The sequence below is a fragment of the Haemaphysalis longicornis genome, unplaced genomic scaffold, assembly GCF_048455015.1.
Source record: "Haemaphysalis longicornis isolate Haplotype H1 unplaced genomic scaffold, Haemaphysalis longicornis Haplotype H1 scaffold_9, whole genome shotgun sequence".
Classification (NCBI taxonomy): Eukaryota; Metazoa; Arthropoda; class Arachnida; order Ixodida; family Ixodidae; genus Haemaphysalis; species Haemaphysalis longicornis.
Genome location: NW_027526460.1, coordinates 91,995,833 through 92,064,915, shown reverse-complemented (window position 1 = coordinate 92,064,915; position 69,083 = coordinate 91,995,833). Strand labels below are relative to the sequence as shown.

At 47.5% G+C, this 69,083-nt stretch overlaps 1 protein-coding gene and 22 non-coding genes across 23 annotated transcripts; all 23 read left to right on the top strand.

Moving 5' to 3' along the window:
* Positions 1–19,899: 19,899 nt before the first annotated feature.
* On the top strand, positions 19,900–19,971 carry Trnad-guc (transfer RNA aspartic acid (anticodon GUC)). The gene has a single exon. It is a non-coding gene; the product is annotated as a tRNA-Asp (tRNA).
* A 9,899-nt stretch (positions 19,972–29,870) lies between these two features.
* Trnad-guc (transfer RNA aspartic acid (anticodon GUC)) lies at positions 29,871–29,942 on the top strand. Its single transcript has one exon. It is a non-coding gene; the product is annotated as a tRNA-Asp (tRNA).
* Positions 29,943–39,612: 9,670 nt separating this feature from the next.
* On the top strand, positions 39,613–39,684 carry Trnad-guc (transfer RNA aspartic acid (anticodon GUC)). Its single transcript has one exon. It is a non-coding gene; the product is annotated as a tRNA-Asp (tRNA).
* A 70-nt stretch (positions 39,685–39,754) lies between these two features.
* Positions 39,755–39,826, top strand: Trnad-guc (transfer RNA aspartic acid (anticodon GUC)). The gene has a single exon. It is a non-coding gene; the product is annotated as a tRNA-Asp (tRNA).
* Positions 39,827–39,896: 70 nt separating this feature from the next.
* Trnad-guc (transfer RNA aspartic acid (anticodon GUC)) lies at positions 39,897–39,968 on the top strand. The gene has a single exon. It is a non-coding gene; the product is annotated as a tRNA-Asp (tRNA).
* Positions 39,969–40,038: 70 nt separating this feature from the next.
* Positions 40,039–40,110, top strand: Trnad-guc (transfer RNA aspartic acid (anticodon GUC)). Its single transcript has one exon. It is a non-coding gene; the product is annotated as a tRNA-Asp (tRNA).
* Positions 40,111–40,180: 70 nt separating this feature from the next.
* Positions 40,181–40,252, top strand: Trnad-guc (transfer RNA aspartic acid (anticodon GUC)). The gene has a single exon. It is a non-coding gene; the product is annotated as a tRNA-Asp (tRNA).
* Positions 40,253–40,322: 70 nt separating this feature from the next.
* On the top strand, positions 40,323–40,394 carry Trnad-guc (transfer RNA aspartic acid (anticodon GUC)). The gene has a single exon. It is a non-coding gene; the product is annotated as a tRNA-Asp (tRNA).
* A 70-nt stretch (positions 40,395–40,464) lies between these two features.
* Positions 40,465–40,536, top strand: Trnad-guc (transfer RNA aspartic acid (anticodon GUC)). The gene has a single exon. It is a non-coding gene; the product is annotated as a tRNA-Asp (tRNA).
* Positions 40,537–40,606: 70 nt separating this feature from the next.
* On the top strand, positions 40,607–40,678 carry Trnad-guc (transfer RNA aspartic acid (anticodon GUC)). Its single transcript has one exon. It is a non-coding gene; the product is annotated as a tRNA-Asp (tRNA).
* A 70-nt stretch (positions 40,679–40,748) lies between these two features.
* Positions 40,749–40,820, top strand: Trnad-guc (transfer RNA aspartic acid (anticodon GUC)). The gene has a single exon. It is a non-coding gene; the product is annotated as a tRNA-Asp (tRNA).
* Positions 40,821–40,890: 70 nt separating this feature from the next.
* Trnad-guc (transfer RNA aspartic acid (anticodon GUC)) lies at positions 40,891–40,962 on the top strand. Its single transcript has one exon. It is a non-coding gene; the product is annotated as a tRNA-Asp (tRNA).
* Positions 40,963–41,032: 70 nt separating this feature from the next.
* On the top strand, positions 41,033–41,104 carry Trnad-guc (transfer RNA aspartic acid (anticodon GUC)). The gene has a single exon. It is a non-coding gene; the product is annotated as a tRNA-Asp (tRNA).
* Positions 41,105–41,174: 70 nt separating this feature from the next.
* On the top strand, positions 41,175–41,246 carry Trnad-guc (transfer RNA aspartic acid (anticodon GUC)). The gene has a single exon. It is a non-coding gene; the product is annotated as a tRNA-Asp (tRNA).
* A 70-nt stretch (positions 41,247–41,316) lies between these two features.
* Positions 41,317–41,388, top strand: Trnad-guc (transfer RNA aspartic acid (anticodon GUC)). Its single transcript has one exon. It is a non-coding gene; the product is annotated as a tRNA-Asp (tRNA).
* A 70-nt stretch (positions 41,389–41,458) lies between these two features.
* On the top strand, positions 41,459–41,530 carry Trnad-guc (transfer RNA aspartic acid (anticodon GUC)). The gene has a single exon. It is a non-coding gene; the product is annotated as a tRNA-Asp (tRNA).
* Positions 41,531–41,600: 70 nt separating this feature from the next.
* On the top strand, positions 41,601–41,672 carry Trnad-guc (transfer RNA aspartic acid (anticodon GUC)). The gene has a single exon. It is a non-coding gene; the product is annotated as a tRNA-Asp (tRNA).
* Positions 41,673–41,742: 70 nt separating this feature from the next.
* Positions 41,743–41,814, top strand: Trnad-guc (transfer RNA aspartic acid (anticodon GUC)). Its single transcript has one exon. It is a non-coding gene; the product is annotated as a tRNA-Asp (tRNA).
* Positions 41,815–41,884: 70 nt separating this feature from the next.
* On the top strand, positions 41,885–41,956 carry Trnad-guc (transfer RNA aspartic acid (anticodon GUC)). Its single transcript has one exon. It is a non-coding gene; the product is annotated as a tRNA-Asp (tRNA).
* Positions 41,957–42,026: 70 nt separating this feature from the next.
* Trnad-guc (transfer RNA aspartic acid (anticodon GUC)) lies at positions 42,027–42,098 on the top strand. Its single transcript has one exon. It is a non-coding gene; the product is annotated as a tRNA-Asp (tRNA).
* Positions 42,099–42,168: 70 nt separating this feature from the next.
* Positions 42,169–42,240, top strand: Trnad-guc (transfer RNA aspartic acid (anticodon GUC)). Its single transcript has one exon. It is a non-coding gene; the product is annotated as a tRNA-Asp (tRNA).
* A 429-nt stretch (positions 42,241–42,669) lies between these two features.
* Positions 42,670–42,741, top strand: Trnad-guc (transfer RNA aspartic acid (anticodon GUC)). Its single transcript has one exon. It is a non-coding gene; the product is annotated as a tRNA-Asp (tRNA).
* Positions 42,742–55,404: 12,663 nt separating this feature from the next.
* On the top strand, positions 55,405–63,647 carry LOC144153728 (uncharacterized). The gene is made up of 5 exons (XM_077685419.1): positions 55,405–55,564; positions 56,815–56,876; positions 60,176–60,271; positions 61,923–61,946; positions 63,521–63,647. The coding sequence occupies exons 1-5, from the start codon at positions 55,408–55,410 to the stop codon at positions 63,575–63,577; spliced, it is 396 nt and encodes a 131-aa protein (XP_077541545.1). The 5' UTR covers positions 55,405–55,407; the 3' UTR covers positions 63,578–63,647.
* Positions 63,648–69,083: the final 5,436 nt, after the last annotated feature.

The window sequence follows — 69,083 nt, the reverse complement described above, 5'->3', positions numbered from 1 at the left end:
AGGGCCCGCTGCTTGGTGCGTAGTATTGACTGTTGCGTCTTTATAAGATGATCTCAAACATACTTTAGGGAAGCATACGCATTGGGATACTTATAGAGGAGCTCTGAGCACTATACCTCGCAAATTAGCTAGAAAGGGGGATTTACACGCGATCATCTGACTGATGCTCTGAAGAAAGTTGTTCTCTCTCTGCTTGTGCGCTGAAAACTTGTGCGGGATACAGCTTCAAATTATTCGCAGGTATCAGAAGCTGGAGAAATCACTTAATTACTGGAAATGCGCTTTTTAATGCACTAAAACATTTGAGTGGGCTATTCCTAGCAGAGCCACTGATGCCCCTCACAAGCGGAATGTAGCCGACGACAGCGGCACGATTCCCTAAGCCGACGTCAGAGCCAGGGGGCGCCACTCAAACAACTCACCGCCAATAGCGTACGGCCTTCACAGTGCCTCCAACAGAAAAACAAAAGTCACATAAGGTGGTAGGGCCATTCCACTGTAGAGAGTAAACATACCGCTGACTCAAAAGCAGTAGTGAGCAGAAAGAATACGGCCTCGCGAAAAGATGGTCCACAAAGTAAAATAATTACAATGCAGGCCAACGTTGTAGAAAGTGGTATGAGGCAGTGGAGAAAAGTGTGGAGGTAGTTGACTTTCCCACTGGGTACATACACCCCGCTGCTGTCTACAACGCTTGTCTGCAAGTAAAGCTGCTTTCGTAGAATTCCCCCGCAATAAGATACGCACGTAATGAATTATCGTTTTGGCGTAAAGGATATCGCAGGGAACACCCATTCTTCGCACTCCTCTAAAGCACTTTTGAGCCCGCATTTTCTTACGCTAAGTGCCAGAGCGCACAGCAGGCGAGGTTGGTTGGTTGGTTGGTTGGTTCCTTATGTCATGGCGCGTACCCACGCGGGGGATTGGCCAAGAAGCTGCCTGTAATAATTAGGCTGTGACCCGGTTTATTTTAGAGAAAAAAAAAGAAGTACGAGAAAAAACAGGATTGTCAGGAAAAAAAAAAAAACTTGCGAATGAAGGCATAGCTATCTAGCAGGGCATCCGGCCTGTCGCCGCAACAAAGGAATGAAAGGCGATCACGACATCTCTGTGGCAATATCCTATGACGGAAGCACCCAGGGAAAGGATGCGAGGAATTGCCCCTTGTCTTCGCACGCGTTCACTTCTTCCGCTTCCCGCCCGTGTCCCTCGTGTGCGCGCTTTAAGTGGTCGCCGAGAAAGCTTCGGGAGAAGTAGAAGGGAAGTCGACATGAGCGGCGAGTTGCTGAGACGGCTGCTGTTGCTTCTGGGGAATCGAGTGTCCAAACGCTTTCGTGGTCACTGGCGAGCCGGTGGAGCTGCGCTCTCTTCGACTAAAGCCAGAGATTCGGCGTCGCTCGGAACTTCGTTGAGCTTCCGATGCGTTGAGTGAGGTTAGGAGCCGCGGGTGTTGACTGCCTGAGACCCGGAGCGTCCCCTTGGTGCGGCTGGGGTGTGTCAGGAGTTGTGACCGATGCTTGACTGTTGAAAGTGGCGTCGGTGTGACTGGGTTCACAGACACAGTGCCGCTTTCGTCGGAACGCTGGCTCGGCTTTTGTCCCCGCAGCTGCGGTGTCTCTGTCGGCGCTTTTGCCGAGTGACCACCTTGTGGCCTCGCGGCTGCATAATTATCGGCTTCCCCCATCTCGTCCGACGACCGTCCTGAGGATGTCTTGCGGTGTATCTTCCGTCTGGGATAAAAGAAAGGCTGTTAACACAAAAGGTTTAGGAGCCACGGTTTTAAAGAAGGCACCTTTCACGCCGAGTTGTCGTAGCGGCGCTGCACCCCCATCCCCCTAATACGGTGGAGTTCTATAAACGGAATAAATAAATAAATAAATAAATAAATAAATAAATAAATAGCCTAGCGAAGGCAAGCGTTGCAAGGGGTGGCAGAAAGTTAGATGGACAGGTGAGATCAAGAAGTTTGCGGGGATAAATTGGTCACAGTTGGCACAGGACCGGGGTAATTGTTTTTGGTGTTGTAGTCCTTTATTGATTGAGGGAAGGCCATGCGGCCAAATTAGGGGTAGGGGAAGAAGGGGAAGGGAGGGTTAGCCCAAAAAAGAGATGAGTCCATGAAGACCGCACAGGGTTTCCCTTCAGACCGCGGAGGACAGGCTAAGGTTAAGATCTACCATTATGGGATTTTCACGACCGGAGTAGGCCCCGGTCTACACTAATCTTTACCGATCACTCTCTACGCCGAACAGCCCAAGGGCTCTGATAAAATTTGGATCTTCAAATGTAGGGTCATCTTCTGAGGCATCGGGATGCATAGCAATGGTGAGGATAGGCCGGTACAGTGAAAACGCAGAGCAGGGCCAGATTAAGTGGTCAAGGGGGCGAATAATAATGGGAAAGGCTTTTGCTCTGCAGTGGGCGTAGATAGGCTGGTGGTGGTGGTGATGATGATGATGATGATGATGACGATGAAATACCCCACAAAGTGGCTGGCGCAGAACACAAATAGCCTTATTGATAAGGTATAGGAAGCATTATCTCAATTCTTGGGTTCGGTACCCACTCGGGACATGAGTTCGGGAAGCAGAGTTGGAAAGAAGTTTGGTTTCGAAATTCGTGCGGTACGTTGAGATGTAGCTTGGAAAAAGTGTTTTTGTATTTAAATTCGAATATACCGGCTCTTCGCCAGTGTGGTCTGAAAACAAAAACTCCAAAATACCACACATTATTTTTCTTTTCACCATTCTAAGCAGTACCCACATTGGAGGAAATACCGGCACACCCACGTGAAAAAAAAAAAAAGAGGTGGTACTAACCTGCTTGCAGAATGTCGTATGACTCCACCTTCAGAGCCACCGAGTCCTGCTGCCGGCGCGCAAACCTTATGACGGGCAAGCCTTACGGTGTTTCGAATACGCTGGCCTGGGGTCTGGGTCGGGCACGGACGAGTCTCCTCTTATGATCAGTTAAATCCCCTCTGAGAATGACATCAGCCGCAGTCTGGCCGAGGGACGGGGGCCAGTGTCAGCTTGCGACTCGACCGGAGACCCCACAGCTGATCTACTATCCTTCTCTTGTTGCCCGGGGAACGCATCGGAGTGAAGCTGCTAAAGCGTCATTAAGACAACATACATGTTTGGTTGATTGAAAAGACTGCACTGTCCATCTGACAACAGTATCAATCTTATCGCAAGCTTGAAACAAATATTTGAGGTACCAAGGAAAACATATGAACCAGTGGTGAAGCCCAAGCAATTTTCAGGCAATTTCTCATGACGTCACGAAATCTTGTTTGTGCGATTGGCATGCGCCGTCCCAAGGCACTGCCGAGGCACATGACTGGACGATTGTAGTGGTTCCGCTTGTTTGGTTGGATTATATAAGTTCAATGCTAACATGCAGTTCCACTCTCATAACTATGTTTTTAGTGCTTCCGCGTATTACGTCACTCCTGGTCAATGTAGCGCAAAATTTCAGAGTTCTGTATTCTTTCTTGCTTCTTTCATCTGAAATGTCTTTCGCGGCTCAAATAGAGATGAGTGAGCTACCAAAAGCTATGAGACAAGTCCTTAAATGGCTGGGTAATGATTTCCCGCTTGGGTTGGTTTACGCAGCGTTGAGAGCAAAAGATATACATACACAAACGGGTATTAACAGATAACATTCAGTTGAATTAATATGAGTTTAAACAGTGCAGGCTCCGTCACCGGGTACGAGGACGGGGTAGCGTCGGCGTTCCTTTGGCTCCTTAATCAGGTAGAGGTGTGTCAGGTGGGTCTGGTGGCTTGCTGTGGAGGCGCGATACTTCGCTCTCGCACCGAGGTGCACGGGAGGCACACGATCGGCGCTGGACGGGGAGCTCGAGCTCTGGAGCCGCGAAAGGCGTACTCCGCTGGTCTGAGCAGGGGATCCCGGAGTGCAGTTACAGGCCCGCTGGTCCGTGTTGGTGGAAGACGCAGGGTGCGGCGTTACTCCCCGTCTCGTTCTGGAACCGGAATGGAGGAGCGCGCTATCAGGTAACTGCTACGGCAGCTTCCTGCGGCGGGATCGCTTGGCGTCGGGTGGAGGGGCGGACCCGGGTGGTTGTTTCCGCACCTTCAGATACCTTGCACGGGTTGCGTGGAGAAAAGGGATGGTGCGCTGGGGACTGAAGGGGGTCCGGCTGGTCACTGTTCGCTCACCGCGCGTACATGTCACCTGCACCTGCGTTGCCGGTGCTTCAAGGTCGGCTTGGGCCCGTCCCCGCCAAGGAGGTATGGTAGCGCAATAGTCGACCGATAACAAAAGGCTTCTACATTTTTCTGCATCAGATCAACGTACCAAGCAAAGAATTCAACGGCAAAAATCTTTGAACTTTGAAACCACCGCCCTTAATGGCTACCGGAAAGCACTCAACATATTTTAGTAAATGTCGTTGAACACCTTCGGCAGTCCCACTTATTTGCCTCTGTCGCAGTTCTGAATTTTGCGCCTTAGGTTAGGGCAACGTTTGCGTTTCGTGAATATGAATGCTGGGCGAAACCGGAAAGACTCTAGCTTCTCCGCCTAATAGACAAAATGGCACGCTGATTATCGGGAAATCGAATACAAGCGCGGTGACGACATTTATATTTCGTAGCGCAACTCTTTCCCACATTCTTGGTTTCATTTTTTTTAGAGCTCTTGAGAAAGCTAATGATCACAGAAACACAATTTTACCCGGTGCCAAGCTAATCACCAACCTTATATGTGCAAATGCTTCATTCATAAAGGGCTTCGGATGTTACAAAAAATGTGCAGCTAGGTAGGTGATGGGTGCAATGCCGTTGATGTGTATCAATAAAAACCTCATTCAAACTCTGAGATCTGAATAATCTTTGCCTTGTTTTTACACATCGCTAATTATGTTCTCTCAGAGCATGAATAATTAAATTGATGCCTCAAGAAGACGTTTTGTTTTATTAAGCCCCTTGTAGACGTTGCGTCCTTTCTCCCTGTTCCTTATACGGTTATACAATCTAACTCTAAACGAGTTATATGGAAACTTAATGTTGAAGAACTGCGTGTTTCCTGGAAACGTTCCGTGGATAATGGATCGCAGATAACTTACTAGACTCCATCCACGGTGAAGATTTTAGTAATTGCTACCTACTTCCAAGAAGGCTGCGTAAGTTGACAAGACCCGTAACACCAGGATCCTATGTTCTCCAAGTGGACTTAGTACTTATTAAAGTTTTGCTTCACAAACGGTTTCTTGTCACCAGTGTGATGGGCCTCACCATTCTTCCTGATGACAAGTGTATAATACATACCGAGGTCGACCTTGTATATGTAATGGCAACCAAAAACATAATTGTTTCACTATCGTTACTGTAGTTCTGATTCTCACTATTATCAGTTGCCTAAAAATGTCAGCAACCCTTTTGAGGCAATAGTTATGCTGAGTTCCAAAATATAAAAAACATTTGAAACATTTTCCGAGGTAAGCTCCTTTATGGTGGGAAGGGAAACTGTTGTAAGCGTATATCCGGATCCGAAAAATATTTGGTGAACGCTTGCTGAGCCAGCTTTTGTCCCGTGAGTTTCTCTTTACTCATCTCTTCCTCTTTGTGCCCTTGCACTCCGTTTTACTAATTGGGAAAAAATTGTAACTACCGAAACAAACTAATCTGCGGTGCCTTAACGCCTGAAGAGACCCAACAGCAACTGCTGTTATATCATTTGCTAGGGGCTTCGTTCATAAAACGATTGGACGGTAGGAATCAGCGAACTGAATTTTAAGGACAGGCACAGTTTTTTTCTACCTCTCTGTGTATAATTCCGCTGCGGAGCTTTTATGCTTGTTCGTGCCGCAAGCGAAACTTTGTAATTTCTCACGGGATCATTAAACACTCGTTTCGCTTACGCACTCGCAATGCATCCAGGGTACTTTTAAATAACGAGATTAAAGGTAATAATGGGACCTAAATGTTTCCCTCGCTGGGAAACAGCGATTAGTACAATTTATCGTCCACTCATAAAAATAAACCAAAAAGGTCGTGAGTTCCAACGTCTGCGTTGAAACATTATGGTGGAGCGCGCTACCGGGCAACGTTGTTTTTCCGACCATGCTTTCGCGCTCGGCAAGAAACATGCAAGGGTTGTTTCATTTTTCTCTTAAAAGCGCCTAATGAGTTTTGTGTTTACCCATTATACTCCTTCCGTATGAGTCATGTTGCTCTTGAGCAACTTTTGCCAAATTGACCTCTAACAACGTTTGCTTACACTAAGCAGGAAATAAGGTATTTTCATCTCTCCTCCAGCCAATCTTTCCCCTCCCTCACTGCTTTACCCTTGGGTGGCGGCGTCACAAGCAAGCTAGGGTAGGGCGTGGGTTCTGTAGTTGGTACAGCCCCGCTCCTGGGATTCTTTCTACCGCCGCTCCTGTTCCTCTCATCCCCGAATATGGTAATGCCTAAACTACCACAGAAGCAACTTGGATATGTACATATTTCTCCTGAACACTTCATGTGCGAGACTACAACGCCATAGAATTCTTACAGGTAAGTCATCTTGTGTCCCTGAAAAATGTTTGATAACTACTTTCCATAGAGTATTTCTGAACGTTGTTGTTTTAGTATGGGCTCTATGAACCACACTTTTAAAAACAAATATTTTTTCTCGAGCTAAAGTTTTGACCCAGTTTGGACTTGCGACTCTGAATCCAGGAATGGCTTCGATCACAAGTAAAAAGCCTACATGCGCATTTACTACGGCGAGCAATGTTATAATGCAGATATTACCAGTTATTCTTCTCACAGAGGTGTTTATGGCTGCCTTGAGGAAAGCGTAAACTATAACGCCTGTAGCGCGTAGTATTTTTCATAAATATCGAAAACTTGGAGCCAAGCTTGTGGAGCAGCACTCTCAATTTATCTTTTGCGTGTAAAAACGATTTTCACCCGCTGAGATATCAGTGTATAATAACACGAAGTAGTACGTCCTCATGCGAGTGAATCGGTGTAACCCCAAGAGGTAGCTCATTTCTTTTAGCAGGGATGAAGGGGAGCACGTAAATGAAGAATGCCGCGTTTTCATCTTGAAGGAGTAGCATTAACACATTCATCAAAAAGCAGCAAAAATGTGCAATGTGCAATTTAGTCCTGAGCCTTATTTTTCACTGCTGCAGTAAAGCATCTGCGGCAAATTTTACGTTACTTGTGGGCACAATGCGTCCTCGCGTATTTTTCCTGAAATCTTGACAATCTTTACAGGCCAATTATGCGCCGTAATTCACCCTATGTGACTACCAATAGGAAAATTTCGTCTGACGTCAAAAAAACTTTCATTTTTCGGTTTTTCTTTTTGGGCAGCCTTTCGTAAGTCCCCTTCTTTTCTTTCCAGATATATGCGCACTTGGCGACTCCAGTGATTACAGGCACAAGTTCCTTCTGCCTCAGGGCTCATTCAGAAACTTTTACCGACGTTTCTGAAGTACCTTTAAAAAAAAGGAAACGCGTCACCGGCTCTAGAAGAGTACGGACTTCTCGAGTAAGAGCCCCTCGAGTTCATTCTACTTCACTCTTTTAAACTCACGGTGGTTGTTTATTAAAGATTAAGACTTTGTTGTCTTTTTTAGAATGTTGTAACGGCTTCAAGCCGTCACCGGTGGTAGGATATGCCCTTGGGGTGATGTCCCCAGAATTCCGAGCTAGTCTCTAAGGATAAGTCCCAATACAGCAATACAGACTACTTTTTGTACATTCTTCTATCAACATAGTTTGGCCGCCCCTCTAAACTCACAAAGCACCCACTCCTAAACCTGCGCACTTTCAGGGGCTTTAACCTCTTTAGCTTATGCATGCGGCTTTTATGCCTTCTAGTCTTCACGTCTCTGCGGTAGTGAGTACTAAACTTCCGGTACAGGAGACATGTAGATGCCTAGTGCGGGAACATTTGCCTCAGTTTAAGATGACTGCATAAAATTCGGAGTTCAGAAATTTCGGCGTACTGATCCGCCGTGCTGTGTTGGGGCATTAGTATGCAAGGGTGGTTGACGTGTTCTTTTGAATATCGAGTTGCACCATGTCCCGCCGCATTCAATCCGCATTTGCGAACTGATTTAACGAGCCAACTAGGAAGTGTTTTCTGCCCAACATTGGAGCGGCCATAGGCAGCGCTTTTATTTTTGGACATTTAAGGGTTTTAGGTTTTCTATGCCGTTTTTACGGAGTGACGTCTAAACTAAATTTAATAGCAGCAATAAATGCAGTCCCCATTATCTGTGCTTCGGAGAGTATGCTGAATTACGCAGGCGTTGGACAGGGCGATGCCCACAGGGTGACGGACACACAGGTTCACGCACATGCGACATGAGAGATGCGCCGACAAAAATACCCCCTACACAGGTATCATGTATTTAAGATATGTTGAAAGCTGTCACTCCGAAACCGTGGAGCGGAAAAAAGAGAATGGGTGACGCAAATCGACTGGTGTTTCTCGTTGCTCTGTCTCAGCCTACACCGCGCGTTCATTCGACCGGCACCGTTACGTAAGCTTTAAAAGGAGGTTGGGGCCAGGCAGTTTTAAAAGGAATAGCTAGGTTATCTACTTTGCATAACGGAGTGCATATTGCAACTCGATTCTAGACGGCGCTGCACGCGGATGTTCGTGCAAGCTGTGCTTTTTCAACGGGAGCGGCCTCAATGGGGCACGCTGATAATGCTAAGCGTGCTCTGCGCGATTCCGCCGGTATCGCTTCAGGTCACGGAGCAAGATAGGAGGGGAAACTAGGCTTCCTAACGCGGCCAGATAATGTCACAAGAGCTCGTCATACGTTAAGCTAGCGGCATCTGCCGCGGGTGAAGAAACTGCGTGGCTGCCGCTTTCGGCATTGCACTGCACAGCCACGGAAAGAAGTGCGGCCGCTATCATTTCGTCCATCAGGTGTCGCTACCCTTTCATTCATCGTCCCAACAACGAAGCTTTCCAGTCCGCCTTGGTTTTCATTATGACATTATCGGATCGCTCGCCCGCGCTTATCGCGATGGGCCGTTTCGCCTCCTATATATTCTTGCTCCGTGCTTGAGGTCTATCGGATGCTGCACTATCACTACTTTGTTAACTCGAGCAGCTGAAAACTCTGGACCGAGCTATCTCGGGCCTTCTGGAATAGCGCCCCTGATTGGCTGTTGCTGAAAAGTCCTTCCCATAGAGCATTAGTTTAAACTAGAAGTTTCTCTTCGAATTTCCCTTCATACGACCGTCGATCGGTGAACCTGGGAGTGGCAGAGCACCGTCACCGTCCCGGCACTTTCGTCTGTGCTGTAAACGTATTCAGCGCTGCAAAGTTTTTTCCCCTAATGCCAAGTTGATCGCCAGAAGAGATCGGACTCGTCGGGGAGGGGCTGGTGACCATGTCGCAAAACAATCTGGAGGATCGAGATCATTTTGCTTCTGTCAACACGGGATCCTATGGGACCCGCGCAGCTTCGTGCTACCCGGAAGTACTACTGCCCGGAAGCTGCTTGCGCAGCGCCCCGTGGGCAGCGCAGGGGGCCTATTCTAGCTAGTGGACAAACAGGTTGCTGTTAGTTTCGTCCCGCGTCGTAAGCATCCCACTGTCTGTGTAACACACCAACCCAAACCGCATTCAGTACAGCTGACAGGTCGAATTGAAACGCGAGAATTTCACGTTTAAATTTCCCGCCAGCACAATGCGCATGCCATCGGTAGCGGCATGAAGACTAGCTACGCATGCACGCCCCCCTTCTTTCACACCAACCAGTGCACGCATAACCCGGCAACCTGTGATGGCCGCGTGCTTAGGCGTAAAATACACGCCGGGCGAAAATATCGCGCGGAAAGCCTCTCATGCTGAAAAATTATCGGCTCACGTTGGCGTTCAAAGCCGGCAAGTTGCTCTGGTAAAGCCTGATGAGGGCACTACCGCCGTTATCAGCCGATTGCGAAGCTTGTGAAAAAAAGCCCGCCCGCCCGCATCTTCCCACGGGGGGAACACGAGTAAATGCGTCGCATAGGGGTGATTGCATTGCGCGAACGTTGCGTAATTGGGTAGTTTGTGGTTACCGTTTGGATGTGGGGAGGGTTTCGTCTTTATTGCTTGTTGGTGGTAGTGCTGCTTCAATCGCTTCTACTTCGCCGACCTCCATGGTGGGGCCCGAGTAACGGGGGAGCGAGCGTCGACCAAGGAGCGCAGGTGCTGAATTCCGAGCGGCCGCTCCGCCGCTTATATACACTGCGCGCGCTGTCGCGGGAGAGGAGTATGGGGCAGAGACGCGCATGCCCACACTTCCGTATACAAGCGCGCGCCCTTTCCACACCCCCCACCGCGCTGTTATCACGCAGCTGGCCAACACCACCTAGACTATAAAGCCGAAGAAATTCTCTTTTGCGCGACGCGGCCTACGTCATCGGGCTGGGGCGGGGGGGGGGGGGGGGGGGGGGCTGATTGAAAAAGTCGGCTTCTTGGCAAAGCACAGGGTCGTCTCCCTGCAAAGCCCCAATACTTTTCTGCTAGCGTCGCCTGCAAGCTTTTCCGGGGGCCCTGCCACCCCTTCCACTGTCCCCCCCGTGCAGGAGCAGAAAGACGGCCATTGTCGCGAGACACGCTAATTGCCTCCCGATGGGACCCACAAAAGCCCAACGAGAAGGGGGCGAAAAGAAAAGGCGCGCCCACTCAGCATAACTTCCGGGCTTATCCTTTGTAGTGGCTGGGCGGCAGGGTTAACTAACCACAACTTCCCAGAATTTTCATAGCCACCCCTCACAACAAGTTTCCTTCAGGGTAAAGAGATTCAAGTAGTGCCACACATCATGCCCGTGTTTGTGTCAGTGCGCGCAGTGACAACAAATATCCATGTATATTCTGCGGTGGAATGAGGACAGATTGTTCGGTAAATTGTCGACAAAAAATAACGTGCAATTATGTTTATAAGTCACAGCCTTTATTTGCTAGCAAGTTCGACGGAGATTGAATGATACCTACCCCGCACTATTTTCGACAGCGCCTGTAAACTGAAACTGCTGTGTTCTCAGTCAGCTTTTTTTTCTCACTGCACCCACGTGCATGGTACTGCGCGCATGATCCTGACGAAGCTTCTTTTCGTGCCTGTCATTTGTCATTCTGCCGGGATGGTGTGCCCTAAAATTTTGATGCCGAGCAAGTGATCAGTTCCGCGTTGTCGCGGAAATTACACACCAGAGTGTAAAGTGCCGGTGTTCCGGTTTCCTCAAGAGGACGAGTTGCGACGAAAATGGATACGTGCTATACGCCGAGAAGACTTTCAACCTACACTGAACTCCAGGGTGAGCTCCTACTGAAGCATGTGCTGTGGTGCAGTACAAACATTCTGCTTAAGAACTTCTGTTGCCGACTGAATGACAAGATCGCGGACGCTAGCGCAAAAACAAAAGAAAGAAAGCTTCAAACGCTGAGCAAGTGAGTCACTGTGTTCACAGCAGGACTGGTGTTCTTTTAGTGCAATAAATCCGTTTAAAGTCATCATAAATGCATTTGTAGTGTTCGATCTGCATCCTTTTAAAAGATAGCTGGCATCATTTGGATGTTTCGTTGCAAAAAAAAAAAAGGTTTCTTGCCGAGAAGTCACAAAGACAGCCCTAATAACACATGTTTCAATAATCTAGACGTATTAATTCCCCTATAAATACTTTACACGTGGTAGCAAAAAGTAAATGGCGCAGGATTGACGTGAACTGGTTCATAAAAAAAATTCGAGTAATTTTGTGGTGATACTTTTATCTGAATGTGGAGCAACATGCCTTGAAATTTAAGATAAGCGTAATAGTTCAACATTGTCGCATCGTTTCCTGCGAAATACGATAAATAGTCCTGACCCCTTCGAGTTTCAGCGTAGTGTGTGAAGGACTGCTTAATTCTAATGGATTAAAAAAAATTAAAAGTCGTTATTGAGGTGAAAACTTTTTATCAACTCACTCTTTTTACAGGCATCGGCTGCAGACACCTCCGTGCACAATAGAACATTTTTCATTATCCTTATAATGGCGTCCACGAATGATCAGCCAGTTAGTCATATAATAATGCTATTTTTCGGTCTTGCTTTTCATTACGCTCTCACAGCGCTTTTTGGCACATGGCAGTGACCTTGAATATGGTGTGCATGTTACAACAAAATATTCGTAATGATGCTGTTCGTACGTGACAAAAAAAAACATTTAAAATAAAAACAGGTAAAATTCAAATTTAGCTTTACGTTGAGTCTTCTCGCATGTATTTCGTTGTACTGCCCAAAAACTATCCAAAACGAGCTCGTGTACTTCGTGTGTTAATGTTTTGTGCTTATAACTTCACTTCAAACCTGTCTAACTTCTCCTCGTTTGCGATTGTAGCTTAAAAACGTTAGAGTTAGCTGCAAGTGCAGCACATTTAAATCCCACGTATGCACTACAATGTAATCAATGAGCAGTCTCCTACTGCCTGATGGATTTATAGTTAGTGCGGTTAATGGTTAGACAAGAAAGTATTCGCGAGCAACAGCGCAAACGATTTTTGTGGCCACCGATATGTTTACTCAAACAACACAGCTTGGCGTTACATGGTCGGCTGACTATGGGGTCATGTCCAAGCACGGGAACAGAAACAGAATGCTACGACCCCACAATTTTCGCCGTGACACGGCACTAAACCTGTTCAGTGCCTCCGCTTCCGTGCTCTGCGGGCGGCGCGCGGCCGCCCCAGCCGTGTGACGTCACGGCGGCACTCCGCAGGCCTGGAAAGTCTAGGTGGTGTTGAGCTGGCACGCCGCTAGCACGCCGCTATCACGTGTACACCTGCCGCAGTTGCTGCTGAGCGCGACGAAGCGCACGGGCTAACTACTGTGCATGCGCGCGCAGACACGTTCCTCCCGCACCGCCCCAGCTGCTGTTGAGAGCAATGAGGCGCACGGGGCAGCTACGACGCATGCGCGCGCAGACGCGCTCCTGCCGCACCGCCACAGCTGTTGTTGAGAGCGAGAAGGGTAAGGGGGAGAGACGCGCACCTGCGGAGGGAGCGTGGGGACGGCGCCGACAACATCGACGAGTGACATCGCGAGCCTAAGAAATGCTCCGCATTTAAAAGAAATCGGTGGTGGCGAGGGGAATAGCAGTTGTGAAAGCGGTGTCAGCAGTGGCGAGAAGTCCAGTTGAGTTCGCATTATTGTGGGCTGCGTTTTAGGTTTCATGGTACACAAAATTAGCGAGATCACACGAACCAAGGGGACAGCACAAACGCAGCTACCACCTTATTTATTACAAGTACAATATTTGCATGGACATCATGAGGGACAGCAAGATTCCTCAATAAGAAGCTTCAAGAACACCGCTACACATGCCAGCAAACAGCCCCCTCAGGGAATCTGTCGCTGCACTGGATTATTGAGAGTGCAGCCCAATGTATGAAAATTCTTGTTTTGGAAAAATAACAGATCAACCACACGCGAAACTTCGGAAGTCTATCACATATGAAGCGAGCAGAGCGCATACGTGAACTCATGCTCAGTTATTCTGACGGCGTCTGAAATGAGCCTAATGAAACGCAGCTTTCAGAGAGTCGACACATGGAAAGAAAAGGCACCAGGTACGCGGGTTCGATTCCAGGCCCCGACGGCCGCTTTTCTGGTGAAGGCGAAAAGCAAGAACGCCTGTTTTTTTCGAGATTTAGGCGCACATTAAAGATCCCAAAGCGGAAAAATTAATCCGGAGCCGTCCGCTACGGCGCGCCGCATAACCTGAGTAGTTTCGGCGTATTAAACCATATCAGAAATCAAAAGCGCCATGCAGAGAATACACTGCTACTTAAAAATTAAACAAAGGAAAACTGCCTTTTACTAACTTATGATACTTTGCCGCCAGTCAACTGTGAGCTATAGTGAAAAGTTTTCGCACACTTGCCCCTCCCCCCCCCCTTCTATTTGGGTCTTGTAACACTTCCGACGTGTTTGGTCTCCAAGGAATTAATGTACTTGTAATAAGTCAATTTACAGTAGCGCTCACACGGTCCACTTCGTGTGTCTTAATTTTTTCACCATGTAACCTAAAGCGCACTCTACAAAACGGAGATTAAATTCATTTTTATGCATTGAGGGCGCAATAATCGGCATAGCAATGTAGCAGACGCCACTGCCTGGAGTCTGCCGTTAAAGCTGAAAGACTGTCGCCATAGAGAAATCTTTTAAATGCAGAGCATTTCAGTAACTCACAATGTAACCCGCGTTGACGTCCGTAGTCGTAGTCCTCACCCCTCCCCCTACACTATATAAAAAAATACTATCCGGCGCCTGGTTTCGATCCCTCGACCCTGCGGGCAGAGCGCAATGTACATGGTGCTCTACCCACTGCGCCACAAAGCCAACACACAATGGGAGGCTACGAACGCGCCTTATATCCTTGACTCATTCAAACTACGTCAAGAAGCTGCTGATACAACGCATTCACTACCACCAACTCCCCAAACACTAAACGTTAACGCAATAAACCCACCCCCTATGCGACGCATTTACTCTAGTCCCCCTCGCGGGGAGATGGGCCCAATTTTTTTTAGATGTTGCGCTGAGCTGCTGCATTGCCGCTTTGGGAGGTTACGTGTTACTCCATTTTCAGCGTGTGCTTTTAACAGTGAGGCTGTTATTGCTGGCCGTAATGTGCGTGGTGTGCGGCGCCAACAACAACAAAAAAAAAACTGTCATAGTTACTCCGGCTGTTTACCGAGCGCCCGAGCAAGCGTCTCGCGAGCAGCGCCCGGCGTCGCCCTGGCTTGCGCGTGGCGCTCGCAAAAAAGACAAACCAATACAACAGTTCACGAATGTCTGCGCCTCAAGGGGGAACGTGAGCGCGAGTAAGTGCGAGTGGTGGGGACGAGTGGAGAGCGTGAGCGCGAGTGGTGAGGGTGGAGGGGTGAGCGTGAGCGCGAGTGAGTGCGAGTTGTGAGAGCGGAGTAGTGAGCGTGAAGGTGAGTGAGTGCGAGTGGTGGGGACGAGTGGCCAGCGTGAGCACGAGTGAGTGTGAGTAGTAAGGGCGGAGTGGCGAGCGTGAGTGCGAGTGAGTGCGCGTGATGAGGACGGAGTGGCGAGCGCGAGTGAGTGCGTTAGGATAAATATATTTTTTCCGAGTGAATGTGAGTGAGTGGCATCCAGTTTTGCCGAGCTGTGCGTGCCTGCGTTGCCACTTGGAAGGCAACATCGGCGCGATTGCCAAACCCCACAGTGCTCGAAATGTCGCGGGTTCGGGCATTTACGACAGGACTGCGTGCGCACGTATGCGCGCGTGGCGGGCAACGCACGAGTGAATGAGGCCTGGAACGACATCACGAAGGAAGAGGAGGCCATGAAAGCGGCGACCGCGGCGTCGGGTGCGCCTAACAACAAGCGCCGCGACGCCGACGACGCGACACCGCCGGCGGCCCTGGCAACTCAGGTAGACGAAGCTGCCAAGATGGCCCCGCAACCGGCGGCGGCCGTGGAGGTAGCCGACGAGGAAGCCCGGGAGAAGGAGGGGGTTGTTCTGGTCGAACCAGAGCCGAAAGAGAGCGAGCCCGCAGGAGAAAAGAAAGTAAAATAACCAGGAATGGAAGAGAGTGATGACGAAGCCAAGGCGAAAGTAAGTCAGCCTACCGTTTCCGGCGTGTGCGTGTGTTTGTGTGTGGGTGACCAGTCTTTCAAGTGCTTGCTTTCGGAGTACCATCAGTACTACGATTGGGCACGATCAATGTGCGTGGACTGAGCTGCAAAAGGCGTCAGTACCAGGTGCGGCGGTTGTTTTGAACACGAAAGAGACTTGGACGTGGTCGCCATCCAGGAGACGAAAGTTGACAGCGAGGCTGGAACAGATTGCATGGTCGCCCCGTTCAGGGCAGTTTTTAATGTTTGCGTAAGCCACGCGACCAGAAACTCTGCTGGCTGCTGTATATGTATTAGGAATTCAGTCGGTATTGTTGTAGAAAGTGTTGTTGTGTGTCAAAAAGGGAGATATGTTGTGTGTGACTTTTCGAGAGGCGCATGTAGCTTTCGTGTTGTCTGCGTATATGCCCCTACGAAGGTCCAAGAGAGGTTGCAGTTTTTTCGGGACATTGAGTCCTTTATAGAGTGCGATAGACAAGTTATTCTGTTGGGGGATTTTACTTGTGTGTTGCAAACCGAAGACCGTCTAGGGGGGGTGAAGTGTAGGGATGCGAGCGCCGACTATCTTACAGGAATAGTGGCGCGTTTTGATTTGGTCGACGCTGCACACCTAGCCAGCGCAGGAAAATCTAATCAATCATTTTACTCATCATCAGGGGGCTAGTCAAGCGCGGCTGGGCAGGATTTATGTGTCGGCTGAGCTCGCAGTGCTGTGCGAAAATTATTATGTAGAGCCATTGTCCTCCAGCGACCACAGTTTAGTTATGGTTACATTAGGGAAAAAGAAACAGAGAAGAATGTGCTACGAGAGGTGGAAATTTAACGCTCAGTTGCTGGAGGATGAGGAATTCGTAGGGACGAAGGAAGCTTTAGTATCATTGTTATCAGATGGGGGCGAGAGTACTGGAGAGAAGTGGGAGTGTTTCAAACAGCGGGTTAAAATGAAAGCCATAGAAAGGGGCAGTATAATGCAATATGAGGCAAGGAGGGAGGAAAAAAGTTTAAGACAGCACCTGGAGAAATTACTGGGAGGGAAAGCAGGTAGATCCGAAACACTCACGGATGATTTGGTTTGGTCGACGCTGCACACCTAGCCAGCGGAGGAAAATGTAATCATTTGCATGCTAAGGCATAGACTCAGTAGTTCTCCCATCAGTACTAAACTGCTAGCATACAATGCAATAATCAGGTCTGGTTTGGAATATGCATGTGAGGTGTGAGATCCGCATACTAAAAAAGATATTAACAATCTAGAGAAAATCCAAAGGTTAGCCGTCCGTTTTATTTTCAACCGATTTCGCCAGTCTGATTCCCCAACTAAACTAATGCATGACAACAAAATTCAAACTTTAGAATGTCGCAGGAAAACAGCAAGACTAAAATTTTTTTTTTCTATCTATCCAGCAAAAAAAGTCTACTTGACCTATCAAACATTCTTTCCCCGTTATCTTCGCGTCCAACTAGACGATATCATTCCCAGAACTTCACTCCTATCTTTGCGCGAACTAACAATTTCAAATGCTCTTTCTTTCCTCGCACAATAACAGAATGGACCGAACTACCACATCACATTTTTGAATCTAGAAACGTGTTAAGGTGTATTGAAAAATTTTTTGAAGTGACTTAGATCTTGTACCGTAATATGTTGTATATTTCCCTGTTAGTTTGTACCACCTGTATTTGTTTCCTTTTTTGGTCAAGTTCTTGTATTGTACCACCCCGACTCCTGCCTGGGCTATTCTTAGCCTGCAGTATTTTCTAAATAAATAAATAAATAAATAAATAAATAAATAAATAAATAAATAAATAAATGACATCAGAAATATCAAGCAAAAACTAGAAGTTATTCACGAACAAAGGTACAGAGTCGCCATCATCCGGGCAAGGTTGAAAAAATTTTTAGGAGGTGAAGCGCCAAAGAAACGAGCCTGATCAGATGAAAAGAAGTACACCAGGGGAAACGAAATCATGGAAATAGAGTATACAGGCGCGGTGAGAAGTGACCAGGAATCCATTCGAAAAGCTTTCGAGGAGCACTATGCTCAACTCTTCTCCCTTCAGACGCCCCCCCAAAAAGGGGTTTAATGAGTAATTCTTATCGTGTTTACCAAAACTACAGTCTGAGCAAACTCAAGTAATTAGAACTTGAAATTTGGGTCACTGAGATAATTAAGGCCATAGAGGACCTAAACCCGGGCAAGTCACCAGGACCCGATGGTCTCACGGCCCCCTTTTACAAGTAATTCAAACAGGAGATGGCAGTAGTGTTGCAGAAAGTCTACGCAGAAGCACTAGATAAGGGGGCGCTGCTCGTTTCGTTTTCGCGAGCCCACACAATTTTATTTCCGAAGTGTGAGGATGGAATCAAATTAAGGAGTGTAAACGGCTATAGGCCGATAGCACTCACCAACGTAGATTATAAGATATTTATGAAGGTACTTTCAAATAGGCTACAATCTGTAATAGGAGACATCGTAGGAGGCCACCAAACGTGTGGTATACGAGGCAGGTCCATATTCACGAATATCCATGTGGCCCGAAGCATTTTCGAATATTGTGACAGCGAGTTACTCAGAGTAGCCATGCTACAGATCGACCTCTCCAAAGCGTTTGACCGAGTCCTCCACGAAGTCCTTTCTTCCATTTTAGAGTATGTGGGGCTTGGGTCGATCCTTTGTAAAGGGGTGCGCATGGCGTACTCAAGTTGCATAACGAGTTTTATAGTTAATGACGAGCTCTCAAAGCGGATCGACGTCCACTCATCAGTCCGGCAGGGTTGCCCCTTGTCACCATTGTTGTTTTGTTTGTACCTGGAACCCTTGTGTAGGAAAATAATGGGGAGCGACAAGGTCCAAGGTTTTAAGCTACAGTCTAGCGAGGTGCACATACTAGCGTATGCAGACGACGTGGCCATTTTTGCCACTGACCAAGAAAGTGTCCGCCATGCCCTGGGCATCACACAGAGCTATTGCGACATGAGCGGGAGTGTGATAAACAGGGAGAAGTGTTTGGGGGTGTGGCACGGGACGTGGGGAGATCCTCCCACGTTGTTCGAAAACTTTCAGTGGGACACCACTGCAACTGGGTACCTAGGTGTACCATTGGACCAGTACAGAGAAAATACATTGTTTTGGCGGGAAAAGGCGACAGAGGTGCGGGAAAAGGCGGAACGATGGGGAGGGCGACATTTGTCAATTTTCGCGCGCGCCACCGTCTGTAACGTTTTCCTAGCGGTGAAAATTTGGTATGTGCTGCAGGCGTTCTTTTGTACACGAACGAATCTTCAACTTTTCCACCGTGTGTTCGCCACGTTTGTGTGGAACTCCGGGTGGGAGCGAACGGCGAGGACTAACTTGTTTCGAACGGTGGGCAGCGGAGGACTGGGTCTGGGGCATCTCTTCTTGAGACAGGTTGTGTCACGGTTTATGTTTCTTAGGGAACAAAGGGACCCTTTCCTTCGCACTTACATGCAGGTCGTGCTAGCCGGAGAACTTCTGAGCTTCGTTGTGTCGTCGTGTTTGGGAATGTCGAGGGTTTCCTCACGCTTCCTGCGCGAGGTCGTTTTGTCATTTAATTTTTTGTCAAGCAGGTTTTCAGTGGAGTATTTGAGTAGTGTCTGTAGACGAGTTCTGTATAAATATTTAGTAAATGTTGTATTCCCTGTACCGATGTATAGAAGCGTGTACGCAGGCCGACCCGGCCAGAATGTTCTAAAACGTGTAAAAAAGTTGTGGTTACCACGGGAGTGAAGACTTTCTTTTTTAACCTGCACACCGGCACGCTGCCAGTACCGGTATGGATGCAAGAGAGAGGTATTTTTGTGCCATGGGGTACAGACTGCAGGTTGTATAAGAGGTCGGACACTGTAGAGCATGTGTTCATTGACTGTTGGGATGCTGTGTTCTATTGGGACGTTCTTCAGCGCACGCTGCAGAAGGACCTCCCAATAGACGCCTACGGTATCCGGTTTCTTCCCGTTGAGAGTAACGAATACCCCTATGATTTAATAATACTCTTGGGCCTGCACAGTATCTGTCGGTCGCGTATGGCCGTCAGAAACAGTGACCTTAGGGCACGTTCAGTCGAACAGTACTTTGTAGAAAGTGTTGGTAGAAGCCGCGAAGTAATAGAGAAGGAAAAAGGTGACGAAGAAGTGCTGTCATTGTTTAGTGAAATAATTAGAATGAAAGGGCATTGTTTCGTTAGGTAATCCCTGGCTCAGCGTGTTTTGTACAGTCGTTGTTGTTGTTATGCTTCGTTTGGCAATAAAGACAAAAAAATCTCCTTGTTAGTATAGTGGCCAGTATCCCCGCCTGTCACGCGGGAGACCGGGGTTCGATTCCCCGACGGGGAGTGTTTTCTTTTTCTTTCTTCGGTGCGTAGTAGTAGAGTATGGCGATCTCTACGCTCTTCCCACTCATCTCTCCTCGTTAGTATAGGGTTCCACTTCCGGCCACCGAAGAGTGCGGACGCGGGATCATGAACTCCGTCGGAGCGGTGACAGCGGCCCAGTCTGGCCGCGGCAACAGGTTTTTTGACCGCGAAAATGGTAACCAGGATTATCAAGTGAGTCTTCCCCAACTGCCAACCGGAAAATATGTGACCAACACAGTGTTCTTACACGGCGATATGCGTGCCAGGCCCTACCGCGTAGAAGATTTTCGAGACGCGCTCACGCGTTTGGCGTTGCTCCCAGAAGTGATTGCTCTGGGGGCGTACCAAATGAATCACGTGTGGGCCGTCACCTTCAGCAGCGCGGACGCTGTGAGGAAGATGCTGGACGTCGGGGACGTGAAGGTGATGGAGAGAAAGTGCCTCGTAATTGATCCGAATAACCAGGACCTGCGTTTGAAGCTGCACTGGTTGCTGCATGGCGTCCCGGATGACGAGGTGCGTTCGGCGTTTGCTCAGTATGGCAGGGTGACTGACGTCTCTAGAGAACGTTGGCGGGTGCCAGGTTGCGTTGAAAAAGGCTCCGCGACGCGGCATGTGACTATTCGACTAAAGGCTGGCGTCATGCCGGAAGATTTACCGCACCAGCTACGTGTGGGCGGGGAATTAACGCTTGTGGTGGTTCCGGGCAGGGCGCCACTTTGCCTGCGTTGCAACAGGTAGGGTCACGTCAGGCGTGAGTGCCGCGTCCCGCGTTGCTCACTTTGTCGGCGCTTCGGACATCCAGACAGCGAATGCGTGAAGACGTACGCCACAGTTGCTGGTCCTACTGGGGTGGAGGACAAGTCTGAACACCTCATGGATGAGGCTGACGCAGAGGAGGCCGCGAGCGGAGGAGCTGCTGGGCCATCGTTAGAACCTGAGCCAACTGCTTCCTCTGAGGATAAAGAAGATATCGCACAAGGTGACGGGACCGCACCGGTTGACGAAGGGTTACCCTCTGCTGCATCTCCTGCTGCAAATGAAGAACCCAGCAAGGAATCCAATGACATTGCCGAGGAGATGGAGGTGCCAGTAGCTGTTGATGACAACTCGTCCGGGGCTGTGCTGGCAAAACGGCCACGACAGAGCGACGACGGCATTGAAGAGGAAGTGGAGACAACGGCAACGGGCGAACCGCCGTCAAAGACAGCTGTGTTACGCCGAGCTACCTTGAAACTAAAGCCCAACAATCAGAAGGATCGGAAAGCTAGTGACAAATCACCGCCGTAGATACGTGGATCGTGAGGAGAGTACCGCGTGGTCGCGTCCATGTTTACAAAGATGCCTCCGATTGGAATGGCGGCCTTGGTCCCAAGGAACTGTGAGACTCTCGTTGACCCGTTGATACAAAGTGTAAGCATCATGTTATTCGTTTCTCCTGATGGCTCTAAATTTAACAGCAAATTTACGCGTAGGCACGATTAACGTAAGAGGGCTGGCCTCGAAGAAAAAACAGTACCAGCTTTCGCGCCTATTCATGGAAAAAAACCTGGATATCATCGCTGTTCAGGAGACAAGAATAGAAAGTGAGGAACAAACGAATCACCTGGTGCAACCTTTCCGGGAGCGTTATAGTGTTTGTGTCTCCCATGCTGTGGGTACATCGGCGGGATGTGTACTGTTTCTACGGAATACCATCGGCAATATTGTGGATGAAGTGATTACGTGTGAAACTGGGCGCATGCTTGTTTGTGACTAAGTTTTCAGGTATTGAATGGCGTGTTATCTGTGTTTATGCGCCTAACAAGCAAAGTGAACGTAAAACGTTCTTTGATCGCCTAGAACGGTACCTCATCAGCGCAAGACATATGGTTATGTTAGGCGATTTTAATTGTGTATGTTGTCCTTGCGATAGGGTTGGGAAAATATGTGAACGTGACACAAGTGCGCTACTATTAAACACAATTGTTCATGAACACAGTTTGGAAGACGTGGCGCTCCTAATAACCTACCCAGTTCACTCATTTCCAGGGCGGAAGTCATGCTCGTCTCGACCGCGCATATGTTGATACAGAGCTGCTTATCTTGTGTAGAAATAACCAGGTGGAACATGTTGCGTTTAGTGACCACAGTCTGGTAATGTTTGACATTGTATCTCAACCAAGAGCTGGAAGGTTTCAGTGGGATCAGTGGAAGTTAAATACGAAACTTCTGCAGGACGAGGCATTTGTCGATAAAGTAAAGGACAAGATTAAGAACATTCTCCAGGGGAAGGCCGAAGATGCCATCTTATTATGGGAACGTTTTAAAGAAGAGGTCAAAATCGCAGCAATTGAAAGGTCCTGCGAAATAAAAGTTAAAGAAAGAAACAAAGAGAAAGAACTGAAATGTCATTTGGACTATTTGTTATTTGCAGACAGCCTACAACCAGGAACCCACACACGCAGTATTAGAGAGGTAAAGACACAACTAGAGACGCTTGAAACAGAAAGATATAAGGGAGCGGTAATACGGGCCCGGGCTGAAAGATTGTGGTTAGGCGAAATGCCCACGAAACGTGCTCTCGGAGACGAAAAGCGATACGCAGCCAAGAACAATATAGTGGCGATTTCATACGCTGGTGCTGTCACTCGAGATAAACAAAAGATTGAACGTGCATTTGTGGAGCACTATAGACATGTCCTGGGCCAACGTCAGCCATACAAAGATGGATTTAAGGAGCAGTTTTTACCACTCGTACCGAAGCTGGACGAAGAGGTTAAAGCAAACCTGGAGGCTCCTATTAGTGTTCAGGAAATAGAACAGGCCATAGATGAACTAAGTCGAGGAAAAGCGCCTGGGCCTAATGGTCTCAGCGCTTCTTTTTACAAAGCGTTTAAATGTGAACTTACAGAGACTCTTTGCAACGTTATATGGCTCGCGTATAAGGAAAAGACGTTGCCCCCGTCCTTCCGTAGATCACATGTAATCCTTATCCCCAAAACGGATGATGAAACAAAATTGTTATTCGTCGAAGCATACAGACCACTTACACTTGCAAATGTAGATTATAAGGTATTTATGAAAGTTCTGGCAAAACGTTTACAATGTGTTATTCGGTCAATTGTTGGCCAACACCAAACCTGCGGCATAAAAGGTCGCTCAATAACGACAAACCTGCACGTGTTTCGGAGTCTTTTAGAAACCGTTGATTCATTGGGAGGACGAGTTGCTATCTTGCAGTTAGATCTGGCTAAGGCCTTTGATCGAGTAACACTTGATATCCTATTTGCAGTGCTTGAACAGGCGAATGTCGGCTCGATTATTTTAGAGGGGGTTAAGATGAGTTATACAACCAGTTTCACGAGCCTGATAGTAAATAAAAAAGTTAGCGAGAGCTTTTCGGTTGTGTCAGGCGTGAAGCAGGGATGTCCTTTAAGTGCCCTGCTGTTTGCTAATTACCTGGAACCATTTTGTCTAAAATTATTAAATAGTAACCAGATAAGAGGTTTTACGTTGCACGAGAGTGAGGTAAAGGTTCTTTGCTATGCTGATGATGTTGCGGTCGTGTGCTGTGACAAAGAGAGCGTCAGTAGAGCGGTTCGAGTAGCGGCGGAATTTTGTGAGCAGACAGGAAGCGCTATCAATTGGAGCGAGTGCATAGGCACTTGGCATGGAGACTGGGAGGGCACGCCAGAGGAATTTGCAAACGTCAACTGGAGCACCTCCCCCACTAGATACCTTGGTGTGCCATTACAATGGTACCAGAAACCCACTGAGTTCTGGTCTGAGGAAACTGAAAGAGTCCGGAGTGAAACGCTAAAATGGGGGGGGCCATGATATGTCAATATTTTCGCGCGCTTCTGTCTGTAATCTATTTTTGGTCGCTAAAATATGGTATGTGCTTCAGGTGTTGTGCATGTCAAGGGTTAACGTGCAAAAAATTCACAGGGTTTTTGCCGTGTTTATTTGGCGCTCAGGATGGGAGCGCATGAGTCGTACGAATCTCTTCATTTCCGTTAAAAAAGGAGGTCTTGGACTGGTGCACCTATTTCTTAGGCAGGTTGTCTCTAGGTTTATTTTCCTGAGAGACCAGACAGACCCTTTTCTACGAACAGTTGTGCAGACGAGATTGGTGAATTATTTGCCAGATTTTGTTGTGTCTTCCAGTGCACTAAAACCAAGAGCACCACGAGGCTACATGAAAGAGGTCGTTATGGCCTTTCAATTCCTGAAGGCCAGGTTTTCCTACGAATACCTTGCTCTGGTGCCTAGAAAGAAACTGTACAAGGATTTAATCGATGTGGCATTACCGGTACCTGTTTATCGTTCGTTATACTGTGCAGGAACGGGGAAAGATGTGTTAAGAAGAGTTAAGCAAATGACTGTCAAGTCAACAGTCAAAAGTTTCTTCTTTCAATTACATACCGGAACACTACCCGTCAGTCCTTGGCTGCGGGAGAAAGGAATACTTGTAGCTGGGTCAGTGAATTGTCGACATTGCGGTAAACTGGAAACTATAGAACACATCTTCTTGGACTGTTCTGACGCAGTGTTCCACTGGGACATTCTCCAGCGGACACTAAAGAAAGAACTGCCGGTATCCCCGTATGGAATACGTTTCCTTCCAACGCGTAATGATGGAGGCATGCCACTTGACATGTTTATGGCCTTGAGCCTGCACAGTCTCTGGAAACCTCGTATGGCCGTGAGACATGCAGACCCGGATGCACGACCGGCAAGGGAATACTTTATCGAAAGCATTGCTTATATCAGAGATGTTATGAAAATGCAAGACGAGAAACCTGACTGGGCTAACATATTGGATGAACTAGTTAACCTGAAACGCTTTAAACACGTGCCACCCGTAGCAGTGGGAAGGGTTTTATCATTATGTTGTGACAGACATGTGTCATTGTTTAATTTTTTTTTGCCATTATGCTGTGTGGAGGCATGTGTCATTGTTATGTATTTTGTGCGCTGTACCAAGCCGGTAATAAAGAAAAAAATAACTCCTCGTTAGTATAGGGATTCTACTTCCGGCCACCGTGGTGATCGGACGCAGGATGCAGGGCTCCCACGGAGCGGTTTTCAGCGGTCCATCCGGCCGCGGTACCAGGAATGAAGAAGCAGGCCAGGATTATTCTGTTGTTTTGCCTGCACTACCTACAGGGTCAGTGGTTTTAAATACTGTTTTTTTACATGCCGATGTGAAGGGGCGGCCCTACCGGGTTGAAGATTTCAGGGATGCCCTGCTGCAACAAGGCTTGTTCGGCGACGTGATAGCGCTCGGCGCTTATCAAATGAACCACATTTGGGCCGTCACATTTGCAAGCGCCGAAGCTGCAAAAAAGATGGTGGGCGTGGCGGAGATGACTGTGAAGGGGCGGCGGTGCCTGGTCATTGACCCGGGCAACAGAGACCTGCGCATCAAGCTGCACTGGATCCTGCACAACGTTCCCGACGAAGAAGTAAAGGTAGCGTTTGCACCTTTTGGGCGAGTTACCGAAGTAACGAAGGAAAAGTGGAGGGTGGACGGGTGCAGCAAGCAGTCCACCATGACGCGCGTGGCGGTTCTGAAGCTTAATGTGGGCGTTAAGCCCGAGGACATCCCGCATCAGCTGCGTATTGCCGGGGACTTGGCACTCGTCGTTGTTCCAGGGAGACCTCCGAAGTGCCTGCGGTGCCAACGCGAGGGGCACGTCCGGAGGGAGTGTCGGGTACCCAAGTGCAACACTTGTCGGCGGTTTGGGCACGAATCTGCCGACTGTGTAAAGACGTATGCGGCAGTGGCCACGAATGTTGCCAAGGAGGATGGCTCGGAGATGATTATGGACGAGGAAGACTCCGAGGAAGCAGCCGGAGCTAAATGCAAGAGCACGGAAGCCGAGAGCACGGTGGAGCCACCGCCCGAAAAAGGTGGAGAAGGCGGAAATCCAGGAAGTGTTGAGTCGCCGAGTCGTCTCGAGCAGAGCCCTGGGAAGGGCACGTCTATCAAGGATGGTGCAACGACAGTTGGTGTGACAGTGTCAACTGCTACGCCAACTTTGGAAGGGGCAACGAGCGACGAGGAAATGGCTAACGCCGCTAGTGGTGTGAGAAAACGCAGTAGTAGTGAGTCGAACAGCCAAAGTGAAAACGTGGAGGGGCCCCCGCTTAAAGCAACGTCACTACGAAGGGCAACGCTCAGGCCGAAGCCGAACGTTTCGACTGAACGTGTTCCGAGGTCAGCGAAAACTTGAAAGTGCTGTGTGATGGGGGTGTGCGAAGAACGTTTCAGGCACGGCATGTCAACTCGAACGCACTGGACGACCACGTAAGCTCTTCATTGAAACGTGGAGTGCTTCAGAGTAAGCGATGTATTTTCGAAACTAGGCTCTCCGTGTGGTTCTCACTTCGAGAAAAATGACTTTTAAAAAACCACTCCGCGTAGGCACGCTCAACGTCAGGGGGCTAGGAGAGAGGCGAAAGCAATGCCAACTGAAACGGTTGCTAAATGAAAATGAAATCGACGTGCTAGCAATACAAGAAACGAAAATTGAAAGTGAGAACCGCACTGACAGCTTTGTTAAACAGTTTGGAAATATTTACAGTGTCTGCGTCAGCCATGCAGTAGGGGCTTCTGCGGGGTGTTGTGTTTTGTTGAAAAATTCAACGGACCTGAGTGTAGAAAACGTGATTTCCTGTGAGTCAGGAAGGCTTGTCTTGTGTGATTTTACGTTTGTAGATGTAGCGTTTCGTTTTATATGCGTTTATGCCCCAAATAGAGTACGGGGCAGACTTGAATTTTTCCAATCAATCAGGGGGTACTTGGGGTGTGATAAAAACGTGTTGCTACTAGGAGATTTTAACTGCGTCTGCGCGAGTGAAGACAAAAGTGGTGGCACACCGTTTATAGACGAAAGTACGAAAGTGTTGGTAGAGCTCATTGAGGAATACGAGCTTATGGACGTCGGTCAGTTCGCCCCACCTCCTAAATGTCTGCGTTTCACGCACTTTCAGGGATCAAGTCATGCGCGCCTCGACCGGGCATATGTGTCGTTGGAAGTGGCCGAGGAATGTAACTCGTATTCGGTAGAAAATGTTTCTTTCAGTGATCATTGCTTGGTTTCGTTCACGATTGGTGAAGCGAAAAGAGAAAGCGAACAAGTTTAACTGGGATTTATGGAAATTAAACGCAAGACTACTGAATGACCCTGTATTTTGCGATAAAGTGGAGTTTAGTTTGATTAAACACTTGGAAGATTACGACACTGACTGGGGCACTAAGTGGGAGCTTTTTAAGCAAGAAGTTAAAATAGAAGCAGTAGAAAGAGCAAGCGTGCTAAAAAAGTTCGAAAGAAGAACAGTGGAAAAACTGCGCTCTAACTTGACACAGTTGCTGAAACTGGAAAGCGACATGCCAGGTTTGTTTAAGGAAGATATCGCGGAGATAAAAAGTAAGCTGGAAGCAATAGACAAGATCAGGTTTGAAGGGGCGATTGTACGCGCACGCGCAGAAAGGTTTCTGGCCGGAGAGCAGCCAACAAGGCGGGCGCTTTGCGACGAAACGCGGTATGCCAGAAAGAGTGATATTGAGAGCGTCATGTATCGTGGTCGATTGACTGAAGATAAAAGATGCATACAAAATGCGTTTGTCGAGCATTACACCCAGCTGTTTGGTCCCAGCTCGCCTAGAATGGACGAGTTCGAAGAAACGTTTCTACCCCTGCTTCCACGGCTCGATTCGGAAGTTATACGCACTTTAGAAGAACCGATATCGTTTGCGGAAATAGAGAACGCAATAGCTGAATTACAATCTAGCAAAACACCGGGGCCAGACGGGCTAATAGCTGAGTTTTACAAGAAACACTGCGGGAAAATTTGCCCTTTTTTGTATGCTGTATTTAAAGAGGCGTATGAGAGGCAATCCCTTCCGCCGTCATTTTCAAGGACACATACGGTGTTAATACCGAAATCTGAGGACATCGTAAAGCTGCAGTCAGTGTCAGGTTACAGGCCAATAACACTGGCTAATGTTGATTACAAAATTTTAATGAAAGTACTTGCGAAACGTTTGCAAACAGTAATCAAGACCATAGTGGGGCCGCACCAGACGTGTGGTATCCGCGGGAGGAGCATTGTGACCAATGCTCACGTGGCGCGGAGCGTTTTACAGTGTTGCGAAATGTTATTCAGAAAAGTAGCAGTATTGCAAGTCGACTTCGAAAAGGCCTTTGACCGGGTTTGTCACAAGGTTCTATTCTGTGTTCTTAAACATGTAAACCTTGGTGAGGTGGTGATAAAGGGAGTTTCCATGGCCTATAGCAACTGCTTTACGCAGTTAATTATTAACAAAAGCGTCACTGAGCGAATTCCTGTTTTGTCTTCTGTTAGGCAGGGCTGTCCAATTAGCCCCCTTCTTTTTTCAATATTTCTTGAACCTTTCTGTCTGAAGATTCTGCATAGTCAGGACATTCACGGCTTTCAGTTGCACTCAAGTGAGGTGCGTCTTCTTGCATACGCAGATGATGTTGCTTTGTTTTGTGTTGACAAGAGAAGTGTGAGTAGTGCAGTAGCAGTCACCAAAGAATTCTGCTCCGTCACTGGCAGCTCGGTGAACTGGGAAAAGTGCACGGGTTTTTGGCACGGGGAATGGAGCTCGACGCCAGACGTATTTGAAAACGTATCGTGGACGGTCATACCATCGCGCTATCTCGGTGTGCCGCTGGACTGCTATCAGGACACCAATGCATACTGGCAGGAGGAGACAAAAAAATTGCGGGAAAAGCCAATCAAATGGGGAGGCAGGGCTTTGTCTATTTTTGCACGGGCAAGTGTATGCAATCTGTTCTTTCTCGCGAAACTATGGTACGTGATGCAGGTGCTGCACTGTTCACAATTGCACGTGCAAAAGATACATCGAGTGTGCGCTGTATTTGTGTGGGGATCCACGTGGGAGCGAATGAGCAGGATTTATCTTTTTCGTAGAGTTAAGGAAGGAGGGTTAGGTCTGTCACACATTTTTGTGCGGCAAATTGTGAATAGGTTTCTGTTTTTGAGGGACACCACAGACCCATTTCTCCGTACTTTCCTACAAGTGGCACTGGTGAAAGAGCTTCCCGAATACATTGTATCGTCAAGTGATGATGTTTGTTGTGTGGTAAAAGGCTACCTGAAAGAAGTGGTACTTGCTGTCAGATTTCTGGGTGTACGTTTTTCGTTTGAATATCTGTCAACGGTTGAAAGGAAACCTTTAATCATGCACCTGAAAGAGATGCTGTTCCCTGTGCCATTGTATCGGGCGTTGTACAATCTGGGCCTTGGCCAGGATGTTCTTTGCCGTGTTAAGAAGATGCTTGTCCCGGCCTCAGTGAAGACATTCTTTTTTAAATTACATACTGAAACCCTCCCAGTAAAAACATGGATGGAAGGAAAAGGATTGGTTGTACCTTGGCCAACTAATTGCCTCCTCTGTCAGAAACCAGAGACAATAGAGCACGTCTTCATTGAGTGTTGGGACGCCATCTTTTTTTGGGACGTCCTGCAGAGGACGTTAAAGAAAGACTTCCCACTCACAGCGCATGGTATCCGGTTTCTTTCAGTAGAAGCCCTAAATGGCTTACCATGTGACCTTGTCATGCTGTTAGGCCTGTACGCAATATGGCGAAGTCGGATGGCTGTAAGGCACTCCGATGTAGATGCGAAGACTGTGTCTCAGTATTTTGCAGAGAACGTTAAGTTACTCCACAAAGTGTACGAGATGCAATGTATAGAAACCGAGTGGCTGCATGATTTTGGGAACCTTGCAAGTTTTGGCGTTTTTAGCAGTTTTCCCCAGCCAAAGTCTGGCCGGTGGGTTTTAAACCGATAATAGTGTGTAAACCTAGAAAATGCAGGAAATAAAGAAAAAAAAAAAACTCCTCGTTAGTATAGTGGCCAGTATCCCCGCCTGTCACGCGGGAGACCGGGGTTCGATTCCCCGACGGGGAGTGTTTTCTTTTTCTTTTTCCGGTGAGTAACAGTAGAGTATGGCGATTTCTACGCTCTTCCCACTTATCTCTCCTCGTTAGTATAGTAGCTAGTATCCCCACCTGTCAGAGGTCACATGCAGTGTCGTGAACTGGGGAAAGTGCCTCGGGTTTTGGCACGGTGAATGGATGTCCACTCCTGCTTTTTATGCTAATGTTAACTGGGTCACCACCCCGGTAAAGTACTTGGGAGCCCCCTTAGAATATTATCGCGACAGTGAGCCTTATTGGCGCGGGAAGGTGCAGGCACTGAGGGAGAGGGGGGGAAAAACTGAAAGCAACTGGTTTGTCAGTGTTTGGGACAGCCACAACTTGTAATCTCTTTTTTGTTGAAAAGATTTGGTTTGTTATGCAAGTACTGCCTTGTACACGCTTGAACGTCCAGACGCTACATCGCGTATTTGCTGTTTTTGTTTGGGGGTCCAATTGGGAAAGGAGTAGTAGAACAAACTTGTTTAGAATAATCAGAGATGGGGGTTTAGGGCTTACGAACCTGTTTGTACGACAACTCGTAAACCGATTTTTGTTTTTGCGTGATATACAAGACCCTTTTCTGCGCACTGTAATTCAAGTTCGACTAATGCGTGCTGTACCCGAATTTGTGGTTTTCTCACGCAGCATGCCTGGGGGTATTTATGGATATTTTAGAGAGATTGTTTTGTCATACCAATTTTTGCTAGCCCGGTTTTCGATGCAATATTTGGCCAATGTAACGCGGAAAAAATTGTATAAGGATGTGCGCGATGTAGTATTCCCTGTTCCACTGGGCCAGGGCAGGATGTGTTGAAACGAGTGAAGCGAATGGAAGTGTCACCCGGAGCAAAGTCCTTCTTCTTTAAATTACACACTGGTACGCTTTCAGTGGCGACTTGGATGAAGGATAGGGGAATCTCTATGCCATAGGGAACCGACTGTTCCATTTGCAAACAGCCGGAAACGGTGGAACATGTCTTCCTCCACTGTTGGGCAGCAGTATTTCTGTGGGATGACGCACACAGAAGCAAATACAGCGACGCATCGCGCAGGTCCAGGCACACAGGTGGAAATCATTTTGTGAGTCTCTCGACCCTCGGAAGCCTCTGTCCTCTATATGGAGAACAGTGCGTGGACTGGCGATGCCTGTGCAGCAGCGATGCCCGTTCAAGGCATTGGCACTCCATGAAAACCGTAGGGAGTTGGAAGTTGCGGAGGATTTCTGCGTGAGGGTTGCTGCAACAACTGATAACGTTGTATCTGCGAGGAACAGCCAAGCTCCTTGTTCCCGTGAAGAACGTATGGATGTTCTCTTTTCAATGGAAGAATTAGAGGCAGCCCTGGCATCCTGCAGGCGTCGTTCTTCACCGGGTCATGATGGCGTAACGTACTCCACCTTATGCCACCTAGGCCCTGGAGCTCGACAAGCGCTTCCGGACCTATTTAACCAGACATGGACAGATGGTGTCGTACCCCTACAGTGGAAGACAAGCCGTCTCGTTCCATTGCTAAAGCCTGGCAAAAATCCCCTTGATCTGGCATCGTACCGTCCCATTGCCCTGGCAAGCTGCCTTGGCAAAGTCATGGAAAGAATGATCCTCACGCGGCTACAGTGGTTCCTCGAATACCACAACGCATATCCGGAGGCTATGGCCGGTTTTCGACGAGGGCGTTCTTCTATTGACTGTGTGGTAGATCTAGTCACGTTTGTACAGCAAGAAAAAAGCCGCAAACGGCTCTCAGCAGCCCTCTTTCTCGACGTCAAAGGGGCCTATGATAACGTGCTTCACGAGTCAGTACTAGACGCCCTTCAGCACTTTGGACTCGGTGGCAGAATTTACAAATGGATACACAGCTTCTTGTCCGAAAGATCATTTTTTGTAATGACAGAAGACGGCCCAACATCGCAGCACATCATCAAACGTGGTGTTCCTCAAGGTGGGGTGCTAAGCCCAACCCTCTTCAACCTAGCGATAATCGGGCTTGTCCACGCTCTACCGAAGACTGTCCGTATATCCATTTACGCCGATGACATCTGCCTCTGGGCTTCGGCTGTTAATCGACCTCAGCTGCGAGCACGGCTTCAAAAAGCGGCCAATGTGACGAGGGCATACCTCCGAAAGCAAGGACTCAGTATTTCTAGTGAAAAGTGCGCGGTCGTTGCGTTTACCCGCAAACCCATGTCCCGATATCCCATAACGATCAATGGAAAGTCGATACCTTACTCCAGAAATCACAAATTTCTTGGCGCGATCATCGACAGGGACCTGTCATGGAGCGCACATGTGTCTTTCTTAAAGAAGAAACTCACTGCCATCGCCCACATTTTCAAATTTCTCGCTGGAAAGACGTGGGGCACATCGGTCAGAGGAATGCTGCAACTGTACCAGGCACTCTTCTTGGGCGTTTTGCGCTACAGCTTGCCAGCGATATCCGGTACATGCTCCTCTAACCTTCGGGTGATCCAAAGCATCCAAGCGCAGGCTCTCCGCACGTGTCTTGGTTTGCCGCGATGTGCTTCAACAGTGGGCACATTATACATTGCCCAAGACTATCCTACAGCAACTTATGTGACCACTGAGACGCTACGCCTACACATCAGGCTCCTCACGAGGCTACCAAGTCACCACCTTGCGCAGCTTCCTCAGAGGCGACCACGCTCTTCCTTTGCAGCCATTGTCGCAGCGCACAGGGCTGAGGTACCGTCAGACTACACGCCTGCGGTCACACCGTCCTCCCCGTTGTGGTGCCTGGCAACACCGGACATTCGTCTGCATGTTCCGGGCATTGGAAAAAAGGCCGACTTACCACCACTGGCTCTCAGACAGTTTTCTATACAGTTACTGTACGAACAACACAATGACCGGAAGCATGTATACACAGACGGTTCTGTGACGTCCTCGAGTTCGGCAGGTGCGGTGGTTATACCATCAGAGTCAACCAAGATTCGATTCCGTGTCGCCCATGTAACGAGCTCGACGGCTACTGAACTTGCAGCCATTCGTGAAGCTCTTCAATAAATCATGGAAGCTTCTCCCCAAAAATGGTCCATTTTTACCGACTCCAAAGGCGCCCTGCAAAGCTTCCGAGCAGCCCTGCGCTACGGTCCTTTGCACCAACTAGTGACAGAAATTCGGGAATTATTTCACCAGGCTGTCATAAAGGGCCATAACATTGTATTTCAGTGGCTGCCAAGTCACAGTGGAATCACCGGCAATGTCTCGGCTGATGCAGCTGCCCGGACAGGCCATGACAGTGAAAGGACCATCTTGCTTCCGCTTGCAAGGACTGATGCCGCTAGGCTGCTTCCTCAGTTCGCGCGGAGGACCTCCATTATTCAATGGAATACACCGGGCTTTGTGCACCCGCGCCTCCACAACCAGGACCCTCTACTCCAGCGTCGTCTTCCGTGTGGGCTGACTCGATCACAGTCTACTTTACTTTGTAGGCTGTGGTTGGGAGTGGCCTTCACGAAAGCCTACTCCTTCCTCATCGGGATGGCCAGTAGTGCTCACTGCGACGCCTGCGAGGTTGAAGAGACAATCGACCATGTGCTTTGTTGTTGTCCCGAGTATTCATCGGAAAGACGCGTTTTGGCAGCCGAGCTCAGAAGATTGGACAATCAAGAGTTCAAGCTAGAGACTATTCTAGGACAAAGATCCCTACAATCGACTTCGCAGAAGGCAACAAAAGCCCTTCTGCGTTTTATGAAGGACACAGGTTTAGCTGAGAGGCTCTAGTGCCCACGAAGGGACTAAAGTGTGTGCGCGACCCCGCTCCTATCCCCCCTTTTTCGCCTGCCATCTCTTTTATCCCCTGAACAACCCTTCCCCAGTGCCGAGTAGCAATCCGGGCTCTCAGCCTGGATAACCTCTCGGCCTTTCCTCTCGCTTTTCTCCTCCTCCTCCTCCTCCTCCTCCAAAGGACACTTCGAAAGGACTTTCCTCTGAGCCCACATGGCATACGATTCTTGAGCATAGGCAGTGAAGATGGGGTTCCATTTGACCTTATCATGTTGCTTGGCCTGCACAGTATTTGGCGTTCGCGAATGGCCTGGCTTAATCGTGATTTAGACGCGCGACCGACGCGACAGATGTTTAGAGAAAGCGTCTCTCTATTCGCGGAATGTCAAAAAGCAAAGAATACAGTACCTGAGTGGTTGTCAAGGGTTGAACCTCTTACGGCGCTTAGGGAATTTTAAAAGACAACGCCGGCCTATGATGGCACGGCAGCCTCATTGTTAGTTTTACCTCTGTACCCGAAGTGTTTGTTGTACTGTCGAAGACCGGCAATAAAGAAAAAAAAAGTATCCCCGCCTGTCACGCGGGAGACCGAGGTTCGATTCCCCGAAGGGGAGTGTTTTCTTTTTCTTTTTCCGGTGCGTGATAGTAGAGTTTGGTGACCTCTACGCTCTTCCCACTCATCTCTCCTCGTTAGCATCTCTCCTCTTCCCACTCATCTCTCCTCGTCATCTCTCCTCGTTAGCTCACTTCACTTCCGGCCCCCAGTGGGTGCGGACGTGCGATGGCTAGATCCGCGCAAGGCGTTGCTCCGGCTATGTCTGGCCGCGCTGGCCGCTCGTTCGGCGAGCCGACTGGTTATCGCTGGCTGCTGCCCACTTTGCCTTCGGATGATAGCATGAAGGCGTGCGTTTTTCTGCACTGCGACCCATCGAAGCGCCCGTACCGTATCGACAACTTTTGTGCCCGTTCCGTGAATAGGACTTACTGAAGGAAGTGGGAGGCATTGGGCCTTTCCAGATGAACCACATCTGGCTCGTCAAGTTTCGCACCCCGGCTGCGCGTGAGCGGATTTTGAAGAAAGGATCGCTGCAGGTGAAGGGACATTTCTGTGCCGTAATCGACCCAATCCACCAGGACATAAGTTTTAAGGTGCACTGGGTGCCATTTGACATTCCTGGCGAGTGTCTGAGCCGTGCACTGAGTGATTTCGGCGACGTCAAGAGTGTCAAGCATGACGCCTGGGCGGCCAACGGTTTCGAGACGGCGGAATCGACCACACGGGTTATCCAGATGAAGCTCAGGCCGGACGTCACGCCGGACGAACTACCGCACGTGATGAAATTCTACAGCGGCCAGGTGCTTGTCGTCGTGCCGGGACGGGCGCCGCTGTGCTTGCGGTGCAAGCACACTGGTCACACGAGGTGCGACTGCCGTGTGCCGCGGTGCTTCAAGTGCCGTTCTTTCGGTCACACGGCCGAGGAGTGTGTGCCGACGTACGCCAGGGTGGTTGGGGGAAAGGAGGAGGACCCTGAAGTGAACGAGAACTTGATGGAACCCGAGGAAGCGGAGGCGGCTTCGAAAGCCGAACCCTAAACGACAGTGCAAAGCCCGGAACAACAAGGAGCAGCAGAGGCGGCAACCAACGCCCCCCGAGCCAGGCCAGGACGAAGAAGAGGAACAGGACACTGACAAGACGAAAACTACGGAGCAACAACAACCGGAAGAAGGGAGCGGTGCAGCCGATGCAAGTGTGGAAACCATGGACGCCAAGGAAGCACCAGCAAAGAGACGACGGAATGAAGGGGAGGACTTCACCAAGGAAAGCAACGAGCAAAAAATTGGGCCCATCTCCCCGCGAGGGGGACTCGAGTAAATGCGTCGCATAGGGGGTGGGTGTATTGCGTTAACGTTTAGTGTTTGGGGAGTTGGTGGTAGTGAATGCGTTGTATCAGCAGCTTCTTGACGTAGTTTGAATGAGTCAAGGATATAAGGCGCGTTCGTAGCCTCCCATTCTGTGTCGGCTTTGTGGCGCAGTGGGTAGAGCGCCATGTACATTGCGTTCCGCCCGCAGGGTCGAGGGATCGAAACCAGGCGCCGGATAGTATTTTTTTTTATATAGTGTAGGGGGAGGGGTGCGGACAACGACGGTGCGGACTACGACAGACGTCAACGCGGGTGAAATCGTGAGTTACTGAAATGCTCTGCATTTAAAAATTGAAACGAATGGAACACGAATGCAGAAAGGCAGCAGCGGGAAAGGGCAGGTACGGTAAAGAATCCCGGTCCGTGTCTTTGACACGTCTGCAGCAAATTAATGAAGTAGAAGCTGACCAGGTTTTTTTTTCTTTGTTACAGTAGCTATTTTGTTTGTCTGTTTGATACCATGCTGTCCGGGTGCTACTACGCCTCATGACTGTTAAACTCAGAACGCCCTTCAGAGTAGGGAAATGTCCGGGGACTCGGGTCAAAAAGGCGCCAGTTAAACCTCAGCAGTCTTGTTCGCGAAAAGCATTTGGATGTCATTGGCATTCAAGAAACTGAAATTGAGAGCGAAAAGCACACTGACAGTGTGGTAGCACCTTTTGGTGCGGAATTTGATGTTGCTGTACGCCACTCAGTCGGTCTATCAGCCGGCTGCTGCTTGTTGCTAAGAAAGTCCCTAGGTATCGTTGTTCGAAACATAGTGAGCAGTGAAACTGGACGATTTGTTTTATGTGACTTTGTTTATGAAGATGTAGAGTTCAGAGTGTTGTGTGTGTACGCCCCCACAAAAGCGAAGCCCCGCTATGAGTTTTTCGAAAGCATTGAAAGTTATTTTGAAAGGGAGAAAGTTTTGCTTGTTCTCGGTGATTTTAATTGTGTTTGCTCTCCTGAAGACAGGTCAAAGGTAGATGGGGTAGCTGATCGCAGCGCGAAGCTACTTGGAAAGATTACAGCCGACAGTTCGTTGGAAGATGTGGCCATGATTGCAGGAAATGGGAAAGGGGTTCTTTACACACACTTCCAGGGGGCAAGTCACGCGAGGTTGGATCGCATTGATGTTTCTGGGGATTTGACACCGTTATGTAACAACTACGAAGTGCAAGAAGTGTCATTTAGCGATCACTGTTTGGTCGCATTTTCACTGGGGTATAAAACAATACCAAAGTCCAATTTTAACTGGTCACTTTGGAAGATGAATGCAAAATTGCTTGATGTTAAGGTTTTTCTCGACAGGGTTAAAAATGTCTTTGATAATAAGTATGCACTGAAGTGTAACAGCAAAAGTGAAGCCTGGGAAAATTTTAAACAAAACATTAAAATGATCGCTCTAGAGCGATCAAGTGAGATAAAGAGGAAAGAAAGAGAAAAAGAAACAGGCCTCCGAAGTATCCTTAAGCAGTTGATACAGGAAGAAACAAAAGAACCCGGCCTTTTTATAGATGACATAAGAAACACAAAGCGCGCCCTGGAAGACCTTGATGTCGAGAAATACCGTGGGGCAACCGTGAGGGCTCGTGCGGAAAAAATGTTCGCAGGTGAACAACCGACAAAACGCGCTCTAGCTGACGAAAAAAGGCATTCACGTAAGCAAGACGTAAAAGAAATTGAGTGGGCAGGTGTAGTTACTCAAAACAAAGACGAGATAGCTCGTGCGTTTACACAGTACTATCGAGATTTGTTTGTTCTGCGAAAACCTAAAGAAGGGTTTAAAACAGAATTTCTGAACTGTCTTCCGCAGCTGGAAAGTGAAGAGACAGCACTTCTGGAAAGGGAGATAACCTTAAGCGAAATCGAGGACGCCATAAATGATTTGAACTCTGGCAAATCGCCGGGGCCTGACGGGATTGGTGCTTTTTTTTACAAGAAGTTTAAGGCAGAAGTGACGGGATTACTTCATGGGGTTTTTTCTGAGTCTTATGAGCGTGGGAGTCTACCGCCGTCTTGCGGAAATGCCCACACGGTGTTGATACCGAAGGGGGAGGACAGCGATCAATCGAACAAAGTAACTGGCTACAGGCCTACTACACTTACTAATACTGATTATAAGATATTAATGAAAGTTCTTGCGAAACGTATGCAAGGCGTTATCAAATCGTTAATAGGGCCTCACCAAACCTGTGGTATAAAGGGAAGAACTATATTTACAAATATTCATGTAGCCCGCAGCGTATTGGAGTACTGTGATGCCGACTTTCGAACGGTAGCCATGGTACAAATAGACCTGGCGAAAGCTTTCGACCGTGTATGTCATGAAATACTGTTTGAAATACTGCAGCATGTTAACTTAGGGTCGGTAATTAAAGACGGCGTTAAAATGGCCTACAGTAATTGTAATACTAGAATAATTGTTAATAAGGAATTAACAGATAAAATACACGTTCAGTCCTCAGTGAGGCAAGGGTGTCCACTGAGCCCGCTACTTTTTGCCCTGTATATCGAACCTTTGTGTGCAAAGATAATTGCCAGTAGTAGCATACGTGGTTTTTGCCTGCAGGCATGCGAAGTAAAGGTGTTGGCATACGCTGACGATGTGGCTTTTTTCTGTTCAGACAAAGAAAGTGTGAGTAAGGCGCTGCGCATGACGCAACGCTTTTGTGATGTAACGGGTAGTCAATTAAACGCCAGCAAAACTGTCCGGCTTTGGCATGGGGAATGGGCAGAGGTACCTGCTGTTTACGAAAACATCCAGTGGTTCACAACGCCGTCAAAGTATTTGGGGGTACCATTGGATCGGTATCGCGAAAATACGGCGTACTGGGGCGATAGGGCGCATGAAATGCGTGCGCAGACAGAAAAATGGGGTGGTAAAAAATTGTCTATTTTTGCGCGTGCAACTGTGTGCAACTTGTTTCTGGTGGCCAAGATTTGGTATATAATGCAGGTTTTATCGTGTTCCCGGATGAATGTGCAAAAGTTCCATCGCCTGTTTCCAGTTTTCGTTTGGCAGTCGGTTTTCGAGCGAACAAGCCGCAGCGATTTGTTCCGCAGACTGGAGGATGGTGGTCTGGCGTTACCACACCTTTTTGTGAAACAGCTTGTGTCAAGGTTTTTCTTTTTAAGGGACCAGACAGACCCTTTAATTCGAACCTATTTGCAAATGTCACTAGCGACAGCCCTGCCAAATTTTGTTGTTTCATCTGTTGACTATGTAAGGCATAGTGGTAGCGGTTTTCTGCGGGAAGTAGTCGCATCCTTCCGTTTTCTCACGGCCCGGTTTTCGATGGAATACCTGTCCAATGTTTCCCGTAAGCGTCTTTCCAGAGACCTAACTGAATCCCTGTTCCCCGAACCAATCTACCGATCCAGATACCGTGACAGCACCGGCCGCGACGTTTTAAAGAGGGTCAAAAAAATGGCAGTGCGAGGGGCTGCAAAGACGTTTTTCTTTAAGCTTCACACGGACACCCTTCCGGTACTGACATGGGAAGAGCGAAGGGGGCTGTTTTTACCGTGGGGTTCAGACTGCTTTTTGTGCAAAAAACCCGAAAATGTGGAGCACGTTTTCCTGGATTGCTGGGACGCAGTCTTTTTCTGGGACGTCCTTCAAAGAACTATAAAAAAAGATTTGCCACTAACAGCCGAAGGAATTAGATACCTTTCAGTAAACACGGAAACTATTCCATACGACCTGCTCTTTCTTTTAGGTTTGCACGCAATATGGCGTAGCAGAATGGACGTTCGTCACAATTCAGTTGACGCGCGGTCTGTAAATAGTTATTTTGTTGAAGACGTCTGTAGTCTTCGAGATGTGGTGAATAATGATGATTGTGATCATGAATTTTTGTGTTTGTTAAATGAGCTTAGTGTAATGAAAGTGCACCAACATTTCAGCGCCAACTAAAAGTTTGGCGGAGGTTTATTGTCTTCAACCTCAAAGGTTGATTTTGTAATGTGTGTGTTGTTGACAAAATATGCAATAAAGAAAAAAAAAACTCCTCGTTAGTATAGTGGCCAGTATCCCCGCCTGTCACGCGGGAGACCGGGGTTCGATTCCCCGACGGGGAGTGTTTTCTTTTTCCTTTTCCGGTGAGTAACAGTAGAGTATGGCGATCTCTACGCTCTTCCCACTTATCTCTCCTCGTTAGTATAGTGGCCAGTATCCCCGCCTGTCACGCGGGAGACCGGGGTTCGATTCCCCGACGGGGAGTGTTTTCTTTTTCCTTTTCCGGTGAGTAACAGTAGAGTATGGCGATCTCTACGCTCTTCCCACTTATCTCTCCTCGTTAGTATAGTGGCCAGTATCCCCGCCTGTCACGCGGGAGACCGGGGTTCGATTCCCCGACGGGGAGTGTTTTCTTTTTCCTTTTCCGGTGAGTAACAGTAGAGTATGGCGATCTCTACGCTCTTCCCACTGATCTCTCCTCGTTAGTATAGTGGCCAGTATCCCCGCCTGTCACGCGGGAGACCGGGGTTCGATTCCCCGACGGGGAGTGTTTTCTTTTTCCTTTTCCGGTGAGTAACAGTAGAGTATGGCGATCTCTACGCTCTTCCCACTTATCTCTCCTCGTTAGTATAGTGGCCAGTATCCCCGCCTGTCACGCGGGAGACCGGGGTTCGATTCCCCGACGGGGAGTGTTTTCTTTTTCTTTTTCCGGTGAGTAACAGTAGAGTATGGCGATCTCTACGCTCTTCCCACTTATCTCTCCTCGTTAGTATAGTGGCCAGTATCCCCGCCTGTCACGCGGGAGACCGGGGTTCGATTCCCCGACGGGGAGTGTTTTCTTTTTCTTTTTCCGGTGAGTAACAGTAGAGTATGGCGATCTCTACGCTCTTCCCACTTATCTCTCCTCGTTAGTATAGTGGCCAGTATCCCCGCCTGTCACGCGGGAGACCGGGGTTCGATTCCCCGACGGGGAGTGTTTTCTTTTTCTTTTTCCGGTGAGTAACAGTAGAGTATGGCGATCTCTACGCTCTTCCCACTTATCTCTCCTCGTTAGTATAGTGGCCAGTATCCCCGCCTGTCACGCGGGAGACCGGGGTTCGATTCCCCGACGAAGAGTGTTTTCTTTTTCTTTTTCCGGTGAGTAACAGTAGAGTATGGCGATCTCTACGCTCTTCCCACTTATCTCTCCTCGTTAGTATAGTGGCCAGTATCCCCGCCTGTCACGCGGGAGACCGGGGTTCGATTCCCCGACGGGGAGTGTTTTCTTTTTCCTTTTCCGGTGAGTAACAGTAGGGTATGGCGATCTCTACGCTCTTCCCACTTATCTCTCCTCGTTAGTATAGTGGCCAGTATCCCCGCCTGTCACGCGGGAGACCGGGGTTCGATTCCCCGACGGGGAGTGTTTTCTTTTTCCTTTTCCGGTGAGTAACAGTAGGGTATGGCGATCTCTACGCTCTTCCCACTTATCTCTCCTCGTTAGTATAGTGGCCAGTATCCCCGCCTGTCCCGCGGGAGACCGGGGTTCGATTCCCCGACGGGGAGTGTTTTCTTTTTCCTTTTCCGGTGAGTAACAGTAGGGTATGGCGATCTCTACGCTCTTCCCACTTATCTCTCCTCGTTAGTATAGTGGCCAGTATCCCCGCCTGTCACGCGGGAGACCGGGGTTCGATTCCCCGACGGGGAGTGTTTTCTTTTTCCTTTTCCGGTGAGTAACAGTAGGGTATGGCGATCTCTACGCTCTTCCCACTTATCTCTCCTCGTTAGTATAGTGGCCAGTATCCCCGCCTGTCACGCGGGAGACCGGGGTTCGATTCCCCGACGGGGAGTGTTTTCTTTTTCCTTTTCCGGTGAGTAACAGTAGGGTATGGCGATCTCTACGCTCTTCCCACTTATCTCTCCTCGTTAGTATAGTGGCCAGTATCCCCGCCTGTCACGCGGGAGACCGGGGTTCGATTCCCCGACGGGGAGTGTTTTCTTTTTCCTTTTCCGGTGAGTAACGATAGGGTATGGCGATCTCTACGCTCTTCCCACTTATCTCTCCTCGTTAGTATAGTGGCCAGTATCCCCGCCTGTCACGCGGGAGACCGGGGTTCGATTCCCCGACGGGGAGTGTTTTCTTTTTCCTTTTCCGGTGAGTAACAGTAGGGTATGGCGATCTCTACGCTCTTCCCAGTTATCTCTCCTCGTTAGTATAGTGGCCAGTATCCCCGCCTGTCACGCGGGATACCGGGGTTCGATTCCCCGACGGGGAGTGTTTTCTTTTTCCTTTTCCGGTGAGTAACAGTAGGGTATGGCGATCTCTACGCTCTTCCCACTTATCTCTCCTCGTTAGTATAGTGGCCAGTATCCCCGCCTGTCACGCGGGAGACCGGGGTTCGATTCCCCGGCGGGGAGTGTTTTCTTTTTCCTTTTCCGGTGAGTAACAGTAGGGTATGGCGATCTCTACGCTCTTCCCACTTATCTCTCCTCGTTAGTATAGTGGCCAGTATCCCCGCCTGTCACGCGGGAGACCGGGGTTCGATTCCCCGACGGGGAGTGTTTTCTTTTTCCTTTTCCGGTGAGTAACAGTAGGGTATGGCGATCTCTACGCTCTTCCCACTTATCTCTCCTCGTTAGTATAGTGGCCAGTATCCCCGCCTGTCACGCGGGAGACCGGGGTTCGATTCCCCGACGGGGAGTGTTTTCTTTTTCCTTTTCCGGTGAGTAACAGTAGGGTATGGCGATCTCTACGCTCTTCCCACTTATCTCGCTTCTTGCCATTTGAGGACGTTAATCGGGTGCCGTATGACGTTTTTGTGCTCCTAGGTTTGTTTAGCTTGTGGAAGTGCCGCATGACTGATCGGCATGCTGAACCCCCTAGGCCGACCAAGGTCATTTTTCGGGAACAGGCGGCGTTGGTACGGAGCGTTTACGTCGCGCAGAGTGATCCACCAGAGTGGCTGCATCTTTTGGATGCGTGCGTTTGCTTGCCTGAGTTTTGAATTGGTGCCGACCTTTGTTAGACTGACGGGCTTACCCTTTTCTGTCTGTTAGTGTTTATATTGTGTGTCAATTGTCTTGGCTGACTTCTCTCTAAAATTTTCATGTATTAACGAAAAAAAAAAAACTCCTCGTTAGTATAGTGGCCAGTATCCCCGCCTGTCACGCGGGAGACCGGGGTTCGATTCCCCGACGGGGAGTGTTTTCTTTTTCTTTTTCCGGTGAGTAACAGTAGAGCATGGCGATCTCTACGCTCTTCCCACTTATCTCTCCTCATTTTTCGGGATGCAAGTACAGTTGTTTTGAGTGATGTAATTAATGAAAGTGATCTAGAAGATGTTGGAGCGACTTTTAACAATGGGCCCGTGTTCTTTACACACTTCCAAGGTCCTAACCACGCTAGACTGGACAGAGCGTATCTATCCTTAGAATGGATTCCAGATTGTCGAGAATACGAAGTTTGTCCGGTGAGTTTCAGTGATCACTGCTTGGTTTTGTTTTGCATTGGCAGGAAAACAAAAAATAAGAATGCCTTTAGTTGGGAAGGGTGGAAACTAAATGGGAAGCTTTTAGAAGATGACGTGTTCGTAGCTAATACGCTTACGTTGCTAGAAAGTTTGAAAAATGTGGGCAGCTGCCATTTTGAAGGATGGGAACTCTTCAAACAGAGTGTAAAAATCAAAGCAATTGAAAGATCGAGCCTACTAAAACATGAGGCGACAAAGCAAGAAGCCTTATTGCGGGCAAACTTAGAAGCCTTGTTAGCCGAAGAATGCATGAAACCTGGCGAGTACAAAAATGACATACGGACAGTAAAGCAAAAACTTGAAGCGATAGACACAGAGCGTTACCGTGGCGCGCTTGTAAGGGCAAGGGCTGAAAAGATAACTGCGGGCGAGATGCCGTCCAAACGAGCCTTAGGCCTTGAAAAATGGCATGCGCAGCGCAATGACATCGTGGAAATAGAAAATAATGGAACAATTACTCGTGATACAAACATTATAGAAACTGTCTTTTTTCAGTACTATAGTGAGCTCTTCGCAAAACATGAAGTTAATTATGAAAGATTTAAGCGAGATTTTCTGACGTTAATGCCCAGATTAGATGAAGAAACAAAACAATACTTGGAAATCCCCATTTCTCTTGATGAAGTCGTGAAAGCTATAGAGAATCTAAATCCCGGAAAATCCCCTGGACCGGATGGCTTGACGGCTGCTTTTTATAAGAAATTTAAGAATGAAATTGCGCCGGTGTTGCAAATGATTTTTAATGAGGCATACGATCTCGACGTACTACCCCCATCCTTCTCTACGTCACACACTGTACTGATCCCCAAAACGGATGATGCCGTCAAACTCAGAGATGTGAAATCTTATCGGCCTATATGCTTAACAAATGTAGACTATAAAATTTTAATGAAAGTATTAGCTAGTAGGCTCCAAACAGTAATGCCAGATATTGTAGGTTCACACCAGACTTGTGGTATCAGAGGGCGGACTATATTCACTAACGTACATAAGGCGCGTTGTATTCTGGAGTGTTGTGATGCCACACAATCTGGAGTCGCAATGCTCCAGATTGACTTGGAGAAGGCTTTCGATCGTGTGCCGCACGATATCTTATTTCAAATTTTAGAGTACATTAATGTCGGCAAAGTTATTCGAAATGGAGTGCACATGGCGTACAGTAAATGCACAACCCGTCTTATAGTTCATAAGGCAGTTGGAAATAGAGTTCAGGTGCAGCGATCGGTGAGGCAAGGATGCCCGATATCCCCACTCCTTTTCTGCATATATATTGAGACGTTTTGCTTAAGTGTCATTAAAATCAGTAACATTCAAGGTTTTCGGTTGCAAATGACGGAAGTTCTACTACTAGCGTACGCAGATGACATTGCAGTATTCTGCACTGCTAAAGAAAGCATTCTCGAGGTAGTAAAAACCGTGAAACACTTTTGCTTGGCTAGCGGTAGTGCAGTAAACTGGTCTAAATGCTTAGGCTTTTGGCATGGCGAATGGCAGTCCACGCCAAGCGTTTTCGCCAACATCCAGTGGATCACGAGTCCTGTTAAGCACCTGGGGGTGCCACTAGACAGTTATCAAGACAGTGACCCTTACTGGACCAAGCAACTCAAGGAACTTCGAGAAAAGACAGAGAAGTGGAAAGGGTGGGGTTTATCAATGTTTGCGAGAGCCACAGTTTGCAATTTGTTTTTTATAAGCAAGCTGTGGTATGTAATGCAAGTTTTGCATTGTTCAAGGGCTAATATTCAGAAACTTCATCGTGTGTTCGCCGTGTTTATCTGGAGTTCATCATGGGAAAGAACGAACAGAACGAACCTCTTTTTGAAAGTGCGTGAAGGCGGACTTGGTTTATCGCACTTATTTTTAAGGCAAGTGGTCAATAGATTTCTGTTTCTTCGTGATGTTGAAGACGCGTTTCTTAGGACGGTTTGTCAGCTGCGACTTGGAAGACTTTTGCCTGAATTTGTTGTGAGCTCTGAGTACATGAGGGGAACTGTACGTGGATTTTTTAAGGAGGTGGTGTGGTCAGACAGTTTTCTTTCAGCGCGTTTTTCTTTAGAGTACTTAAGCGGGGTGAGTCGGAAGAAACTGTACAAAGATATCGTCGAGAGTGTATTGCCAGTGCCAATATACCGCAGCAAGTGTAATCTAAGGCCTGAGAGAGATGTACTTAAGCGAGTGAAAAGAATGACGGTCCCAGGTGGAGTGAAAGCTTGCTTTTTTAAACTCCATACTGGAACACTGGAAGTAAAGACCTGGATGGAGGAAAAGGGATGGTTTGTGCCATGGGGTGTGCACTGTTTTCTGTGTCGAAAGCCAGAAACAATTGAGCACGTGTTCTTGGACTGTTGGGGAGCGGTGTTCTTTTGGGACATCCTACAGCGAACACTCAAAAAAGATTTGCCTGTCGATGCTTACGGTATTAGGTTTTTGAATGTTGAGAATGAGGACGGTGTGCCGCTTGACACAATTATGCTCTATGGACTACATAGCATCTGGAGAAACAGGATGGCGGTACGCTACTCCGACCCAGATGCCAGGCTCATCAGGCACTACTTCAAAGAGTCAATAGGTTCTTTTGTACAGATACAAAAACTTCAGCCCTCTAAACCAGAGTGGCTACCCACAATTGAAGCATTGTTGGTAATGAAAGAGTATTGAAATCACCCCGCTTGCCCAAGAAGGGCTGCAGTTCTAGTGTTTGTATTGAGTATTGAGTGTACAGATTATCAGTTACGTGTGTCTTTGTTTGGTCATCCTGTCAAAGAAGGCAATAAAGAAAAAAAATAGTATAGTGGCCAGTATCCCCGCCTGTCACGCGGGAGACCGGGGTTCGATTCCCCGACGGGGAGTGTTTTCTTTTTGATTTTCCGGTGAGTAATAGTAGAGTATGGCGATCTCTACGCTCTTCCCGACATAACCCACACGCGCAATATCAGCTATTTTACCTCTGCATTTAGTTCTCATTCCCTTGTTGAGGCTCTCAGTACAACTGATTGGGCGCCTATTATCTCTATGTCCGATTCCGTTGCAGCCTTGCTAAAATTTTGCTCATCATTTTTACTCGCCGTGTCGACTAATACGGGTGCTGTCCAATGTATAAAGAAATAAAAGTATCCGTAAAACCCATGGATGACAAATGGTCTTGTAATAAGTTTAAGGAAGAAAGAAAACATGTATGAAAAAAGAAGCGTCAGCCCTTAAATATGTGTCTGGCTAAACGTTACAAGTCCTACTGCAGTCTATTAAATACCTTGCTGTAGCAATAAAAAAAAAGGTACTACGAAAATGAATTCCACAAAAATAGGACTAACCCCAAAAGGCAGTGTCAGCTGCTCAACTCCTTTCTTAACAAGTCATTTACTGATGTCCCTCTAACCAAATTCGACAACACCCGCCGCGGTGGCTCAGTGGCTAAGGCGTTGCGCTGCTGAGCACGAGGTCGCGGGTTCGATTCCCGGCCGCGGCGGCCGCTTCTCTGATGGAGGCGAAAAGCAAAAACGCCCGTGTGTACGAGATTTCGGCGCACGTTAAAGATCCCCAGGTGGTCAAAATTAATCCGGAGCCCTCCACTACGGCGCGCCTCATCGCCTGCGTTGCGTCAGCGCGTTAAACCCTACAATCAATCAATCAAATCAATCAAAATCGACAACAATGGATCCACCCTCTTCGAGCCCAAAGAAATTGCCGATTCTTTCTCAGAATACTTTTCTTCCGGTTATACTAAGCACTGCCCTAATGCGCAGCCGCATACTTCTCTGGGACGTATCACGCAGTCATTCTTTCTTTTCCCACATGAAGTCTTTTCCACCATTCCTAATCTTAAAAATACAGGAACACGGAATTAATAAAGGAATAAAGGGCCTGGGTTAGATGACATTTGTGTAAGGCATTTAAAACTGGTTGCACATTTAGTTTCCGAAAAGCGCTGTCATATTATCAACCGTATGTTTAAACACGGTTTATTTTCTTCATTCATAGAAAAAGCTAACGTAATTCCAGTTTTTTAAAAAAGGCGATAAACAAACAGTTACCAAATACGGTACAATTTCAATTCTTTTATGCCTTAGTAAACTAGTAGAAAAATTATTTGTTAAACGTCTGAACAGCTATTTACCCAAATTAAAGTGGCCTAAAGACAGCCAATTTGGTTTCCGCCCAGGTTGGTCTACTAATCTAGCTGTGCTGTCTCTAACTGCTTACATAATGAAATGTATCGATTCGGGAAATTTAGTGGGTTCTGTTTTTTTAAATCTCACAAAAGCCTTTCACACAGTAAATCACCAAGATTGTTTCATAAACTTCAGCCCCACGGCATAACTGGACCTGCGCACATTCCTAAAAAATTACCTACTTGACCTACAGTACACAGTACACGCGGCAGATACCTTCTCTGCAATAAAATATGTTAACCAAGGAGCACCGCAGGGCTCAGTATTTGGTCCTTTGCTTTTTATATATATATTAATGATCTTCCTGATAATCTTAGCTTCTATAACTGTGGCCACTGTGTTTTATACGCAGGTGACACAACCATATCTTCTTCGGATAATACCATTTTTGACCTTATCTCAAAGTTAAATCTTGCATTAAGTGTCATTGTGAACTGGTGCAGCAGTAATCGCTTAGTTAATAACCCCACAAAAACTAAATTTATGGTCTTTAAAAGTGCTCAGAAGTCATCATCTACTATTCCCGTAATACAACTTGGTATTCATTCCATTTCTGCATGTACTGATCTCGTCTTTCGTCGCAAACAACTGGACCCATGTCTTACCTTTCGCAGTCACTTTGACTATCTTAAAGGGGCACTGACACAAAATTTTGAAGGCGAGATAACTTCGGAGATAGATTGGTGGGAACACATATACATCATCTGCAAAATATCAGCGGCGAATACAGCCTAGAACATATTTAAAATCAATTTTAAAGTGTGCGAAACGCAACCGAGCAGCCAACAGAGGACCACGCGCAATCGACATCCCGAGGGTATTGTGTAAATAAACAACATCCAAACACGTCACCAGTTTGTGTTTGCCGCTTCCGCACTGCCGGCGTTTTTCGCCGGCTCGCCCGGCTCGCCGCACCAATCGGAGGGCCGGAGGGCGGAGCTTCTGCTCTCGACAACGAACGACCCGATCGTTGGCGGCGGAGGCACCGTGATTTCGTCAGCTAATCGGGCAGCTGGCCGCGACCAAAGTTCTACAGCGATTCCAGGCACTCTGTTTCTATTACTGTTTATTACCATTGGATGCGAAAACGCGCCGGAGGCCCGAAAAGCCCACTGAGCTACCCGCACAGTCGCTGTGCAGGCGGCGGCCACGGCCGCGAAGTGGCCCAGGCCGGCGCAGGTAGCTCGAGTGATATTGTTACCGCTGCACGAAATTGTCCCCAAGTCCCGACCATGGTGGCTTACATGAGGAGTTAATGATGCGATGGCGGGTTGCATTAAAAATTGTCTACTGCACCGCTTCCGAGAGCGGCACTCGAATATCCGCCGCAGTGCCAAGCCGAACACATCTGTAGGCGGACCTGTAGGCTGACCGGCCGGCTGCTCCCAGCGCGCGTCTTGCCACCCACCGTCTCGAGCGTCGTTCTTTAGCCGCGGTAGCATTTGCACTCGCAGCGCCTGCGTCACATCCACGGTCGCTTTTTAATTAGGCGCCTCACTAGATCAGTACGTTAGGGCATTCGCAGAAACTGCCGTCGATGCGGATTCGACAGTGCTTCGGCGGCTCTGCTCTGTGATATCCCTCCGACGGTCACGTGGTCAGCTTTGTTCACACAAAATCCACACAATCCATCGTTTCGCGGCACTCGCTGAAACCGAAACAGCGACTGGGCGCATTGAAAATGCCTCTAATTAAACAACCGTCGCACGCTGAAGCAAATGAGGTTTCTACAGGTTATAAGTAGGTCACTAGCTACTTATCGCACCAAAAACAACAAGATGCAAAATTTTTGTGTCAGTGCCCCTTTAAGCAGAAGACGTCGTTTGGTATCCGTGCATTGGTCAAAGTTCGCCCTTTCGTTTCCCGCGAAGCACTGCTGGCGCTGTATTTTGCTTTCATTCATAGTCATATTACTTACGGTATAGTCTCAAGGGCAGCACATATGCTCGTTACTTATCATCAATACAGCGCATTCAAAATAAGTCAATACGCATTGTCACTTCTAGTTCTTCGCAGTCGAACGCCTACACATTACTACGTTTTTACAATATCTTGCCAGTAATTGTTTTGTTTCAGTTGAATCTCGTCACCTTATTCCACAAATTGCTTTATAATCACCTGAAATTACCATTTATTGCACCTGACCTTTTGCAGAAAAATAGTGGTGACCAGGTTTGCGGCTAATAAATATTTCCTGTCACCCCCCGCTCATACCAATTATGGGAAAAAAAATTCCGCATTCAGTGCGATATATTTTTGGAATGAGGTACGTACAAGTATAAAGTGTTGCACTTCATTTCCATTGTTCAAAAAGTCTCTCAAAAATCATTTACTAGACTTAGTAGAGGTAGAAAGCTTTGCTTTAAAAACGCTACGTATCACCACTATGAATAACCAACTAGCCCAGTCAACAGCTTTACCAAGCCTTTCACGAAACGCAAAGAAGACTGTTAAGAGCTCTCAGCGTTCGTTGTGGACAGACCTCAACGAAACCTGCGCAAACGTTGCGCATAATAGACAAACGCGATTTAGGATACCAACCCGTCTGTGCAGACGAAGCTGTCCTCCATCGGGGGGCACGCTCAATGTGGCCCAGGAGAAAGATTTTCTTTTCAAACTTCGACAGGCCTTATCCGCCCTGTTTCAGACGTGTGCAGGTCGGGAGTACCTGAAGCAAATTCTCGGAGCGTCCCCGTGCTACGAATTTCAACGTACCACTGCTCAGGTTTCTCTGGGCCGGCAGCGTGGGTCCACGCAGATCTCTTTGCGGGATGTTCTTGATTTGTGACTCACAACAGCAATGGCACGTCGCGCATCAAAGGCGCTCTTTAAATTATCGGGGCACACTGGACTCCACAGTAAAAAAGACTGGTACGTCCGGTTGTGTGTGCTTTCGGGCAGTATGGTTTAACAGTGATGTGTACGTGAAAGATCTTTTCATGCCTTATCCCCTTCATCCGAGTCTGGCGCACACGCACGCACGCACGCACGCACGCACGCACGCACGCACGCACGCGCGCGCGCGTGCACACACACACACACACACACACACACACACACACACACACACACACACACACACACACACACACACACACACACACACACACACGCACACACACACGCGCACACACACGCACGCACGCACGCACGCACACACACACGCACACACACGCACACACACGCACACGCACGCACGCAGTAGCGCACTCGCGCCCGTGCACATCAGTTGTGTTACTGGTTCAGAGTGGAAGAAGCGCTTTGCCATGGCTAGCAAGGCTTGCCAAGGGAAAAAAATTCACGCATCTCCACGAAGGGAAACATGACGAGAGGGCGAAGCACTGGGGATCGTACTTACCGTAAATCGCCCATGGCATTGCCCACACGCGCATGTAAATGAAGTGAACACTATATACTATTCCAATCCAATCCAATCCAATTCTGATACAATTTAATTTAATGCAATCCCATCAAATTCAACCCAATCCATTCCAATGCAATGCTCCCGGCGTATGTGCAACACTGTACATAGACGCCAACATGTGTACATGGATGCCCCGGACAAAGCCAGGTCCTAAGGTGCTTCGCCCCTAAAATCTCTGAGAAGACCTAAGCGCTTCATAGGCGTTGTGAATACGAAAACACTGTTGTGTAATTCATCGCCTAAGACGTTTTAATTTCTTTCACCTCGCGCCGACGAAGGACTTTGTCCGGAGATATGCTGTTTCCACTCCCACCGTTTCGTTGCCACCGTTTCCGCTCGACAGGAAATGGACAAGGGTTGCCCCGCAGCGTCTCCCACTCGGGCCATAATGCCCGTGCCACCTGCGGCGCCCCTGACGCCTTCGCCGGTGGCGGCTCAGGCGCAGGGCATCAGGAACGGTGCTAGGTCTAGGGAGCCCGATTCGTCGGAAACTCCCATGCAAGACATCTGACGACGACATCATACAGTTCCTGCCTGAATCGCAGCGCAGGAAGCGAGCTCCGGCGTCCAATACGACAGAGAGAGAGAGAGAAAAAAAAGGAGCCCTCCGAAAATCACTGCCCAAAAGACAATACATACACATGCGCACACTCCGGTTGTTCTATACCAAAAACAAAGGGGAGAGAAGATCATTCAATAGCACTGCAGAAACCTTCCTAAAAACGTTGATGATATATTATCATCATCATCATCATCATCATCATCGTCCTCGTTATATGTCAACCTGTCTACACCCAATGCCGGGCGAAGGCCTCTCCACAGATCTCCAATGATCCCGGTTTTGTGCTAACTGCGAAAAATTTACCCCTGCAAACTTCTTGATCTCATCTGCCCACCTAACATTCTGACGCCCCCTACCACGCTTGCCTTACCTAAGGATCCCCTCTGTTACCCTTAATGACCAACGGTTGTCTTGCCTTTGCATTACATGCATTCCCTGCCCACACCCATATCTTCTTTGTTTCTACTAATACATCATTAAGATGCGCTTGTTCTCTGGCCCACTACGCTCCTATCTTGTCCCGTAACGTTACACCTTACATCTTAACGTTGTCACTGAAGATCAAAGTGTATGACAGCTGCATCTTACCGGTACTCACTTACAGGGCAGAAACTTGGAGGCTCACTAAAAGGGTTCAACCTACATTGAGGACGAGTCGGCGAGCAACGGAACGAAAGATGATAGGTGCAACGTTAAGATGGTGTTCGTATACGGGATATTAAATTCCAATCAGCCAAGGGACGTATGTCTGGAAGAAACGCATCTTAATGGTAAAAAGACAAATGTCTTTAATATTTACATGGTGCTGAGGGAAGATAGAGATGGTTGCACGCACTCTTGCGGCGGTGTGGCTAGCGTCGCCTGAGAATCCTTAGCATGCAGCAGTATTGTAAACACTGTCCTTGAGGCTGAAGCAACTCTTACGATTATATTCAATAGGCTACTAACAATAACGGCCTTGTTTGTAATATGCGTCTGAGGTTTGGGATCCGCATACTAAAAAAGAATAACGATATTGAAAAAACCCTAGCATTAGCTGTTCCTTTTATTTTTAATCGCTTCCTATTGTCGGACTTCCCGAAAGAACTAATGATTAATAACGAAATCCCAACTCTAGAGTCGCGAAAAAGAGTAGCTAGAGTTTGTTTTCTCTTTTACCTTTCAAAGAAAATAGTATTACCGACCACTCCCATGTCCTCACTCCGTTATCTTCGCGTCCTACAAGAGGATACCACTCCGTCAACTTCATGCCTATCTTTCTCTTCACTAACAACTTTAAGTACTATTTCTTCCCTCGCATGATAACAGACTGGAACAAACTGCCGCATCGTATTTTTGATTCTGGAAATGTACTAAAATCTCTGGAAAATTACTTTGAAGTGTGGTTTATGTTACTTGTGAATATTTTGTATACCTCTCAGTTTTTCTTTCTTTCTTTCTCTACACCTGCACGACTATGTAATTGGTCATATCATTATCGTTGTACCACCTCCCACTCCTGCTTGGGCCATATGTTTATGGCCTGCAGTATTCTATAAATGAATAAAATAAATATTTTCACTGACTGATGTTAGTGTGTGCGTTTACACCACTGTCGTTAAATGACGTTTATATGGCGTTCTTTGCCCTAGTTAGCCTCCCGCCATTAGACACCGGGAATGCTCCCTCCCATGAAAATCGCAAGCACTTGGCCTGGCTCCAAGCGAAAGGCACACATACCGGCCCCAGCTTTCAAATTGTTTGCCTTGGAGCTCATTAATACGAACTGTAGAGTCCATACGCATGTGTACAGAAATCAATCAGTGACGGGTGTCTGTTCAGCGACTGGGATTTGGATTCCCTCGTCACGAACCGTCATTTTTGCGTCTTACTTAGCCATAAGACGTCAACGATGGCTACCGAGGTCGCTAGGTTGCGGGCTGCTTTTCACTACATCTTAAAGCAGCCACCCATTATATGGGATCTTTCACTGATTCCCGGTCCACTCTAGCGCACTTAGCATCCCTGCCGAAAGATCAGATAATATAGCAGATAGTTTATCTGCGCCTCCAAGCAACACAACAGCGGCACAGCATACAACTTCAATTTTTGAATTTTGTTCATGGTCGGAAACCTGGCAAAGAAAAATTAACTTTCGTGAAACCATTATAATGAGATTTACAAATAGAACACCTCCCTCCGTTTTCAGCTACACATTTAACGCACAATTGCTTGATTGCTTGCTTGAATACAAATATCTCGGAGCTACGTTTAGGTCAAATTTGTCTTGGTCAAAACATAGCAATTCCATCACAAACAAGGCACTGAAAAAAATTGGCTACCTTCGACGCACGCTGGCTGAAGCACCCAGGGAAACAAAGCTGATTCCTTACAAGTCGCTTATACGCCCCATGTTCGAATACGCTTGGCCAGTTTGGAACCCGTATAAGAAAGGCGAAATAAACCAGATTGAATCTGTACAAAAGAAAGCCGTTCGCTTTATCTGTCACCGCTATGATTCAGAATTTTCACCCACTAATGCACTTCATTTCTTAGGGCTAACACCACTAGCTGTGCGTCGCAATATCGAATCACTAAAGCTTCGTTATCGTGTTAACAACTCGCACTATCGTCTTTCTGAAAATCATTCCGTCATCCTCGCTGAACCATCCACTACGCGTAGTTGTCACTCCCTCAACGTTACCCCGTATTTTGCCCGCACTAATATTTTCATGCATAGTACATTTCCCCATACTATATGAAAATGGAATTCTCTCCCCGGCTCATCCCGCTCCCTTCCCTTTGATAAATTTCTGTACGAGATTGCCGGTCATTGAATATTACTGTATAACGCGGCTCCTGAGCTCACATTGTTTTTTGCACTGTACTTGATCCACTCCTGCGATAGCCCGCTTGGGCTGCAGTGTGCAAAAATGAATGAATAAATAAATAAATAAATAAATAAATAAATAAATAAATAAATAAATAAATAAATAAATAAATAAAATGTCTTCGTGCGCAATTCCGAGTCACAGGAAATGCTGCAGCTGATAATTCAACCTCATCGGCCCTGTTCCAGCGCTGCCCGTTCTTTTGCAGCTACCCTCGCTCCCTCGATTGCTTGGACAACAAAGCGGTGCATCTGTACCGACAACAAACTTCAGTAAAAGCCTCTGCATCTAATTGGCCCTATATGCTGCTTCACGATGCCTCCAGGGCTTAGCAAGCATGAGGAAGCGGTACTGCACCGCCTACGTCTGAACGTGGCACACGCACGGTATCTCCTCTGAAAAATTCAGCAGGGCTCATCACCACTCTTTGCAACCAGCCATGTGACAGAACATATCAAACATGCCATCTGCGCCTGTCCAAACTCCACAGTCCCAAGGCAGACTCTCCTTACAACTTTGTGTATGCCACACCACGCAGGCCTTGAACTGAGGGCAGTTTGGGGCCCTTGGTCGGACCCACGCCAGGCCGTACGAGCTACCAAAGCACTGCTCGTGTTCATGCGTAGCACTGGCTTGGACCGAGTGTTGTGATTAACTTCATGGCTGAACTCAGTGTATGCGTTACAAAATTGGTGCGCTTTACCTCATTTTTTTTATTATTTCTTTATTTATTTTTACTTATTTCACAAGCCGCCATATTTTTGTTTTTTCATATGGCGTAGCAAGCTAGGCGAAATGACTCGGCTAACCTCGCCTCTACCATTAAAGGCATTCTCCCTCTCTCTAAACACCAATCATCATCCTCAGTATTGCACCAAAGGGAAAATACGGGAAAAATACGCTTATCTGGCCGGCTTTCTGGAGAAGCGTTGCAAATCTGACATTAAACAAAATGCACTGCCATGCGTAAGCAGTGTTAAGCGCTTCCTCGCATTTTTTTTCCGAAACCAAGTTCATCCATGGGTGGTAACTGCAGCGTCGCGCAAAACGAGAAAGCACGTTTATCTCGCCGGCTGTCGTCAGTTTTTTTTAGAAGAAGGCAGGGCAGTGCTCAGGGCGGGGAAAAACAAGTGTTGTGTCTCAGCTGCTTTACATACGCAAAAGAAAAGGTACGCGCGAACTGAAGGAGGGCGCGAATCGACCCAAACCCACTTATCTTTCCGCTTGCGACGGGTCTGGAAGGAGACGCTTATCACGGATTGTGCCAGCGCAGCGCGGTTTCAAGTATCGAGTACATGCTGCCAAGGGAGGAAGATGCTTTATAAGAACTCCGGCTTTCGAACCCACTGCACAGTTTCTTTCTCACCTTCCGCCCTCCGCCCCGCAATATCCCCGGTCACCATGAAGGCTGTCGTCGCCCTCGCCTTCTTCGCCCTCGTCGGCCTTGCCTACGCCCAGGACGGCATCTGCAGTGAGTGCCACGCGCCAATCTATTGGCCTTGCATTGGGACAACTGCGTTACTCATTGGCTCCGTGAACTACTCTACTGAGGCACACACTCGGGCCTGGTTACGGGAGCTGCAGTTCGGATGACTCCGTGCGTGAAAGTAGGCCGCGAAAGTCCCTAAGCCGCGAGTTACACATATCGCCTGCCCCCATGTTACAGCAAGGACCGCACAATTCTCCGCACAAAGGCCCGCACAGGGTGTCAGTTCGGGTTACGTATTGCATTCGCGCGGAGTCTGGCAGCGGTTACGTCTTCCGAGTGTCGCTGGGTACGTCGCTAGCGAGAACAACGGATTCTAAAGGATTAAAGCATTCCGTTTATTCATCTTATCGAGGCGCTTTATTGGAAAAATTAGTAGACAAGAAGAAAACAAAAGTCTCAGAGAGAAAGTAAAACCGAAAGGCTCGCAATATTTTTTTCTTTGAATGGTTTTAACACTAATTAAGCCGATTGCTTAATCAGGTATACACCATTGAAACTACTGATACGAAAACACTCAAGCTCAAAGTGGAAGGCTTTTTCCTCATTGCAGGGATCTCACGTTATTCGTAAAAGTTTGTTGAGATTCGTGCGGTGGTGTTAATCGCTTTTATCGAAACAACCAATCCAGTATAAATTTATCACTGGTTGGCACCAGAAGGCTCACGGTAATTTTGTTATTACGAAATGGGTGTTTCAGTGCAAATATATATTGTTCCTACCGGCTTTCTGCTAATTCGCTTAGCATACATAGTAGTCTCAGAGTTAGTGAGAAGCTAATAATGCTGGTAAAAAAAATAAGCACAATTACTGTACTATATTACAACTTACACAGGCGCACTAGTACTCGACACAGTGTTACATTATTAGATGTTTGATGAAAAGAATATCTCAGTTCAGCAATACACTATTTACGGCATATGGGAACTTGGAGTATACATAGTTAATGCTCACGACCTTCGTTTTTCGTAAAGTGTTCCACAAGCAATAATAACATTTGGCCAAATACTTCTTCCAGGAGCGATTTAGGTTTGACAACGAGTTTTCGTATAGTTGCAACTTTCCGATGACAGCTTCGCAGCTATGAAAAATTGCAATATCCAAGAAAGACTTTATTTGAATAATACGAATGCCAGGAGCTCATTTATTGGCAAGTTTAATGACGTGACTCTATGCGTCAGAAATGCAACATGTCCTGGCAGCTTTGAGTCAAAACATATGCCTTCCTGTTTCAGGCCTCCCAGCCGAATCCCGGCACGCGGTTGTGGAATGCCTGAAGACACACGTGAGCGAGGAGGTGAGTCCACAGCGGTATTTGCAAGTTAATGGCGCCTATTCCGTTATTTACATGAGACAACATCGCCAATTCAATAGCTCTTCTCTCAACGGTAGTACCAAATAGCACGCGCGTGAGGACAAAACATAACTCCAAGTACAATAGAATAACCCTCAACTGGGCTACTTGGTAGTGGAACTTTAACATCTTGAAGTAGCGCCCTCTGGCACAGACAAAACAAAAGAAGAAAAAGGATAAACCATGCCGCCATGGTTTCTATTTTTCCTTTTCTGTCCGTGGGAGAGTGCGGGACTTCAAGATGGTAAAAATACTATAGATTCGTGTATACAGCAAGCATCACGCTGACGAAAGAAGTCAGGCTCATTCAGCAAATACCAATTTTCGTTTTTTAGCGAAAATGCCCGTTTGCAGGGAAAATGCTACAATTCCCCCCAATAATCAGTCGCGGCATGCAAGTTTGAAAGTTTGGCGAACAAGGCATACACGACTCAAACCTATGACCTGGGCTGCCGCACTGCGCAGTGCAAAGCTCTGTGCTTTCGTTGGTTAATATCCTAGCGCAAAGACCATTCCGAGCCACATTCTTGGCGTCATCATGCTTTATTCGCTCCCTTGATCGCACTCATTGGTCATTGAGCAAGCGTTGTGACCCAGAAAACATATTGGCAGCTTTGCGAGTATGAGTGAACAAATGGCTCGCTTGTTTTGAAAGTTTGTTTGCGACCCCGTTTCCGCCATATTCCTGTATAAATGGACACAAGCAAGAAATGGTGCACAAAAGCACGCATTACACCATTTTAACGGGCTCCTTTTTCTCAAACCGGAGTCTGTATTGCACGGGCCGTGTCGTGCGGCGGCAAGAAGGCCGCTGCGTTGTCCTCAATGCGTCCAGGCGAGCAGTAGGGTTAAACGGCTCATGCGCCGCGCCAGTCCGTAGCCCGCTGCTCAACCACGTTTGCGGGAATTGAGGGCGGCGTTGGAAAGGTCCATCAACCCTTAACCCATTGGTTACAAATCCCCTTGGCAAGCGGCTGGGTTGTTTTGATTGAAAGCTTCATCTTTCGCTCCTTGTTCGCTTAATACTTTTATATCGCTCGTGAGTACGGGCCCGCTGACAAGCTGTCCCAATTTACGATGTGTTGGTGCAGTCACACAGCTAACTGAATGACAGGACCTCTTTCGAAAATTTTACGGAGGAAATATATTCGTATAGGGCATGGATAGCGTGTGGGGCGGAATCAACGCTGTGGGGGCCATGGATGACAGTCGATGGTTACAATTATGACGACGACCATCATCACTTGTGCGGTACTTCTTACAGTACCCCGAGATGCCCTGCAGAAATAGACAGGTTGAACCTGTTTCTTCTGCACCGTATGTTCCCCTTCTACTTCTGTACCCCGCCGCTATGATAGTTGTCGGCGCCCAACTTTATTAGAATAGCTAGCAACGTTGCAGCCCATTCTTCGTGTAGCGCAATTGGCCCATGTAGACCAATCTTTGTGTCCTCACATTAGGCGTTTGCCGTCAGCCAATGAACCAGCGTGAAAGGTGAATGCACGTCGTTGGTGCCTATTATCTCTGCCACCTACCAGAAGATACCACGAACTGCGCGCTTCAAAAAGCGCACAAAATATTCTTAGAACTAGCGATTGAACCAAATGGTCATGCTCCATGTAGTCCCAAGGTGCGCGTGCTCTCCATCAGTGCCACGGAGACGAGAATTTCAGAATTGTGGAATAGACGCCAGATGTTGCCCCAATATTGCTGACAATTTTCGGCTGGAATGCACTGGAAAATGTTCATTACTTTGTAGGGACACTGAATGCAATCAGCAAGTTAGTTCGAAACAAAAGTCTGACCTTCCCATAACCATTTTAGCGGTGATTCAGTGCCCAAATGTGCTTAATTGCTGATAAATTTCTCATCAAACAAAAATTTTCCTTTCTTAGCGTCACGATAAACAGGGTCCGAATACAACGCTACGACGCACGAAGCTGTTTCGTCAGTTTCGGTCAAATTAGTCATGCTTTCCCGAAGTCCCACGTCTTTTGCTGCTCCGGGCCACCAAGCAAAATGTTCCTTCGTGGGAGCCGTGATCAGTATTGACACTTCGTTGAAGAAAAGCCTGCTGCACCTTTAAAGGAGACATGAAGACGAAACACAAGTTGGTTTATTAGAAAGACTGCTTAGTCCCGATAACATAGATACCAATATCATCGCAATCTTCGAACAAATAACGGAGATATTAAAGAAAACGTTTGAAGCAGTCGCGACCCCCTAGCCAATTTTCCGCAACTTTTCTATGACGTCACGGAACCTTGTTTGTGAGATTGGCGGCCGCCTAACTGACCTGTCGCGACAACACATGACTGGACGTCTGTAATGGTGCCTCTAGTTCCATTTGACCGCATCACTTGAATGCTAACGTGCAGTTAACTCACTGAAAATTATGTTGTATTGTTGGCCCGTATGACGTTATCCTTGCGCATAACACGTCACTGTGGCGCAAAATTTTAAAGTTTTAAATACTTCTTGCTTTTTTTGTTTAAAAAAAAACATCTTTTGTGGCTGTAATGGAGCTGAGTGAGATACTGAATCCTAGTTTTTTTTTCAAATTAAAACGAAGTTGTACTATATCTTCATGGCTCCTTTAAGGTGAATGTTGGAGACGAACCAACCGTGCGTGCGCAGCCCCGCAAGCCTCTCGGTGCCACGGCAAGTGTGGACGAGCAGCGCTATCCAGTGGCAGCCAACGAACTTGTTGGCGCTGGGGTTCCCGCGGCATCGATCGGTTGGGGTCCCATAGTAATTTTGCTAGCTTTGTTTTTTGTTGTTCAACGTTCCAACATGACACTACGAAAACTTCCAGTGGAGTTTTTAATCTTCTGAAGGCGTCAAGCAATTTCAGCCACTTCCGGTATAAGTTGCGCGGTACACACATAGGCGAAGATACCTCTCGGCACGGTTTCGAAATGTTTTACCTCACAAAGAAAAGCCACGCGTAAGAGTGGTATATCCGGTTCTCGATTGGCTAATCTTTCCATCTACGGCTACTTGTATTCTGTCTTCAGTGTTCCTTTAAGGTTCAAGAATCCCGGAAACTAAGAAGAGAAGTGAATATAAGCAGCCGCTATTTAAAAGCGGGTCGTTAGATCTGCAATGTTAGACTTGCTGCTTCACAGCGTCAATACCTTAAAATAAGATCTTAAGGTAATTTGGGCTGTGATATCGATGTAGGTGCTACATCTTCTCGTGTGGACTAAACGTGACTCTTCTTCCCCCAATCACCATGCCAGACTCGCGGAAAGTTCAACGAGGTCAAGTCGCGACTCCAATGTGAAGACCTGGACTGCGTTTTCACGAAGGTCTGCGAGCTGAGCCGGGACACCCACGTGAGTGTGGTTCCTGGCGAGCCAAGCATGCCTTACCTGAGTTACATGTTTCTTCTGGCGTGTCACGCGCGTTTCATTACCGCAGCGTGTCGCCTGAACGTGCGCTCTCTCGGAGAGCCAGGACAAATCTTCTGGGTGATTTTTTTTCACCAGCGGAGTTGTTCTAGGGCTCGTCTTGACGTTAGTCTCTACTGGTATTCTGTCTCAGTCCCTGGGGAGCAGGTTTCTCCGTTGCGCAAAAACCAATTCCCCGTAAAAAAACATAAAAATAAAAAAAGCTACTAAGGCGTTCTATTTTTGACTGAGGACGGCTTATATTGCCCCTGAAAACATCTCTTCCCAGCAATGCAGTGTTCAAGAGGTGAAGCCTACTTTAGTGGGATTGGTGTAAGCTTGGTCTTTGTAAGCTGGCCTTCCTACATTGGAAGTTGCACAGTGAAGCGTGGCCTTCTACGGAAGAATCGAGTGTGATTACAGAAAGTCGCTGGAACTCTTGAGTTCTCGAAAGTATTCCGAAACAAATTGTACGACAATTAGCCGCTAAGACGACAGAAAATTGCTCTAACTCTTCTGTTATCGTTACTTGCCCCGCTGTATTGGTGATACACACGACGTGGGCTGGCTTGTTTCTGTATGGAGACGCGTCCGTATACCTTGTTGTTGGATTGTCGCCGTATTTATTATTTATGGCTCGTACTCTTGCTATGCGTCGAGCTTTGTTGTGTAGTGGGTGCATGTTTCTTGGGATGGGGACTACCCTGATGGCTTGTCTGAGTTGGAGTGGAACCCGCTCCTTACGGTCTTGCAGTGGCGGTATGGCATATCCCAGCCGTCGCAGTGTAGCTCGTCCCATTGAAATCGTCGTAAGGAGAGCACGCACTTCGCTGCTTCACCAGGCTTTGCACTGGGTGGAACTGGGTTCATATTTCTTCCTTCCCTGCTCTAGCGCTCCTACTGCCATACAAATATCACCACCGCTGGACACAGGAAGAACTGTTCACAAGTTCTTAAGTTGTTCACTTTGTGTGTGTGTTCTGAACTGTTTGAACTGGCAGTTTCAACCGTTTCAACGACCACGCTGATAGCGCACTTTTAAACTCATACGGAAGGAAGGAAGGAAGGAAGGAAGGAAGGAAGGAAGGAAGGAAGAATGTAGAAGAAAGGCAGGAACGTTAACCTGGCTACAGCCTAGTTTGCTATCCTGCACGTGGGAAAGGGGAAATGGCCCAAAAAGAGAGAGGAAAAAAAGAGGAAAAGTTGGACCAGACACGTATGCCCAGCACGGAGGCACTGACAGTGATTGACACTGGAGGCTCTCAGTCTATAGCCTAGTGTTCAAGTTCGTCGCCCGTAGAAAACGTAATAGTTCCTTAGTCGCCTTCTGAGCGGATGACTGAGAAGGCCAGTGGCACAGAATCTTTCCCTCCGAAAATGGCCGCCGAGAGTCCAGGTTAAGAGCAATAAATGTTTGTATGAGACAATACTGCGCGAAATTGCTGAAAATAGCGAAACAAGGTATTTGGTATTACCCTAATAGTGTACAAAAAAAAAAGAGAAACACTCGCCACCCTCGTGTTCCTATCGCTTGAAGCTCGCTAGCTGTGGTGCCGGCTGATCGCTTTCTTTTTTTTTTTTCTATTTCTGTTCGCAGGCGCAGCATGCCGACTTCTTCTCGGTAAGTTCGTCTCACAAAGTTCTTGCACTCTCAGTCAAAGTGAGCTGAGCATGCAGTGTACAGTTTCACTTTCAAGACGGCCATCTGTTGGGCGCACGCGAAAATTACCTCTATGACTACACAGTATGTGTAGGATATGAACAAGCAGATTAGATGATGACGCGTTGAAGAAGTGCAATCCATCCTGCAATGTTTACGATAGACGACTGTGAGCAAATGCGCACCTTGGTTGTGAAGGGCAAACTACTGGAAACTTTGCAAACACAACTTACGTGAACCGAAAAATTCAATGTAAATAAATCACAAAAGGCTCTGATATTCTTTTCAAAGTACCTTCCGTGACTGCTAAAGGCTCGCCTTAGTTAGGTCCAATATCATAAAACTTATATAACCCACAGGGAAGTTTGTCAATAACAGTTTTTCTGAAGAGTACGGTCAGTTAAGAAATTACTAGCGCGGCAGAAGTACAACACTGATGGCGTGAAGACTCGCGGAGGGGTTAAAGGGTTCACAATCTACAACTGGCTCGTTTCTTTTTTTGTTGCGTTCTTGACCTCGTTTCCACTCCTTGCCGTTGTAATCAATCACAAGGTCCAGAACAGCTGCGCTCACGAGTGACGTTCTAATGGCCTGAACCAGTTTATTTATTTGCACAAGGAGGGGGGGGGGGGGGGGGGGGGTTTGTCTCGCCCAATTGCGCAGGTTTAGTTTGGTGAAAAGCGCTTCGCTATATTCACTAGCAAACCATTAAAGGTGACTGGCCACTTTGCTTGTGATGATTCTAACCTTTATTTCGGTGATTGGCCAGGCAGCATTTTAGCGCGTGCGATATATTTCTAGTCCCCCGTGCTTGACCCTGTGCAGCAAGTGCTCGTGAATGGATTATTACTGAAATAAACATCTTAGTCTGACAGCGTTTAGGCACAGAGCATCGGAATAGCACAAATTTAAGCCTTTTAAAGGAAATCGGTATACTTTTCTCAAGAAAGCAGTCCGTTGGCCTAGTTTGTTGATTCAATTAATAAACGCTCAAAGACGCGGAGTAAGGGATCACCGGACCTCATTAACGCGATCGGTATTAAAGAAAATAACTTTCCTGGGTACATGGTTTTGTACCTTCGCGCAGTTAACAATGCAAGTTCAATGTGCCCACTGTGTGGCATTAACAGAGCGTGTAAATTCTCTGTTTTGCTGCCAGGCCTTGTGTAGGGAACAAAAATAACCTGTCCTTATGCGATTGTAATTTCCAGGACCACCTCAAATTGTCACGTACCCTGTCAAAGCTGAAATCGCACCTACGCTACGCGACGCCCCGTCGAAAATGGCCACGCGCTACTTTAGCCCTTCTACAGACTTTCAACGCGCAGCCAGAAGCCACTATCATGTTTTTTTTTTCCCGACGCCTTGAAAAACAGCCTAGGTAGGCAGTTGATTACGCGACGTTCTTAGCTACCAAAGCGGCAGCTGGAATTCTTTCCAGAACAGCAGTGCTTGTAGGAAATAACTGCTCAAGCAAAATACCCTATTGAGCCTCCTTATATACATACTAAAATGACGTCTTCTTGTATTTCCAGGAGGAGACTAAGACCGCTCTTCGTGCTGCCCTGGCCGAATGCCGGGAGAGCCACTAGTTCATTTACGGAAGGATTTCCACGCTGAATAAATCTGTTCACCTGAATAAATGTGTTCATGTTTCCACTATACTGCCGCCGAATATTCGCTATTCTCAATTCCCCGTGCCTGCCCTTGATTACACAGGGAAGCTTCTTGGGGAGCACGTGCTAACGAGCTAAATGGAATTTTTTTTTTCGCAAATATGAACTTCGCAGTGGAGAGCACTACATCATGTTTCACCATCCTGCGAACACGCAGTCAAATGCAGACCCCACGGGTGACAACCGGCATTGCGAAACAGGCAAACAGTCATCAGTGGTAGAGTAGAAACGCTTCTAATTATGACAATTTCCTAACGCAAGCATTGCATTTCACAGATAGGTTTCTTCAGCGCCATAATGATGCGTTCTAGAATCGATTCTGCGAAATCCGGATATCTTGCTTTGTTGTACCGAGTACGGTAATGAACTAAGGGAGCGATTTCGTCATGATCGCTCGTAGAAACTGGAATACAATGCTTGCTCCCGTCACTATCCTATTGATCGACACAATGGTTTCGGCCAAAGAATAGGGCTTATGAAAGCATCGTTTTTTGCGGCATAAGTAACCCATATGGTTTGAAAACTTCCTTCCCTGCTTCGCCCCCGACTAACTCTTGACAGGAAGAATCTTGAACTGGGAATCCCTGACAGGGCGGTTCGCCCAGTACGCAAAAACCCATTGCTAAGAAACGCTACCCGTACAATTTTTTAACAAATCACAAATCACCAGTAACAAAATTTCAGCGTTTGGTCCGAACAAACCTATAAAGATTAGAAGGATTTTAACAGAAGGAATAATTAGCCCGGGCTCTTTGGGGATCGCAATGTTCGGCGTTGCGAAGGTGTTGCCCGTCCCGCCAGGCAAAGGTAGATCGTTGAGCCGACAGATGGTGTCACCGCCTTGATGGCAGTAAGGCCCTTAAAATAACTAATGTATCGCCAGCCTGTGATCTCGCCACGTTTCGCCGTCACCACGGCCGGACGGACTCCCTTTCCGCGCTCCCCTTACCACCTTCGCATTGGGGTGTCTTGCTGTTTGCCGCCGCAAATTCGGGGTGGCGCTGCAAGGTTACCGTTGGTAAGGGCTTTAACCGTTGTTAAGGCCTCTAAAATTACTAAGGTAGCGCCATCCGCTTCCTCCTTTTCCGCCGCTCTCCTCTTTTTTTTTTTACCCTCCCCCCCCCCCCCCCCCCCCCCCCCCCCCCCCCCCCCCCGCGGTACCGAACGCCCTTCAACTCGGCGACGGTGGCGCTATTTTTGTTGCCTGCTTCAGAGCAGACACTCTCGCAACGCTACGGGCCGGGTCGCTCGCTGGAGTTTGGTAGCATAAATAAGCTACACTGGCCGAGGCTGAGCAGTTTCGCGTAGACCTTGAAGGGCCGTGCTGCGCTAGCGCGAAGAGCATTGAACTGCATTGGATTGGATTGGATTGGAAATTCAATCCAAACGGAGTACGAGTGTGTAGAGAATTGGGTCTGCACATTCACTGGTTTGCGCATTACATAGGAGTTAGGTCATAGCCGTGGCAGACGCACTAACGCCGGCGCGTGCCCAGCTGTGCGCCTCCGTTGTGCAGTAGCCAAGTCTGACGGTGCGGCGGAGCTGCTTGATAGCCATTTCGCGTGGCTCCTGGAGAACCGTGTTGCGCATGCGCGAGGGGCAGTGACTGGACTGGACTGGACTGGGCTGGGCTGGACTGGACTGGGCTGGGCTGGGCTGGGCTGGACTGGACTGGACTGGACTGGACCGGACCGGACTGGACTGGACTGGACTGGACTGGACTGGACTGGACTGGACTGGACTGGACCGGACTGGATTGGATTAGATTGGACTGGATTGGATTAGATTGGACTGGATTGGAAATCGTTCTAGCAGCAGTAAGCATGATAATCAGCTAATCCTAGACAACCAGGAAACCTAAGAATAACCAGCTGAACCTTAGCTCAGGCTAAGTATATCCTGCCACAGCCGAGCTAAGCCACCGCTATTTTTGTTTCTTGCAGTTTGCTCTGGTTTTTGCGCCAAATCGCTGTTTGGTGGCATTTCTAGGATTTCCAGATTCTTATTTTACCAACATGCAATAAGTGAGGTTGTTTTGTTTTATATTTTTGTCTACAAGGGGATATTTGTCCGGGTTGGATGCTGCTCACGCACACGCACAGCGCGGTTTTTTTTTACGTCTGCGGCATGCTTGTGACATCTCAAGAAAGGATCGAACATGAACATTTCGAACTGCCCTGTTACGGTAATTCCTTTCTGGCATTCGCGTGACTGCGGTCGTGCAATCACTGCACAGAGGGCTTGCGCACGGTTTGCGGCAGTATACAGAGCGCTTCATTCGCAAATGCCATCGTTCGAGCGCTATGCTGGCGTCCTTGCATTCGCCTTTTTTGCGATGGTTGTGAATCATTAGCGGCGTTCAGTCTGCGCACGTTTTTACTGCCAACATGCATCCTACCTTAATTCCGCGCAGTTTAGAGTGCTTTGCCGTTTTTGTAGAAATCTTTCTTTGAACTTCACGTCGTTATAGGCTGCTGTGACTAGATTAAAGAAAATACACACATACTGTTGTACGTGTGTGCAGGTACAGCGACGTGAAAAATCCTTGCTTCCCCGACTTCGCAGCCGGATACTCTAAACTGCACTTGCGGCAGTACGTTCATGTGCGAAACGAGTGAAAAACGTAGGCTTGTAATTTTGGGAATAGGCGCCAGAGTAGACTGCGATCAATCGAACGGGTAAACTGATAATACAGATTTGTGGTCTTATTTCTCATACGAACCAGACATCGAGTCCCTCTAGGTACAAATATATATATATATATATATATATATATATATATATATATATATATATATATATATATATATATATATATATATATATATATATATATATATATATATATATATATATATATAAACAAGGGTTGGCAGTCAAGAGTGTCGTGGTGTCGTGGTTACACTCGAGTCACGACCCCGGGGATAAAAAGAAGGTCCCCTTCACCGCAAGTAGTCTGAGTGGCGCTGGCTACCACTCCCAAGCGCAGGAAACAAAAATACCTTAACATAAATACCACAGAAAGTGGAGGGGAAAATATCCCCGCCGATAGCGTAGTGGTTATCGCACCAGACGTGTATTCTGGAGGTCGTGGGTCCAGATCCCACCCGGCGGGCATTTTTTCTCCCCTTTCTTTCTGTCTTTGCATACTCCTTATTTGCTTCAATGGCCTACCGCATTCTCCCCTTTGCTTTCCGAGGTTTTCTTGACTGCCAACCCTTATATATATATATATATATATATATATATATATATATATATATATATATATATATATATATATATATATATATATATATATATATATATATATATATTGGTAATTGGCGTAATTGGTTAACGCACCGCACCGGTTATGCGGAGATGTGGGTTCGAGTCCCGCTCCCGGAAAAAACGGCGGATTTTTTCTCGACTTATATTTTCGCTTATTTATCAATGAATCAAAGAAACGTGACAAGCACACGTCATTCAGCCCTATTAAATATTTCGAAAAAAAAGCCGAATAGCACTGGCAATGACGACTGCAACCTTGATATGTATATATATATATATATATATATATATATATATATATATATATATATAAGCAGTAGAAGAAACTTCTCGAGGAGCCAGAGGAAATAGTTGAGAAAATGGTAGGACCAGTCTTCATCTTGAGTAACGACGTAAGAAATCACAATGGAAACATAACAATATTTATTGACTCAACGTTTTGTTCGGGGACCGTCCTTTATCAAGGGTAATGTCTTACAGAATGGAAGTTGTTTATATACAGTTCAAGCATTTGAGGCTCCAGGGCGGCGACCTACATTTTATTGTTGAAAGAGATGAGGAAGGGAGAAAAGAGCATTAAAAAGCGAGAGAGGAAGGCAGCAATAAGGAAGCGTTAAAATAAAAAAAAGCAAAAATAAGTGAGGGAGGGGGAAAGAGATGAGGAAGCGAGAACGTATGTATGGCTTTTTCTGCTTCCGCGGGTGGTACACAAGTGACAGGTATATGTAAAACGTTCGTACGGGCAGCTGTGGCAAAGGTTAAACCAAAACGCACCGAACCGATGTAGTTATCTTCCAACAAAGCGCCTCTGCAGCAATGTGCAACGTGTAGAAATGTGGCCGTGGGTGCAAAACCGGAATGTATATAAATGATTCCAAAACCTATGGCATAAAAACAATAAAACATTGATGCGTGTCTATCAATTTGAATTGCGCATCATAAATAAATTATTATTAGGGGCAAAGTTTTAAAATGAAAATCCTGCTTTCGTAGTTGGCCCACTCCGATCTATTTCTTTGGGGCTCGTAAATTTCTAATGCGATGCTAACAAAATATCATAGAGCAATACAGTAACAATTCGTATCCGGCTTATGAAATACCAAAAGAAATTTAAATTTGGGCTTCAAGCGGCGTCGATACATGATATAAGACGCAATGCGCGAAGAATTTAGCCGACGAACTTCGGTTGGGAGTCGACAGAAGTGCGCAATGAATACATGTGTGGTTCAGCAAGAGTCCTTGCAGATATCACTTTAAAAGGTATATATTATAGGGAACGTATTAACTTCCATGGGTATGTCTTCTCCGGCGCCCCCCATAAGGGCTTCGTATTTAGACCGCACGATCCTAGCGCAGACATTGGGCTGGGTTTTCATAACCAAACTTTCTGTAAAACATATTTGGCAAATTGTGAGATATAGAAGAGTACACAATCGAGATATGTTAGTCATGCATGTTCTGATGAGCTCTCTCGTTATGGTATGCAGACATATGAAGCGGAATAATGTGTTTTTCAATGTTTTTAACGCTATTTAATTGCAGATGATGGGCTACCTCCTGGAATGGAAAGGGTGCTCCAGATGGGCCTGCACGTCCGAGCCCCCCTCCCCAAAAAAACTTGAACAAGCAGTGTCCGCCGAACTTCGAATACCCAAGGATGCCTGAATGCAGGAGATTGGAGAGCGCGGGCGATGTATTTCTGTATGAAGTACAAAAAAAAAAAAAACTGCGCTTCAGACGGAGATCAAATGGAACTCTTTCGGTTCCATTTGACATTGACATCTTTTGTTGGGCGTTTAAACGTGCAGGCAGACTTCTTGAACATGGTTGGCTCCTTTGCGAGAGAGAGAGAGAGAGATGACTTTATTTGATGCCCGAGATGGGTTCTGAAGAAGGCAGATTTTTTTAACCTGCCTCTCCCGAATGATTGGTTTGTTTCAAGTAACACACTTGGCGAACAAATCCACATTCTGTTCCTATTGCGTGTGAAGGCGACGGTGCGGATAAGGAATGCCCCAGGAAAACAAACCTTGGGATTTCCTGTGGAGCGAATGCACATGTTCATGGTGACTGAAGCAAGGAGCTCTCCCTGAGCTTAAGCGAGAGAAAGTTGACACGTTTTGTCGAGGTGACCGTAGATGAAATAGTC

Coding starts and splice junctions, on each gene's coding strand:
- LOC144153728 (XM_077685419.1), top strand. CDS start 55,408: ATGCTTTATAAGAACTCCGGCTTTCGAACCCACTGCACAGTTTCTTTC. Junction 56,877..60,175: donor AGACACACGTGAGCGAGGAG/GTGAGTCCACAG, acceptor TCACCATGCCAG/ACTCGCGGAAAGTTCAACGA. Junction 61,947..63,520: donor AGCATGCCGACTTCTTCTCG/GTAAGTTCGTCT, acceptor TTGTATTTCCAG/GAGGAGACTAAGACCGCTCT.